The sequence below is a fragment of the Podarcis pityusensis genome, assembly GCF_964106645.2.
Source record: "Podarcis pityusensis genome assembly, chromosome: 10".
NCBI classification, from domain to species: domain Eukaryota; kingdom Metazoa; phylum Chordata; class Lepidosauria; order Squamata; family Lacertidae; genus Podarcis; species Podarcis pityusensis.
The window spans coordinates 40,973,935-41,046,023 of NC_138035.1; the positions used below are offsets into that span (position 1 = coordinate 40,973,935).

The following is a 72,089-nucleotide window of genomic DNA, read 5'->3' on the forward strand; positions in this document are numbered from 1 at the left end:
ACCTTCTCACTCTACAATATAAAAGAAGACTTGTGTAATGAGAAGACAAGTTATTACCAATCGAGAGTCTTCTTATTATTCCATACAGTATGTTCCTTGCTAAATAAAAATCATGTGCAGTTTTACCCAGTCTACACTGATGTGTTGAATAGATTATCGTAATATAGAGCAGTATAGTGTAGTTTATATGGTATAGTGGAAGCTCAATCTAAAAAGTTCACGAATGCCAAACAAAGGTTGAAATGGCCTTCATTGACTTTTTTATTTTGGCCAGTTTGCTGTCCAGCCAAAGATGCAAATAATAAACTCTTATGCATGTGTTGTATTCACATGACAAGTTGTTTAAATGTGCAAGTCTCACCAAGTCCATTATATAATACTCATTAAAAAGGCTCATCTTATATATATATATTTGTTTTGGCCAACAGATTTATATGTCATCTACTGTGACTGATTGTGATCAATTTACTTTCTGTTGTATCACAAATAGGCCTGTGAATCTTGTTCACATGGCTCCTAAATGTCTGCAGCAGTGAATATCCACTGCTCCTGAGTGGTGGATTGAATAAGTGGAGGACCTGGGCACACAGAAGGATGCTAATATCATCATAATGCACTTATAAAATGGATTCTGGAACCTCTTGACCCTGTTAAGGTAATTACAATGTTTGATGGAGTCGTCAGTAGGAGCAATCTGATTAGAGAACTGGTGATATTAGTGTTGACCAAAGACCCGGTCAATACCTCCCATTTTACTTGGAGTATCCTGCTTTCATATTGGGCTTTTAAAAACAGATACATTACAGCAATTTCAATATGATTAAAATGTGCCAACGAAATTCTGAGGTCACTATTGTCTTCACTGCTTGCTTTGTTTATTTGCTCTGTCATTCAGAACAAGCCAGCAGGAAAGCCAACAATTATTTTTAGTATATCATTATAATTGCTGGAGCAGAAAGCAAATAAAGGCAGAGCTGTTGCCAAAAATATTGTGACTAAAACCATTTTCATGCATTACTCACTTGTAGGGCAATCATGGATACAACAGGTGTCCCTTTGCAGATGCCCATGCTAAACACACAGCTGCCACGTCCCATGGAATGCCCTGTTGGACCAAGGTGCCATTTACAGGAGGTACTAACCTTCACCAAAGCACTCAGGAATGAGGGCGGGGTTGTGGACGTACCATGATATTCAAAACACAGAAATATATAGGAGTTAAAAACTCTATGAATCTAGAAGAGAAACAAGGTCTGGGTTCCAGAATTGCAAATAATATGTAAAACAGGGGATTTAGAACAAAGACTTGTTATTTTAGGGAAAAAATTAGATTAACACAGCTGAATGTACTGATTTTAAAGCTTTCTTTCTATTTTTTGAAAAGAAAACATTCTTAATATACTCCAAAAGCTCTAATATGTATGAAACGTCACTTTTCAGCAGCCAGATGCCCACCTGGATTTTGGTGGTTAATTATCAGATAGGCTTACCAGAAATAGGTAGGAGATTTTAATTTTATTTGTGTGGTAGAAATGAGTAATCTGGTACAACTGGTTTCTGTAATGTTAACAAAGCAGTCTGGTTTGAGATTTACCAGATATTTACTTTTTGTAAAAACATCGTGTTAAAAATTTGGTCTACATACACAGGTGCGTAGCTTCTTTAGTAAATGCAAATCTTATTGCCTGTTGCTGCAAGAAAAACAATGATGGCAAACTCGACATCTCCAGAAGCAAGGAGAAAACTCAGAGTGTGAGCTAATCTTCTACACAATTTAAAAGCCTATGGTGGTGTACATACCATACATTTAAAGCACATTCTTGCCCCCCCCCCAAAAAAAATCCTGGGAACTGAGAGCTATGATTCCCAGCAACATTAACAAAATACAGCTCCCAGCATTTTTGGGGAGGAAGGAGTACATTCCCACCTTAGGGAACTTCCCTTCTTGGACTATATTTTGATTCAGCTTATTTTCTTCGGTTGTATGCAGATCCTCTATGTTGTTATATTTGAATAATTGTAACTTTCCCCACTACAATTATGGTTTCTTAAGCCTTCTTTAAGGGTGTGCTGGAGAAGATACTCACTTGCCCTATTGACCTCTTTTTTCCTCTTTGCTGTCATAGCTCTTGCACAAAACTTCCAATGTATCTCTGAGCCGAAATGAATTCTAGCCGACACTAGGGAATTTAACAAGAACTCAAGAGACGTAAGGAAGTTTCTCAACACTGGATTAAGCTTTGAAGCAATTTATAGGTTCTTCATGGAAGACTGTGTAACCAGACATAACATGATGGTGTAATGCTGTCTCAGGAATCGCAGTGTTTAAGAAGGGCCTGTTTATAAGCCTGAAGACACTTAATAAATTGGAATGATTTGGCAGCCTTTTTCAAAGGTGAGTCTGTAAAGGATATAAAATGATATCCGTGCGTTGTTCATGGTTCCGGTGTCTTGGAAAGGATCACTCATTTTCCTCACTTCTGATTATGTACTCCCTTTGAACATCTGGAATTCTACTATCGTATGGTGAATTAATCTTCCCTTGCTATCCATCAGATCCCATTATCTCTGTCATGCCATGTATGTCTGCCCTCGTGTTTTCTGAACCCGTTTCTTGTTTATTTCATCCTGCCTGTAAGTCTGCATCTGGTAAACTGGCATATGGCCATTCCCAACTATAATCCCTTTCCAGAAGGTAATGCATTTACTCTACATCTGGAAGAAGGTTTAGGGCCTTTTTAGAAATGATATTAGAACACGGACAAGATGGATGTTAATTAGGTGCACCGGTTTCATTGTCTTGTAAAAACATAATAAAAAAGTAATCGCATGGAAGGAAGACGGGCAATTTCTCCCACTGGATGGCTTCTATTTATTTGTGTATGTCTCAGTCCAGAGACACTCAACTTTCCAGTCGGGTAAATAGCATCAAGCAGCAACAATGGGGCATATGCACAAGATATTTCAAATGGTCAAAGGTACTCTGTCAATGTTTTCAGTAGAGTACATTCAACAGAAAGCCTTCGTGGCTGGTCATTTTTCTCCTGTAACAATAATCAATAGCTGTACTTACTGGAAATACACGCTCAGTTCTCCTTTTCACAAAATGGAGTATACATTGCATTTCCTAACAAAAGCCTTTCTCCCCACACTCCCACACCCTTCCAATATATATTGTTTTGATCTCTGTAGCTCAGTTGCATCAGCCACTGTATGGAAGCAGCCCCTGTAAGAACAGGAGCAGTGTGTCTTGTTGACAGGCTAGACCCAAGCTCAGCATCAGCACCAGCTCACCAGTGCCCATTCTTCAGTGCTAATGCTAATGAATGAATGATCATCATCATCATCCTACAGGCAATAGACTAATAGGTTTGGCCTGGGTAATGCTACCCTCTTGTTAACCAGATGTCTATGGAAAGCTCACAAGTAGGATCTGGACACAACTGTACTCTTCCAACTTGTGAATCCCAGAAACACAAGAGTTAGGATGCAGCCATTGGGGCTGGTATCCACCTATAGCCTAATCCTCCCATGAATCTGTCTTTTAAAGTTATTCAGGTTGCTGTGGGTGTTATTAATGTTTAAAGAAGATAAGTGCCATTTAAATATGCATGTGCCATTCTCAGCTGACATGTATTTGGTATATGAATACAAAGTATGAAGTTGGCTAGAAATCCCAGGTTGCCTCTGATATTTAGGGAGAATTCTTTAAGTCAGCAGGGGATTATACCTTGGTTTACAGAAGAACCAACAAGGTGGTGGGAACACCCTCAAGATAGATAGCCATCTTCATTCTTTCCTTCTCACATGAAGCCTAAAACCTGTTTATTCTCCAGGTGCTCTTGTTCCTTTTAATGTCTCTTCCCTTCTTTCTTTCTTTTAAATGTGGTGTAATGCATTTATATGATTTTATTGTTTTATAGAAGCCGTGTGAGCGCAGGAGGTGTGTTGTTTCTTTTTTTCCTAAGATCTCTCAAGTGCCAACTAGCAAGTGTTGAAGAAGCTGTAGAAATAAAAATGAAAAATATGTCTATTTTTGTGGCAGCAGAGCCAAAATGAATAGACAGGAAATGTTCTGTTTGCGCTCTGTAATGAGCCTCGTCTCACTCTTACTCCCCACCTCAAAATCTCCCAGTTCACTGACCCAATTCCTATCACACAGTCTTCTTTTACATTTAGAAGTGAAAGCCATTCAATACATTAAATTGCTAAAGATAGTTTCTCCTAAATCCTGTGATTTTACAGGATTTAGTGGTGCTGGTTGGGGAATGGAAGGATTAATAGTTACTGTGGGGGAAGAAGGAAGCGTTTTCTTCCTCACCACTAGCCCCATGATGGAACCATGTAAAGAAATAATTAGCTCTCAGTTGTGAAATCCTATGCATGGATGCTCAGAAGTTCTATTGTCTTGGTACTTAGTTCTCCAGCCTCCATTTTATCCTCAAATAATCCTGTGAAATAGGTTGGACCACCTAGTGAAGGCATAGGCAAACTCGGCCCTCCAGATGTTTTGGGACTACAACTCCCATGATCCCTAGCTAACAGGACCAATGGTCAGGGATGGTGGGAATTGTAGTCCCAAAATATCTAGAGGGCTGGGTTTGCCTGTGCCTGACCTAGTGAGAGTGACAACTAAGAAGAAAGTTAAAGCTGGGTCTCCTCTGGAAGCAATAAGACTGCTAATTTGGATGACTATTTCCAATGCTTTATTCTATTTATATATATTTAACCTCTAGGTTAGATTACTGCAACATGGCCTCAGTGGTGCAGAGTGCCTTCCATCAGCTTCAGCTGGCAGCCCAGCTGTACCCCTATCTGTACAGGGACAGCCTAACTACGATTGTCTATGCTCTGGCGACTGTATTGAATCATAGGTGAGTTGTTCCGGGAGCTTTGCTAGCACCAACTGAATACTCAAGATAACCTCACAATGGGTGGCAGCTGTAGTGCTAAGTTTTCATGCAACGCACTTGGGAAGCATTGACCTGCTCAAGGAAGGGAGCTACCCACATCCATGGGTGTGGGAAACTAGGCTCCAGGCCTAATTAGAGCAATAGCTATCTGCAGGAAGAGGGACGCTGGTGGCGCTGTGGGTTGAAGCACAGAGCCTAGCACTTGCCAAATCAGAAGGTCGGCAGTTCGAATCCCTGAAACGGGGTGAGCTCCTGTTGCTCGGTCCCTGCTCCTGCCAACCTAGCAGTTTGAAAGCACGTCAAAGTGCAAGTAGATAGATAGGTACTGCTCCGGCGGGAAGGTAAACGGCGTTTCCGTGTGCTGCTCTGGTTCGCCAGAAGCAGCTTAGTCATGCTGGCCACATGACCCGGAAGCTGTACGCCGGCTCCCTCAGCCAATAAAGCGAGATGAGCGGTTAGATTACTGCAATGCATTATACATAGGGTTGCCTCTGAAGACAATGCAGAAAACTCTGCTCTTTCAGAATTTGGTGGTCAGGTTGCTGACTGGGACAAGGCAGTTTGAGCATATTGCACCAATCCTGGCCCAACTGCACTGACTGCCAATTAGTTTCTGGGCCCCATTCAAAGTGCTGGTGTTGACCTATAAAACCCCAAATGGCTCAGGACTGCAATACCTCAAGGACCACCTCTCCCCATAAGAACTGACCCAGATCCTGTGATCATCATCTGAGGCCCTTCTTTGTGGGCCTCCTCCACAAGAGTGCCAGAGGGTGACCACACGAGAATGGGCCTTTGCTGCAGTGGCTCCCCATTTGCAGAATGTTCTTCCCAGGGAAGTTTACCTGGCATCAGCATTACATATCTTTAGGCACCAAGCAAAAACATTCTCTTTAACCAGGAGTTTGACTGATTAACATTCTATGGCTTTTTAAATGTGTTTGTGGGAGGAAAGTAATTGGTTTGTTATTGCTTTATTGTGTATTCTCATTTTGTATTTTTCTGTTATCAACTGTCCTGGAATCTTCAAATGAAGGGTGGTATACAAATAATAATAATAATAATAATAATAATAATAATAATAATAGGGTCAGGTCAGGCTATGTAGGTTCTGGACTAGTTTCTGTCTGCTGCAATGGACTAGGGCTAAAAAATTAAAACTGGATCCTGATAAGCTCGGGCAGGTATATAATATGGAAATGCTCCTTGATTCCACCTTATAATTGGTTTCTGGAAGTGGTACAGAGTGCCTTTTCCCACCTCTGGCTGGTTCTCTAGCCAAGACCATTGTTGGGCAGGGATAGCCTGGCAGCGGTTAGGCATTTAACTGTTTTGATACTCTTGATAATTTCCTACTCTATGCAGGGCTAGGAAACTGCAGCTAGCACAAAATATGGCACAAAACATTTCAATGTTCCCTTGTTGTGTGACTTGAGAGCTTCTGATTAAGAGGGGAAACATAAATTGTCAAAATAAATGAAAGCTAGGGCTAATACCAAATGCAGAGCACATTTTGTGAGCTTTTTCCGTTAAAGCATGTTCCTCTTTGAGGGAAATTGTTCAAGGCACTGTAAGAAAGGATGCAAAACTGTTCACAGGCGGCATTTTGGGGGAAGAAGGGCAGGTAGTTTCTCATTGTTGAAGCAGCCTGAATGATGCGCTCTCACATCAGGATTCACAATGGCCACTGCAAGTATCCCAAAGTGCCTCTAAATGCAGATATTGTTCCTTCTTTTCAATGAGATACACACTAGGGCTTGTATCCCATGCAAGGGACTATCCATTGGCTGCTCATTCTCTCTCACTGTTCAACCAGCAGTAGATTGAATAAGTGATGGCCTCACACAGATGCAATAAATGTGCAAAAGAAGGGAAGGCTGAAGGATAGTTTTTTAATGAATATGCCTCCACTTCAAATGACAGCATTCACCAAGACAATCTAAACTTGGTTCATGAAAATTCTGTGCCACTCTAATTTCTAATTCTTGTCAAATAAAAGACATTGTAAAGCAATTGGTGGTTCATGATCCTTTAAATAGAGCAGTTTTGAAATAGGTTATTCCTTTTGGGAGAAAATATATAATCTCCCATTTGTGTGTGTGTGTGTGTGTGTCCCATTAGAGTTCTTCCCACTATCTGATCAGGGCAACATGTTCTGTCAACAGCTCTGCAATAAAATCCAGCAGTGGCAAACCGTGTTCAAAGCATACTAATCAGCACGGTATATAAATAAGTGTGTGCAGCACTCCACTTTCTGGCAGCTCATTGTCCAAACATTTTACTGACATACTAAGTGCTTTTTGAAGAAGGGGGCTGTGGGGAGACAAAGCTTCTCCAGCAGCAGAAAATATCAAAGGGGCCTCATAGCAAAATGATAAGATTGAGCTTTATCTTTCGTGATGTGCTTTTTGCAACTCCTGGCTCCGCTGATGTTATCAAGTAATTGCTCAATTTGTACAGCTTCTCTCTTGCCACAGTCAGAATTCAAAGCTTTGTTGTAATTCCTAGCATTCCCAATGCAGCTTATGGTAGAAGCATCCATTCTTCTGAGTATGATAGAGTATTTCCCCCTTGCTTTGTTTTCATTCATTGCATAGAAATGTGTCTCTCTGTGTGTGGAATCAGTTGTTGAAAGACACCCTATACTGAATCAGATCATTGGTCCATCTACTTCAGTGTCATCTTCATGAGGGCTGGTGAGACTGTGGTCCTCCAGCTGTTGTTGCACTTCAACTCCTACCAACCCTGAGCATTGGCAATGCAGGCTGGAGCTGAGGGAGTCCATACTGACGTCATAGTATCTATATCCCTGATCTACACTGACTTGCTGTTGCTTTCTAGGGTTTGAGACATGGGTCTTTCCAAACTCTAGGGGTTGTGTAGGTGCTTATTACTGAGATCTGCTCCTTCTTGAAAACAGATCTTTTCAGAGGTCCACTGGACCTATTTCAGACTTGAACAAGAAAATTCAAGCTTCTCAGAAAGAACCAAACACATATTGTGCTACCATGATTTCTGTCTTTTCAAACCAGGCCAGTTTGAAAGGGTATGGAAACCTGCAATTTCCTGGTTGCCCAAGACTAATTCTAAGGCTAGCTGTCACATTATTATATGGAAGGTATCACATTGGTTATTCTTCTGGCAGAGGAAAAGCAATTCCCGAGTAAAATTTGGCTACCAAATTTCCACCTGGAACAACAGAAAATTTTGAGGTAGGGCAAAAGTTTTCATTTGGTACTTCCTGTGTTCCTGTAGAGTTTTTCTAGTACTGTAGCAAACACTAAAGTGATGTTTTAAATATGGCCAAATTAAATAAAGCATTCTTGGCTATTCAGTCTTATGTATTTAATACCAAAGGCCATTATTAAGACCTTGCTGGTGATAAAAGGTATCACTACACACCATTTGATACTGAAACAGAACATAAATTGAGCAAGGCAGGTAGCTTAAATTTATTTATCTGAAAGCTGAAGATATATTTTACTGCATGAGTAAAATAGGATAGATCTAATGGCTTCCATAACGAGAAGCAGCAATGACCTATGTATGTGCGTTTCAAATTGTATAAGCTGCAAATTTGTAATATATTTATCTGAGTCTTGCAGGAGGGTTTATCTGTATCACTAGTTCAAAAGCACTCTTTGTTGTTCAGGACGAAAGTGTTTCTCTGCCCGTGATGTAACAGTAGGTTAGGTAAAGGAAAACATAGCTGAATGAGCATTCTGCGGTCAAATGAGCTGAATGAACATTAGAATGAAAATGCAAAGCTTTATGAAGGCATTAACCCATGCAAAGGTTAATCTTTATTTTTCTTTCTATCCTCTTTATTTTCATAACTGAAGAGAGCTGTAATCCCAAACACAGAGATTTCCTCCGCTACATTTTTACGGGTGAAAATATTAACAAATAATCAGTTTGAAATCATTTCTGAATACTTCAGGTTGCCATCATGATTAGCAGAAACAGAAGCAATGAATGCCTCCTCAACCAATATATCCTTGCACATTTTGTAATCACAGAATGAATGGACAGTTGTCACCCACATCTTGAAGGCAATAAGACTAATTGTCTTGGCAATTTCTTACCAGTGTGAGAGGTTTATAATCCATTGCTGTGAAAAACCATGGGGGCGGGGAAATTAATGGCAATTCTAGTTAAATCCTTAGCACAAAACCCACTCGTTTCTGCATAACCGCATTTTATCTGCACAATGAGTCAATGATCAAGCTGTCCTGGGTAAACCTCTCTTACATGGATTGCTTGGTCATCTGTATAATCCTGATGTATGGTAGCATGTATAGTGCAATGATCATGTCATAGGACCAAAGGAAGTTAACTTACACCCAGGGTAGATCTATACACGGGGGGAAAACAAAAGGGGAAAAACACTATGGAAAATCACTTAGAATTCACCCCCCCCAGCACCATCTAGTGTTGCATGTTTATAACGCATTCAAAACGCTGTTTCTTGACTAATGTAGCTAAGTCCCAAGTCGAGCTATTGGTCCATCTAGATCCATATTATCCACACTGACTGGTAATTTTCCAGCAATTAAGTAAAGAACCTCTCCCAGTCCTACTAGGAGATGGTAGGAATTGTACCTAGGACCTTTTGCATGCAAAGCAGATGTTCTGAGCTAGGACCCCTCTCCAATTTACATATCCACCCATTGATTCAGTTGGGATTTTTGCACCAGGTTGTGTAAGCCATTGTTTGTTCCTGAACCTGGTGCTCTCCAGATGTTTTGGACTAGAGCTCTATGCTAGCTGGGACCAGTCCATTTTTTTAATGTTTAGGGATACTCTCATTTTCCTACTCATATTTAAATACTGCCCCTCAATGAGGCCAGATTCACAAAATGTTTAGGGGTATGTGTACCCCGACATCCCCCCCAATGGCTGGGACTGATGGGAATTATAGTCCAAACATCTGGAGGGCGCCAGGTTTGGGAAGGCTAGTGTAAACCCTAAAGCCTGTTCCCAGCCAGATGCTTGCAGTTCTCTTAGCTCTATATGCAGCTTATTAAACAGTGAGAAAAAGTTCACCTTTTAAGAGAAATGTAGGGGAGAAAAGTATTCTCACTGTAAAGTCTATCTGCATATGCTCTGACAGCTGTATATTACAGAAACATAATGGTGGCACCTGCTCATAAGTGGCAGTAATTATTTAATAATCCATTGCTAAACTTGGCAGTAAATGTGAGTGCAGATGTACTGTTTATTTCCATAATTAACAACTGGGTGATAGATGTTTTAAAAGAGCAGTTATGGGGGAGCCCAATCTGGACTGGGATCATGGTGTGGTCCAGTGTGATAGGAACTTTAACTCTTTCCCCCCACTCCAACATCAATCCAAAACACACACCGTTGTTTGCACTGAGAGGGAAACAACCAAAGAGCAGTGCAATTAAAATAATTCTGTGTTGTTATCAGAATGGATACCCAGCAATGCCATTTTATCTTCTTTCATGGGTGGAACAGAAGACATGAAATATATAATAGAGAAACTCCTATTTTCACAGTCATCATTATCCGTTAAGAACGGGTTTTTTTTTCGATGACTCATGACATTTGTAATGGAATACAGCCTTTGTGCTTCTGGTTTTTTTTCTCTTAATGAGACTAGAATCCATTCATTTACTACTTCTTCGTTCTTCTTTTGTGGTTTTCACTTTTATTTCTATTGTAAACAGATGGATTCGCTACAAGGGATTTTTTTCTTTTATCTGAACTTTGCTTCCGTTTAGAAGCAGATTTCCATTACCAGGAAAGCACTGTGCCCTAAGCCCGGTTTAGCCCCTTGAGGGAAGCAGCACTATAAGACGACAGGAAGTGTTAATGGCTTCACTAAAGGTGAAACGTATCCTGCTAGCGGAATCTTCCATTGTTACACAACGCAGATAGTCTTTCAGAAGTCAATGGGAGGTGCAATACACAGAGATTTCTCTTCATCCTCATTATGTTTTTATTGACATTTTTTTCCAATGCAACCTTGAAAAGGAGGCTCAGTTTTGAAAGGGAAAAAGATCCCCTACTTTCCCCCACTTCCACTGAATAGCCAGTCAGTGCACTAAAAAGAAGAGAAAAGCAGTCTTCCTTTGCATAAATAATTTAATTCCAGCGACTGTGGTAGAAACCACTCAGAATGTAAATGGCTAATTCCAGACCCTTATGCTCCCTGATTTCAATATTAAGGCTATTAAGATGTTGCAGTAAGCAAACCGCAAACAAATACTCTGTTCCAAAAAGCCCATACTGAACTGTACTTACAGAAAATGAGTTCTCTACCCCTCTTCGCCAAGAAACACTTGCGACTTTTCCCTTGTCAAACCAACATCTGATTTTTTTTCAAATGAAAAACTAAACTGCCTTAAACCTGAAAGTTGTATTGCACATTGTAAATGTGTTGCTATGTCCAGCGATTTGAATGTCCATGCGACTATAATTTAGAACGAACAATCCCACAACCAACCCTTCCTACTTAGAATTCCACTACTCATAAGAAGAAAACAGGACAGTAAAAAAAAAAAAAGCACAGGGCATATAATATCTACAAATCAAAATCGAATGTCCAAAACCCTGCCAGTTCAATGCCTCATCTGCCTTGAAAATACTATTTCATCAGTGTCACTGTATACCGATAAGAACGTAAGAAGAGTCTGTTGGGTTTGGCCAGTCCACCATCCTGTCCCCAAAGTGGCCAATCAGATGCCTATGGGAGACCCACGAGCAGGACCAGAGAACATCAGAATTCTTCCCACTTGAGATTGGCAGCAGCTGGCATTCAGGGGAATGCTGCCTGGAGGTAGAACACAGCCTTGCCCTCCATGAATTTGCCTCACCCTCTTTTAAAGCCATCCAAGTTGGTAGCCATCACTACTTCTTAACGCTCCTTTAAACCATATTCCTTATTGCCCTCCATTGTACAGGCTGAACATGGGCTGGCAGACATGATGGAAGTGTTATGTTCACTGTGCTTCCTTTTCCCCATTCTTTTCCCCTTTGTAGTCCTGGATATATGTCAGTAGAACCGTATATACAAGTGTCTTCACCCAGGTCAGAAAAGGGGGATCTGTGCCCCTCCCAGTTGTTCTTGAACTCCCATAAATCTCATGAAGCATGGCTAATGGTCAGGGGAGATGGGAGATGAAGTCCAGCAATATTTGGAGGGTCACTGGTTTGCTAATCCAAGTTTTCATGGTTGGGGTGTCTGCCTTGGATACTGTAGATCAGGCTTCCTCAACCTTGGCCCATAACTCCCATGATCCCTAGCTAGCAGGACCAGTGGTCAGGGATGGTGGGAATCATAGTCTCAAAACATCTGGAGGGCCGAGGTTGAAGAAGCCTGCTATAGATCTATTCACCTGGCAAACACCTAAATAAGCCCTTTTCTTGCACTGGATGTAGGACTGCCAATTTTGCAACTTACCCCACATCCCATTGAACAGGACATATGTATAGGACCATGTAACTATCTGCAGTTGCATTATTTATTTATTATTATGTATTAAATTTGTATGCACACACACACTCTGTACAGTCCTACTTTTGCATGTCTGAAAAGGGCTGTGGTGATCAGGGAATCCGGATTGTGTCTATCATCCCCCATTCAGTGGCAGCTCTGAACAGGCTACATGTATTGAGTTGTATGTATGTAGTAGGGTTAATAAATCTTAATTGATTAGATTTAGTTGATCGATCCATTAAATTTGCATTAATTGCACAGGATAAATGTGACTCATTCTGAAGTCAAAGTGAACTCAGAACACTTAACCATTTTTCTTTTTTTAAAAAAGTATCCTCATCTAAAGAAAAGTGCATAATGCATTTTATAAGATAGTCAAATCCTGATTTAAAGAAGTGCTTTATTCCTCCAACACACATTCAAACTCATTGGGAGGCTCAAAGAAATCTGTAAACACTTGGCTCATGGATTTTGTTATACTGAAAAACAAATCACTTTTCTACATTTCCCCTCTCTGTTTAATCCTGTGTGTTCAAAGTAAAATGCAGTTCAAAACAGTAAGATTGGGATTGATTGAAAAACATGTTCTGGATGTTTCTAAAATTCATAGCTCAAAAAACAATCACCATTTTCTCTCTGTTTTAAATTCTTTCCCCTTGTTCTATGCAGTGATATTCCAAGACCCAACCGTTGGGGACCCTATAGTCATGGAGAATTAATCACAATGTGCATGGAGTTGTTTAGCAATTAGGGTGATGAAATGCCCTATAATGCAACCTTTCAAGTGGCAACCTGGACGGTAGCTTGGGTTGTTCCAGCAACACCTGTAGTAAGTGATTGATAAAGAGCTCTGTGAGGGAAACAGCCAAGCAACTCTGGCAAGGCTGTGTCCATGCCTGCGTGATTGTCTCTGTGGTCAAGCATTGTACACCAACTGTATGCATTGCATACAGCCTATTGAGGCTGTGTTCTGAACCCACTTGACCTCCAGCTTCTCTGCAGGGTGGCCAGAGCTCAGGTAGTTCTCTTCCTTACTCCTCCTGGCTCAGTGCCACTGCAATTTAGCCTGAGTGAAAGGAGACCACTACGTGTTACTTGATGTCTAAACAGCTGCCTAATATACACTGAGTAGGAGGATAGTGGAACTTTGTCCATTAGTTCAGCCAACACACTTGAAAAAGGTGACTATCATACATGTACACCCCTCCTAACAACAATCCACACAATCCAAAGGGAGCTCTGTTTTCTTCTACAAAGGAATATCTCATCTACCCGACGTAAAATAGGGATAAACTAATTCACATTTTCCAGAACACTGTTGCATTATTTTTTATTATGTTGTTGTTTCGATGTTATGCCAAAGATGCCCAGCAATGTCCAGGACAATGTTCTTTTCCTGGCTCTTATGATTGTACTTGCACATATCTATAATTAAGGTAAAACCATTATTCTAAAGAATATAGATATAAACACAAGGGAATGCACGTATTTCACCATGGTGGTCCTAATGCAGATTCTTACTTCTCTTAAACTTTAAATCATGCATGGGGGACCTGGGGGACCTCCTATCATCCTTGACTATTGTCTATGCTGACTAGGGCTGATGGGAGCTGGATGCCCACTCCAGCCAGGGCACCAGGCTAGGGAAGATTGCTCTGACACCCAACATCACACTGGTTCTCCTGTTTTGCAATCAATACCTTTCTACCAATACCAAACATCAAAATCCGCTTTTCTTTATCCATGAAACAATCACACTAGAGCTTAGATAAGGTCTGATCTAGGATACTTTTTGTAAACAACAACAACAACAGAGAATCTGAGTTGAAAGAATTAAAGAATTACTGCTGTAAGAAACAAAAACTGCTGTACTAAACCTTTGATGCTGAATGGGCCGGTTGGGAGTCCAACAACGGGAAGCCACAGCTTCTTCACTCCCAATCTGTTCCTCCATGGGCAGATTGCTGTGATCCCATGCTGCATGTTGAGAACGGGACAAACAAAGGCATAGAAATGCCTCAATCTGCCCATGGAGGAAGAAAGCAGCTCTCAATCTCCCACAGCTGATTACTGAGAAGCTGATGAGCAGTAGAGGAAATGGGGTCAAGGAGTGGGCAGAGACTGGTAGGAATTGCTGGCAGGCTGAAGGTTCACCACTCCTGCCTTAAAGCTAAGGGTAACTTTCTTATTCTTTCTAAGCAGAAGGAATGGCCTTTACAAATCAATCCCTTGGAAACAAAAAGAGTATAAGAAACTTTAGCCACATTAAGAAAAGCACCCTAAAAGCTAAGGTCAAGCAAAACCATTTTTAAAAGAACTCTAGCAACATTATCAGCAACATTATCAGCATTAACAGCAACTGAACATCAGCCGGGGGGCAGAGCTGATATGAGCCAAAAGTTCCTATGAGGCATGACTGCTACATAGGAAGATAGAATGCTGCCTTACATTGAGTTTGAACATTGATCACACTAGTTCAGTATTGTCTACAATGACTGGGCTTCAGAAAAGGGTCTCTCAGTCCCCTCCAGAGATGCTGCTGTTTGAATTTGGGATCTTTGGCGTGCATATCAGATGCTCTGCCACTAAGCTACAGCGCTTCCTTCAATTGGCTTGCGTTTGACAGGGAGAAAAGAGTTGAATTTTCAAAATTACATTAAATTGACAGCTCATTTTAAGAAGGGTTATGTCACCTGGTACTTGAAATGAAAGTTTCTACTACACTTTTCTATTTCTATACAACTTTTGGAGACATCATAAATGTGGATGGGCGCTTCTGGATCTCCTTCATTGGACAGATTACAAAGTGTGGGCAGCGACTGAACAGGGAGCGGGAAAAGAGGGGAAAATATTATTTCACTTTGCCTTGTGTGCCTATTTTTAAAATAAATTTTTAAAAATCAAAATATTTATAGTTAAAAGTGGGAGATGAAACCAAAAGGGTAGGAGCAAAATATGTGTGTGAAACTTTTCCACAGTTGTACATTTCTTATGAGCACGATGCATGCACAGATGCTTGTGTTAAAAAATAGAGCACCACATGTCACCTCGCCATTTTTGTTTACCCATTCAGTTATATATATGCCTAAACGTCAGTGAGGCAGAGGAAGTGAAAACTGGCTTTAATATTAGGTGAAGAGCTTACGTCTGAGACTAAAAGCAGCCTTAGAACTATCGTATTTCTTTCAAACAACAGCAATAGCAACAATTTATTACATTTGTTTCCTCTCCTTCTTCCAAGCGTTTTGGGCCGTATTGGTTCTTTACCAACCACTGCCCTATTTTATTCCCACATGAGCTCAGTGAAATACTGTATGTTAGACTGCAAAAGAGTGACTAGTCCACTCCACCCAGTGAGCATTGTGCCTGAGTGAGGACTTGAATCTGGGCCTCCCTGGTCCAACACTTTAATTCAGATTTAGGGGCATCTTTGGGCCTTCAGATGTTGCTGAACTGCTCATCACTGCTCATCATCATTGGCTATGCATGCTAGGGCTGATCAGAGTTGTCATCTAGCAGCACCTGCATGCTCCTCCAATGCTTTCTTCACCAATCTGGGGCCCTCTGGATGTTGTTGGTACTACAGCTCCCATCATCCTTGGCCACTGGCCATGCTGGCTGAGGCTGATGGGAGCTGGAGTCCCACACCATCTGGGGGGCACCAGGCTAGGGAAGATCGCTCTGACCCCCAACATCACACTGGCTCTCCTCTTTTGCAACCAATACCTTTTTACCAATACCAGACATCAAAATCCACTTTTCCTTCCCCATTAAACAATCACACTAAATCTTAGATAAGGGCTGGCCTGGGATAGTTTTTGTAACAGAGAATCTGAGTTGAAAGAATTAAAGAATTACTGCTGTAAAAAAAAAACACAGAACCTGTTTTTCCAACCATCAGTTTATACTTAACTGTTTCCAGAGTTGCATTTTTCCCCAGTTGCTTTTTTTTATTTAGTTATTGATTCAGATTGTTTTAATTACATAAAAAATCATTATGCTTTCGACTGAAACCCCTACCATTTCCTGCTGTGCTGCGGCTTCACCACACACTCCCGGGTTGGTCTGGCGCTCTCTGCATGTTTTTGTCCCATGTCAGCCACCATTCCCTTCCTCAGTTTTGATGGCAAAAGATCAAACCAGCTAAGCAAGAAAGGAGAACTCTTGCATCTCAATGCAATTACATGATGGAGAATGGTGAAGGCTCGTTTATCAGCACTAAATACTTCATAAATACTTTCTGCAGTCAGAGGCATTCATTTGTTGGCTAACAACAAAAATCCAGTCTGTCAGTTTTACTGCCTGTTAATAGAAAAGATAATAGAAACAAAATGGAAGGAACATTATCAGCTGCTTTTGACAGATGTTTTAGCATATTTTAACAATCTGAGTTGATATTTCATCTTGGGTTGCTTTAAGGAAACCCAGCTGAGATTATTCGCCACTGAGAAAGCTCATGCAGTAGATTTCACCCACCCCTTCATCAGAAGAAAGATATGAAATCCACAGATGGCAAAACTCCATATAAAAGGCCTTCCAGGTGGCTTCGAGAAATTTATCTTTTCAATGAGAATCCCAAAAGACTGTAAGAATCTGGCATACCAGTTAGTCAGCTCCAAGTTATTATTTATTTTTCATCTATGCTCTCTTAAGGTGAGATCAAATAAATATGAGAATGATACCCAGGGCTTTGATGAGAACAAACAGGAAGATTCTGCCTCAATAAACAAGGGAATGGGGGATCAGAATATCTTAGAATCACAGAATTGTAGAGTTGGAAGGGACCACGAGGGTCATCTAGTCCAACCCCCTGCAGTGAAGGAATCTTTTGCCCAACATAGGGCTCAGACACACAGATTAAGCATCCCATGCTCTACCAACTGAGTACTCTGCATAAGGGGCATCACCATAATATCAGTTTTTGTGTGCTTCTAGTTTCTTTTTTTGTTATGAGTTTGTGGGTGTCAGATGTCTATAATTCCTGGATACTGCAAGTGTTAGAATTTAATCAAGGCATGAGGTGTTAAGCTAGTTGCCAGACTTCTAACCCCTGGATCCAGCAAGTGTTAAAAGCTAATCAAAGAAAGGGGCTCTGTGGGAGACGCAAATGGATGTGGACGCTCTCTCAGCTCATAAAGGTAAAGGTACCCCTGCCCATTTGGGCCAGTCTTGCCAGACTCTAGGGTTGTGCGCTCATCTCACTCTATAGGCCAGGAGCCACCGCTGTCCGCAGACACTTCCGGGTCACGTGGCCAGCGTGACAAGCTGCATCTGGCGAGCCAGCACAGCACACGGAATGCCGTTTACCTTCCCGCTGGTAAGCGGTCCCTATTTATCTACTTGCACCCAGGGGTGCTTTCGGACTGCTAGGTTGGCAGGCGCTGGGACCGGACGACGGGAGCGCACCCCGCCGCAGGGATTCGAACCGCCGACCATGCGATCGGCAAGTCCTAGGCGCTGAGGTTTTACCCACAGCGCCACCCGCGTCCCCTCTCAGCTCATAGTGAGAAAGAATAAAACCAGAGTTCAGAGCTAGGAGTCAGGTGAGCTAGAAGCTGGACACAAAAGTGGCAAGCTGGAAAAGCAAGATCTCTGTTTGAATCCAAGGCTGTGACTATGGGAGAAACAAGACCCTTTTGGGGTGTTAATGCTGTGAATTCCTCCATTGCAGGCTCAGGTTGAATATATGAGTAAATAAACCTCACAATCTCTGCAGAGACATCATAATCTCTGCTGTACCTCATTTCCATAAGGAGACACAGACCCTCAATAAACGTCTGGAACCCCCGGAATCTCACACCGCTCCAAGATTAGAGTGGCGTACGACTGTTGTGTCCAAATAGGGCAGATGTGGATCCATGCATTCATTATCAGTTTGACGGATGCAGTTATGCATTAGCACACATCTGCTCTCTGCTGCTTAGCTGTGTTGTTGAATGCACAACATGATATATGCATGCTGTGATGTTTCTGTGTTATGGATCAGCATTGCTGACATCACCTCCTGTGGGATCAGTGGTCTGAAAATGCAATGCAAAAATAATGGAGGTGAAAGGAAATAGGGAAATAAAAGGAGAGGCATACATCTATCCTTTTATTTCCGTATTTCCTCTCACCTCCAGTATTTTATGTATGCAACAACAGCAGCAAGAATTCTTTTAGTCCAAAAATGGAAACAACAAGAAGTACCAACGAAAGAAGAGTGGCAGATGAAAATGATGGACTTTGAGGAATTGGTGAACCTGACAGGAAAAATCCGGAACCAGAATGATCAAGTATTCCAAAAGGACTGGAATAAATTTATACGATATTTGAAAGATTACTGTAAGCAATTAACATCACTAGCAGGGTTGTCTGAAGACTTGTAATGAGAAATTTTCTCCCTTTCTATATTTATTTAAATTTTAAGGTATTTTGTAAGGAATGTAACTAGAATAGGAAAAAGCACAAATGCAATGATATAAAGGTTAATTTTGAAAGCCATGAGGCAGGAGGGAAAGAAATCGATGGGCTCTAAAGAGCCAGAGAGGTAAATAATAATGTGATTGCATATTACTAAATGGAAAATTAATAAAAATTACATATAAAAAAGGAAATAAAAGGAGAGACTTCACACATCTCTACTCAGAATATATCTAAGTCACATTCCCTCCCGCTTTGACCTGTCTGAGTTTGGAAAAACAAACATCTAAATTGTGGGCATGTTTAGAAGTCTGAGACACTTACATGCCTCTCTGCCAAGGCAAATGCCAGCTGTCCCAAACATGCCAATTGCCACTTGAAAGTGATGTTGATAGGTGAGGATGATGGGCTGTCCAATGGAATGGAAACAAAGGTAAGCATTTCCTGAAACGACAGAACTAATTTAGTTGTTGGATGTTCTTGAGATCCTGCAGGAGTTTGGTTCCACTTAGTATGCAAAAAAATAGGGTTGGCACTCAAAATCATGATTGCATTTCCGTTTCCCTTACTTGACAAGCATGAGAAGAAATGTTCTTTCTTCTGATCACCCATCTCCAACAACGCCTGTACTTCTTCATCAGTTCTTTAGTTCATTCACCCCACTAATTTGCCTCAAGATCTCATATGTTTTTGATGATTTTGTCCAGCATCTGTTCACTTGCCACACCTCCATGATCCATGAAGTATGGATGATGCTGTTCTTCCCATGATATGCAGTATGGATTCAGGCCCTCCACCATAGTTTTGGATGAGATTTATTCCTTCAAGGCTGAAATTTGGGGGAATATGTAAAGTATACACATTGAGGACTGGTATAATACAGAAATTTGCAATAGAGTCAAATACCAAAATAGAAGTCATTTTTTCTTTGCATCCTACAGCCCTCTAGCTTTGGTGGTCATGCATTTTTCTAGTTTCTGGATATGGCAAGCCTATACTCCAGTTTCTTAGGAGTAACCTCACTTAACTTAATGGGAGTAGAGGCTTGCACTGCTAGGGAAACTATTGCAATAGGCAATTGTCTGTCATACTTCTTTGAAATATTTGCAGTTGTAATAGTTTTATTTAGAAGATAAGCCTCTCCATGTGGTCATCCTCAAAGTCAGTTTTGAAGCAGATTATCTAAGTCACTCTTGCCCATTCCTAAATTAATGAGACTGCAGAGAGAGCTTTACTAATTTCAATAAAATTGAATGTCTTGAGGCTTTCCATTGGACAGCAAAGTGGCTTCATGTCAGCACATCTGTATACATGTCAAACTCCCCTGAAGGAAACTGACTTCAGCCAGTTTCTGCCATTTCGCTGCCTTGTTTGTGTGACACAACTTGTGCCTTTGTTGGGTTAGCAAAGTCTGTTTGCCTTCAAATATTAATATCCTGGCTGGCTGACTTCAGTCACTTTATAAGCTTTGAAAGTGGTCCAGCAACAGCTTCCTGGATTGCTTCAAAACAATTCAACTTTAATTTAAGACAGAACATTAGCATTACCAATGAACTCCAAAATAACATCTTAAAGCTCTCAGCAGGTGGGGATTTGGGTGTTTCAACTTCATTCAGTGCTTCAAATGATATCAGTGGTGAGAGGAATTGGTGGGGAGAAATCCTGTCAACAGAGTCCTCTTACAGAATGCCAGTTCCAGCTGGAGTGTTCAGACGTAAAGCTCATTAAAGAGTTTAACGATCAGGATAAATGTCATACCCATTAATCTCCCCCTGAAATAGACAAAGTAAATAGCAATGAGTGAGTTAAATCTGATTTCCTCAGGAAGCTGGATGGTTGATAAAGATTAACACTAGCTTTAATAGCACAAAATAAAAAGAGGACCATTCCTTTATTAATGAAGGCTGCAAGCCAGCATGAAGTTCAGTTTTCTTTTTCTTTTTTCTTCCCTGTGACATTGACCATTCTGGGTCACTCTAGAGGCAAACAATTGAAAGGTTACTGTCAAAAAGGAGCAAGAAGAGATTCTGAAGGCAACATGGCTTACTCATAGGACTAGAGAAATGGAAAGATAGTCTCTTGAGACTGTTAAAAGCCTCATAGGAATATACTAGAAAATATACTTAGCCTGTCTTCCTCAATGTGGTGAAATTATTTCATTTATACCATCAACATCCAGTGCCTCTAACATCAACTTAGAAAATCCCATGGGACTCAAAGTATTTAGGGTTCATATGGCCACCCAAGATCTTATTTTTCAATCTGTGCAGGTTTCTTAGTCAAAGCAAGAAAAATAAAGGACAACCTGGATGGAATTAAGTCCTTTCCCGCAGGATCTTGGCACAGGGATGGGCATCTTCCCTGCTTCTTTGAAATTTGCTGACATTATCCGTTTCTTATGTTCAGTTCTACTGGTTTCAAATCCAGGCATTCACAACTTCTAAGCAGTGCCATGTATTGCATAGTATAACCTCCAACATTTCATGCAAGCTTGTCTACTTAGCCCTCCACAGGTGTGCACACTAGAGTTAACAGGGTCCCGGTTGGATGAGCAAGCCAGCTCTGTTCTGCCTTGCTAGTCTTGTCACCTTCAACTTGTGGGATGTGGAGGATACTGTCTGATGAGGGGAGCCTCTGGTATGTTTTGTGGCTCCCAGTATGTATTAGAACTCTGAAAAATTAGGGTTCAGAAATGTGTGGGGAGCTTCTATTTATTTATTTCATAAAATTTATATACTGCTTGATTGTTAAAAACCTCAAAGAGGTTTAAAAAACCCTCCAAGGGGTTAATAATAATAATAATAATAATAATACAGTTATACCTCGGAAGTTGAACGCAATCTGTTCCAGAAGCCCCTTCAACTTCCAAAATGTTAGGAAACCAAGGGGCAGCTTCCAATTGGCTGCAGAAAGCTCCTGCAGCCAATCAGAAGCCATGGAAGTCAAGTCTGACGTTCGGGTTCCAAAGAACATTCCCAAACCAGAACACTCACTTCCAGGTTTGCGACGTTCGGAAGCCAAAACGTTCAAGTCACAAGGTATTTGTCAACCAACGTATGACTGTAATAAGAATTTTAATATTTATACCCAACCCATCTTGCTGGATTTCACCAGCCACTCTATGAATAGAGGGTTGCTTCAGACAACCCCCTCCCATGTGTTTCTTTAATCCTAATGTGCATGCCTGAAAAGGAACTGCAATTTATTAATAGTACCCAGAATGTGCAACAGCTCCATCTCCACCCCGTTACACGCTGCTGAATTGCCTTCTCCACGTACTACATTAATTTACTCTGCAAATAGCTGACCTTGCCTTAGTTTTAATTATTTCTGTAGTTTATACCTCAACCCTTCATCCCATGCACAGTCTATGTTCTAAATAAACAAAGGAAGAAGTTAATATGAGAACTTTATAAGGCAATTTATAAACCGTCTGAACATATAAAGTTATTTCTTGAACTTATGTTTAAGCCTATATTTACCACTGCAAAAGTGGGACCTTCCTGGATAAAAGTCAAGGCTGGTTACTTCAACAAGTACAAAGAGAGGAGATCACCACCTGGAAAATTGTCATGCCTGAAGCCGAAGAACCAAATAATTATCAAGCCACAAGTGTTGGCTATAAATGAGTCTATTTGAAAGAATGAAGTATTTTGCTGAAAGGAAAGAATCTGGCTTAGGGGATGGGGAAACCTGTGGCCCTGCAGATGGTGGTGAGGTCCAACTCCCATCACCCCCATCCATCATGGTCATTGGTCTGGGATGGTGAGAGCTGGAGAACAGCAACATTTGGAGACTTTACAGATTCCTCATGCCTGTTCTATCTAGAAAGAAGTAGCTGGTTTGAAGCATCAGATGCTATTTTCATTCACTATTTGCGATCAGCAACCTGGGCCTACCTAAGGAAATGGTCCCATGCGGACAAAATTTGCAGGTTACACCAATGCAGGAGGGTATTGCAAAAGGATTGTGAAATTATGCAGGTCACATTTCTTATTCTCACAAAAGCAAATTATTGACAGATACTAATGTAATGAAAGAAGTCTGCTCATTATTTCTGTTTGTAATCTTTATTAGTTTTATTAGCACTAATTGCATTTGTGATAAATGTGAAGCAATATTCCTCACCCGCATTAAAGCAGCCAGGCTTTTGATTGGTATTCTGTGCAATAGCAGCTTCATTGTGATAAATGAACCAGTCAACAACAAATCAACAACACAATACACCATAAAAGGCCTTTATTAACTATAGGAGAGTGGATTCTACCCCCCACCCACCCCCACACAAACACACACACTTAACGCTATTCAAGAAGCATTGGATTTTCACCTTGGGCAAACATAGAAAAAGCTTTTATTGCCTCTGCAGACCTTTTAGTATCACTTGCTTCCCACTAAATCAAAACCTTGCTCCTAATTGGTAAACCTTATAGACAATGATGCGTTTCCAGTGGGTTGCCGTTAGCAGTGGTTCATTTATCATAGCAGACAGAGAGGCGGAACAATTCCTATCAAATACCTGCCTACTTTCTCACTTGTGAATCCAGTTTTGGAGTTATTTACTCAGCACTTTAGTAGTAAACATATCAGCTGGCCTGAAGGAAAAATGAGAGGTTTGCAGAATGTCAATTTTATTGCAGAGGAGGAAGGGAGAAAGATAGCTACACTAGTAGCATCAAAGTTTTCGATCTGAGAGATGACAGTACACATTTTTCTTTCTTTCTGAAGTCTTCGTACAGTTCCTATGCATGCACACACACAGAATTCCTCCTCTACATTCTTAGAACATTGGGCCAACTTACTTAAACTGCTTTTAATAGTGTGTTTTCATTGCTGTGTTTCATACTTTGGGATGAAGGGCAATAACTTGAAACAACACAACTCCTCTTGTGTAACAATTGTACCATGTCTTCCAAACAGATTTAGACCACATTTTTTACAACCACTGACCTGAGAGTAAAGCCTGGCTAAATTCAGTGGGATGTACATTGGGGGGGGGGGGGAGAGAAACTACAGCCCAAGAGGCCTGGGATTAAAGATTGAAAAATGTCATCTAGCAAAATGAGAAAAAGCTGGGTATTACAGCTAGACGTTATCCTGGATTGCAAAATTTCATTATTTTGAATAATTGTTATATACATAATTGGCAGACAGAGAAGTGGAAGATTCTTCCCCCCCCCCCTTTACCTCTTTCCTTGGCTTGTTTTCTCTATGCCTTTTAATTCTTGTTAGTCTTCAGTCAATTTTATTTCTTTGTACATTTTGGTTTTTGAAGTTTTGTATTTTGGATAAATGAAGATACATGCAGGAAGGTGATGGGCAGGAGATGGAGGACCCTGCATGAGAGGCAGGTTAGAGAAGACCCCTCAGGATGAGAGGCCAAGGGAAGAGGGGGAAGCTCCCAGATGAGAGCTGGGAGGATTCATTCTTCTGTGTGTGGTTAAAGTATAACTGTGATAAAGAGCTTGATATTATTATTCTCTCCCCATCCCCTTTCTTTTTCTTCTCTTCTTTTTTGGCTTCTTCCCTATCTTTCTCTCTTAGACTAGTCTATCTTTTATTGTATATTATGTTGAAAACTTTAAATAAAACATGATTATGAAATGAACTACATAGGAGTGCATGGCACACGGACTTTGAAACTTTTAAAAGGAGATTAGACAAATTCTTAGAGACTAAGGCTATTGATGGCTACTAACCAGGTGACTGCATTCCCAGAGGCAGTATGCTTTTCTATACCAGTTGCGGAGAATACTGTTTCATTCAGGTCCTGTTTGTAGGCTTCCTGTAGGCATTTTGGACTAGATGGGTGTTTCGCCTGATCCAGCAGAGCTCTTCATATACTCTTATGTAAACAATATTTCCTTCTATATATATAATAGAGTAACTGCCATTATTACCACTTCCAGTCCCAAGCCTAGACATTTCTATTCTTCAACATTTTTCTTAAGTTTCTTTAACCTGAGGAAAAATAATTCTCAAGTGCTATGGTAAGCTTAAGGGTTTCTTATCGTTTCTTTTGTATTTTCTTTGGAAACTCTAAGGCTTATACTGGTTGAGTTTTAATTTTGCTCTTTGGTTTTTCCTCAAGGACAGGCTCATTTCTTTCTCAGCTCCCCACTGCTTCCATGTGCTCTGAGGGTAACCCCAAATTGTGTCCTTTTAAATTCCCTTTGATCTTTTCTCTTTATATCTCTCTCATTTCAGTATATTAAGCCATCTTTCTTCTCACTGGCTTCAGGTAAAAGAAATGGCAATAAAAATATCGCACTAAAGTATACATGTAGAACCCCCAGTGGGACTTTTCAGCTACAAATAAATGTTATTTTCCACGCTGTGCAAATAAATGTGTCAAAGTGGAAATAAATCATTAATTCCCACTGTAGGGCTATTGATTTAAGTAGCAACAGCATTATCATCTTCTCAGACCAAAAAAGGAAACCAGTCAGTCAGTAGCAATTGACAGATCCATTGGCCAATAATACTCTCACAAAAATAGACCAGTTTACTCACATTGCAAAACACACTGGGCAGTGCAGAGGTTGACTGTTCAGTATCGGAAAGTGAAAGACTGCAATGTCCTAAAGGTGTGGCATCACTATGGGTGTTCAGAATTGGTGCACAGGCTGAAAATAAGTTCCACTGAAATCAACTGCATATTCCCCATAACTGCAGCATATTTCCTGTTTCAAACATGGTTAGACCACAGGGTCTAACCAGTATTGGGACGCGGGTGGCGCTGTGGGTTAAAGCCTCAGCGCCTAGGACTTGCCGATCGAAAGGTCGGCGATTCGAATCCCCGCGGCGGGGTGCGCTCCCGTTGCTCGGTCCCAACCTAGCAGTTCGAAAGCACCCCCGGGTGCAAGTAGATAAATAGGGACCGCTTACTGGCGGGAAGGTAAACAGCGTTTCCGTGTGCTGCGCTGGCTCGCCAGATGCAGCTTTGTCATGCTGGCCACGTGACCCGGAAGTGTCTCCGGAGAGCGCTGGCCCCCAGCCTCTTAAGTGAGATGGGCGCACAACCCTAGAGTCGGACACGACTGGCCCGTACGGGCAGGGGTACCTTTACCTTTACCTAACCAGTATTATCCCAGTTAGGTGCCCCATGTGGCTGCTGCAGTTATGTGTCCATTGCATCCAAAATAATGTGCAACATGGAGGGTCCTCCCACATGGCCTCATAAACGAGACAAATAAGTATTCTTCATCCACACATGACCATGTCCCATTTAATCAGTCAGCATAGCTCAAAGTGGAGTCCCTAAGACGGTTAGATGGCGCCTTGCATGCCTCCTTCCAGCAATTCCTACAGCCAAGCTGGTGTCAGACATATTTCTCTGCTTTCCTTTGGACCACCTCAGTGAGGCCAAGAGGGGAGTCTTGTTGTCTGGGCAGCATCTCTTTACACACTGCCCAGGCTTGTGCAGTAAAAACAACACAGGAGGCAGCAGCTAAAACTTGCATGTCTCTGCAACCACAGCAAGCATTGTAATTCTCTAGCAATTTGATTTCACCCCCAAAGGCACACTCCATTGTGTCTTCAGACAGAAGCCAACAACAATACCTCAAACACCCCAGAGTTATTATATGTCAACATAATAAGAAGAAACTAATTCAACACACCCCAAAAGGAACTAATTCATGTCCATCCCTTTACAAAACAAACAAGTTTGGTTCATGTTCAGCTCACCTTTCAATTCATGTTCATCCAATTTTTATATCTAACATCTATCTATCTATCTGTCTGTCTATCTATCTATCACTATCATCTATCTATCTATCTATCTATCTATCTATCATCATCTATTATCTATAAAATCAGCATCCACAATGCTACAAGCCAGACTGAGGCGATGAACTTGAAAATAAACTAGAAATCATTTGAAGTTCTGTCCTCAAATAAACTTAATTAACATTTGATTCACTGAGTATGGGACTAGTTTCATAGTACAATTCAGAATTTTAAAATCTAATTTAGTGAACTTTGTTAAACTAAACTAGTTCGTTCAAAGCACTGGTTAGATCCAAAGGGATTCATAGGGTTGGATTCAATTAACCTAGCATGCTAGCAGAAGGACTCCCACTAGCTCAATGGGACTTCCCTCTCATCTCTCCCACATGCCCAACTCAGCTCCCCAAATTGGCTCGGGGGGGGGGGGGTTGGGAAAACCTCCAGAACAAGATGCAGGGGGAAGAGAAGGGAGGTTGTTCCATCTGGCAAGTATAAATGCTTGCACTGATGGAATGATCGTATTAGTACCTCATTGATTTCATTACATTGGGCCTTTCAGCCAAGCAACTGCTCTATATTCAAAAGATGCAGTCAGTCTTCCACTGGGCTATGTTATTTTTGATTTAATTCTGCTGATAATGGTGGGACACTTTGATGTTCAGCTTAATTGGTTTTTCTTGCGACTCCCACCCAGCCAGGGGAGGCAGGGGGCAGAGAAGGGTTAGGAAACTCTTTAAGGACCAGGGTGTCTCACCAAGGTTAAAAAGACAAGTTAAGATATTGTTCTACAGGCAAGGTTCCGACTTTAAAACACCAGTTGACATTTAAGGGGAGGGAACACCAAAGAAAACAGGAGGATCAGCACTAAACCTGAGTCTTATTATAATAAGCAATGAAGAAAGAAGATTAATTGTGCTGCCACAAGATTACTGAAGATTAATGCTAACACCATCACATTTGGGCCTTCCAAAGATCTGGATTATGACAAAGATTATGCAGAATTTCCGTTCCTGCTTATTTGTTCTTTTATTTATTTAAGATAATGCTGCTGCAATATTGCAAATGTTGGCTCAACTGTAGATGGATTCTGAATTTGTAAAAAAAAAGAAGAATATATTTTAATATGCATCAGTAATGCTGTATTTTTACTATTGTATAAATAGCTGCTTTCTTCCAACAGCTGTAAACCACAGAGCAACTGACATTTTTTAACTTAGACAGAAGGTTTTTACAAACAATTAAGCTGGATAATTCTAGATTAGCTTTCATTAAATCACTGTCTTTGCTTAATACCCTTTGTGATTCTTTGTAAATGAGTTTTAGATAATCTCGAGATGCAACAGTTAATCTTTCCTCCTGATTACCTCCTTACAATGCCCTAATTAAATCTGCCTGTTGACACTTTTTCACCTACTTCTACAACTGGTAACTCTGTGTATTTAGGTCATCTGCAATCTCTTTGGTTGGTGCTCTCATTTACACTGTTTAAAAAAGAAACATTCATAAATATGGCAAAAATATGACTGTTTAGTTGCAAATCAAATGTTTAAATTGAACCTTCCCTTGGAGTAGAAGCCGATTGTTTAAGATTTCTTAATGCAATTTGGCCATTACCTACATATGTTGATGAGATGGACTGAATAAGTTTGTTCCAGCAAAAACAGGGAAGAGTCTCATAGCACCTTATAGTTTAACACATTTTAACACACTACAATCCACTTCATCAAAAGCATGAAATGTTATCCCAATTTACAGGCGTGTGTGTGTGTACACATACAGAGAGAGAGATAGAGAGTAGTTGGGAAGGTAAGCAGTAATTTCAGAAGGAAAGGAAATACAGAAATTATTGATATCATTATAATTCACACAGAGAGAGCTTTATTGCAGTCCATAGACCCAAAATTGTAATTTGTAACTAACTGTGGTCGCTTCACAAAATAGTTTGCTTGTGATAACACAGACATCCTGGCATTAGTCAGCTAGGTATCACATGAGATTAAAAACAAACATTCCAACAATGGGTGGTACCACTGAACCTCTAGATCAGGGACGTCCAACTCCCAACAGACTGCGATCTACTCACAGAATAAAAAAACTGGCAGTGATCGACCCCTTTTGTGGGGGCGGGTTCAGGTCAAAGTTGTTCAGCTTTTTTTAGGGAAGAATGTCACATTATGGAAAGGGAGATTTCAGAATTGAGAAAAGGGGGAAGGGGAGAAAGTCACACACCAACAGATCGCTATGGAATCAATCTGCATCACAGTGAAAACTCCGTCTTCTGTTTCAGCAATCGTGTGAAAATGGAGGATGGGGCAAGGGAAAAGGATCTACCAGAACATCCCAGGGATCTAACAGTCAGACACGACCGACCTGTTGGACAGCCCTGCTTTAGATGAATAGTACAGTTTTCTGTTAAAATTCTGTTGTTCTAGAACAGGTATGGAGAGTGTTTGGCTCTTAGGCATTGCTGAACTATAATTTCCATCAGCCTCGGCAAGCATGGCCAACAGCCAGGGGTTGTGGGAACTGGAAAATCATTATTATTTATTAAATTTGTATCTCTGGAAGGCTAAAGATTCCCCATGCCTGTTCTAGAATAACTACTTCAAGATTAATAACAGAATGTCCAGGGAAGTTGAAATGTTCACCTACTGCTTTTAAAATACTGCCATTTTTTATGTCAAACTGTCAGACTGACAGTCAAACAAACTAACTGACAAAAGATTGTTTACATGCAAATACTGTCACTTTTCCTGACAAATTCTGTTCAAGGGACACAGAAGGTTATTAATTAAAAAAACTTGAGCAGTTTAATTAGGTATTCTCTATGTAATTTAATCTGACTTCACATTTCCTAAATGGAAAATGTGCTTGATGTCCCTTCAGCATCAGTGGAGGATGCCTTCCATCTTCCCTGTCGCAGACATTCTATTAACTCTGCGGTTATGAATTGTCTTGTTGACAAATATAAAATCCTGTTGCAATTCTGTTGCATTTATATGGACAGAGGGATGGAAGGAAACAACAGAAGAGGAGTCTGCCCAGAATTTCTACCCATAACATTCAGCAAGACAAACATAAGAAAAATCCGTAATCAGGTGTGTGTTTTTTAGTTGTTCTTGACTGGCAGTCACACCAAGTTTTTAACTGGATATTTGATATAAGAAAATGAATAATGTGGGGAATTAGATGTGACAGGAAACAGGACAGACAAATGGCATATGTGGTAATGAAATCTCGGCACACTGAGTGCTCCAAAAAGGCAGATATACTTTTACCTTGACACACTCAGACCTTCCTTTACACCCACCCAGCTAAAACTAAAGTAGTGTGGCTCAAGGCAGGACAATAACCCAGTCAGGCATCTATGATGAGCTCAGCCAAGGAGTGAATGTCCCTGTCAACAGAACTAGGAGAGGTGACACTGCCTGAGCTAGGGAGAGAGTCAACAAGAATTTCCCACACATTCCTCTTCAGGTTTGTCAGCTATGTGAGTCTTCAAGGATCAGCTTTGTACAGCTTTCCGGGGTTGACAATCAACATAGACTTCGTCTTGCCTTTCTTTTACCTATATTCTGCAGAACATCAGAGGGCCTGCATCTGTGAGCTGACATCTCTCTCCAGCAGCCAATGTCCTAGTCCATTTGTTGCCCCCTCTGACCCCTCCTTCTGGAGCTAAGAACCTACACTATACAGCTGAAAGACACCAGAGAAGTCTGCCATAAAGCTGCCCACACGGACCTAAAATACTTTAACCTTTGTACATTCTTCGGTCTAGTGTATATGTTCGTCAGTCTAGTTAAGTTCAATGGAAGCTGCTCCCATAGTCTATCCCATGGGGGGGGTGCTACCTGTCCTGGTACTGTAATATATATAGATAAATAAAAACCAACTGATTCCACTTCACATCTGTATTAGGTTCTCTAAGTGCTAACTTAGATAATATATAACCACCATATCTGTGCCTTAAGTACAGGAGGATTTTAAAGACACAAATTGCCAGCATATGAAGGACTGATTCTGATTAGGACCCTACTGTAAGGAGTAGTAGACTTTAACCCAGGCATAGGCAAACTCGGCCCTCCAGATGTTTTGGGACTACAACTCCCATCATCCCTGACCACTTTGCTAACCCAGAAAAAGTACCTCAGGTTAAGAACTTTGCTTCAGGATGAGAACAGAAATCATGCAGCAGCGGCATGGCGGCAGTGGGAGGCCCCATTAGCTAAAGTGGTACCTCAAGTTAAGAACAGTTTCAGGTTAAGAACAGACCTCCAGAACAAAGTGAGTTCTTAACCCGAGGTACCACTGTGCCAAGAACAACAGCCCTGCACTTAAGGCCACAGCTACAAGCTAACATGTTTAACAAGCCCTTATCTTCTTCTGCCATTCCATAGAAAACAGATGGTAGCAGTCCCTTTTGCAGATTCGGAGGCTGTCAGATAGGGGTGGCACTTTCTCTTCTTTTTTGACATTTCAATAGGTCATCTTCGTCAAAATGTTCTTCTAGGAGTTTTCAGCCCAAGAGTTCTTACTTCCCTTCCACGAGATTAACATGTAGTATTTATCTCTCATGTTGACAGAAATGCAAGGGGAGTCTGGTCCTAGCACATCAGGTGCATAAACAGGGTGACGTTTTGAGGTGGACTTTTGCGTCTTAAATACTATCTCAGTTTGGCATTCTTTATTTGCCTTTATGGTACTGACAGGAGACAGTAATTATTGTATCAGTGAACTTGACTCCTTACTGTTGCTTCATCTTAGATTGAAGAAAAATGTTTCTTTAAAAAAAAAAGACTGTCGTCATATTCACAGCAGTTTCAACTCATCTTCACAACTGAACTCTCAGTGAACATAGTGAAGATCCAACCACTTGAGCGGGTGACTCACTGCTTTTGCCTTCTCCACTCTTTTTTAGCTGTTTGCAAAGTTTTCAGGTAGTGAAAACACCAAGTATAAGGATCATGAGCTAGAAGTGCCCTCTCAGTTTCTCACTTTTCCCAGTCTTATATTCAGTTCTCCAAACTTCTGCAGCAATGTGCTTAAAAAAATAAAACTTCCTGAAAATTGATATGTATTTTAGTGCAGTTTGACTTACACACACATTTTTGCAAGCTGTTTCCCCTAATATAATGCACTTTGTAGATTATTTTGACGAATATATTCATTTTTACTCACTCTCACGCACATATGCTTTTTGTAAATACTGGTTAGTTGGGATACTACATCGCAAAATTCAAAGAAGTGTGAATTCTGAAGGTTGGCTGAGATTTGGTTCTCATATTGTCTCAGAAACTGCAGATTAAGTGGTTTTATCTTTCAATGCAAACTGAATTGAATTTCTCTCTTGTCCCTAAGAAGGCGATACCAGGTCATTAACAAGGTCAAATCACACAATATTTTTTAGAGAAATGCCTAGCACTTGAAGTGCTCGTCTCCTTCTATATTCATTCACAGTGGACATTGCCTGCTGTTCACTTCATTAATGGAACTTTTTTTTTTTTTTTTTGCAACAAACATATTTGAAAAATAAAGCCTTTGCCTGAATAATAAATAATACTTACTGCATCCCTTCCCTGTAAGTATACATGTTTTCATTAGTGTCTTGAATTTGCTTCCGTTACAGATGTGAATGGGCACATTGATCTCTCCTGTCAAATGAGAAAGAAACAGCAAGACCCTGTTACAATTACACGACATCCATTTACTGCAATGGAATGTGAATGGGAGTGACTATAGAGGCAATCGTATTCATAACCACCTATGAAGATTATTTGAATGCAAGGTAGCCTGCTGTTAGTCAAGGCAGCCGGGACAGCAGTGACACTGGCTGGCTGGCTTAAGATATTCAATACATGGCATACTAGGGAAAAACGAGGCAGTTAGGTCCCAAGCATAATTGACAACTATTCTTTCCTAGAGCATCTGGAAGGAGAGATAGGATAGGGATCATTTCATTTTTGTTGCTTTAAAGCATTCTCGCATGACATTCCCTGCCCTTGATATATCCCATCCCTTCTATTAGCGATGAATTGCACCACACACTGCTGGCTCCCCTTGACTGGGTTTCAGCAGATATTTTATTCAAAAGCCATTTTCTCATTACGTATTCGCTTGTCTCCCCACCCCACCCAAAAAATGTCAGTTTGTTTTCATTTGGCTTACATCAGGGAAGCCTGTGTTCAAAGGGGACTTCCATCCTCATTCTCCTTGATTCTTTTCGGCATGTTAATGTTGGAATTTGAAGGGTGCCTCCCACAGGAATGATGTGAAGTGGTTAGAAAAGGCACTGGCTTCTTCCACATGCCTTTCAGTAGAGGCTGTTTGTGAGTATTTATTGGGACAGCAATCAAAATATTATCTTCATCCACCAAGCTGGCATTTAATGCGGGGAGCGGTCACTGTGGAGTTACACTGTTGCCAACACTTCTCTCTGGGGGTTTCTTTCTTTCTTTCTTTCTTTCTTTCTTTCTTTCTTTCTTTCTTTCTTTCTTGTCTACTCTTTTAGAAACTGTAAAGCACATATTGGCATTTGGTGATACTGGATCATATTTGGTCTGCCTGGCTTCAGGCCACTGGAAGGCCAACCAATATGGTGGTCTTTACATTGCTCAGTAAGGTAATTGTTATTTTTAAAAAAGAAACCCGGTTAGTCATGCCATGCCATATCCATTTGCTAGTGACACAGAGGCAGGCTTCTTTCATTGGTGGCACCCGTGTTATGGGATGCCCTCCTCACTGAACTACAAGAGGACCCAACTGTATTGACAATCCCATGGGGGTTTTTTTGAAGCCACACCTGCTCACATAGGCATACCCTTGATCTCTCAGTATCCTGATTTAATTACTGCGTTTTAATAGGACTGCTTTATTGCATATTTTAATAATGGATTTTTTTCTATTTTAATGTTTTAATGGCATTGTGTATTTAATTGTGGGTGTTTATATTTTAATGCTTGCATATGTGGTTTTTATATTTGCAAACTGCTTGGAAGCCTATTTTGGTATTAAGCAGATGATGATCATCATCATCACTTTTAATTTGTATACCATCTTTCTATCTTACAGTACCCAAGGGGGTTTACAACCTGAAGAAACAAAGAATGTACACCTTATAACCTTAAAGGTAAAGGGACCCCTGACCATTAGGTCCAGTCGTGGCCGACTCTGGGGTTGCAGCGCTCATCTCGCTTTATTGGCCGAGGGAGCCAGCGTACAGCTTCCGGGTCATGTGGCCAGCATGACTAAGCCACTTCTGGCGAACCAGAGCAGCACACGGAAACACCGTTTACCTTCCTGCCAGAGCAGTACCTATTTATCTACTTGCACTTTGACGTGCTTTCGAACTGGCAGGAGCAGGGACCGAGCAACGGGAGCTCACCCCATCGTGGGGATTCAAACCACCGACCTTCTGATCAGCAAGTCCTAGGCTCTGTGGTTTAACCCACAGCATTACCCGTGTCCCATTATAACAATCTAATCCAATACAAAAATGTGATAATAAAACATAACCATATCCATCTTTTCTACCACTTTCTGATTTTTTTATAGTGGATCCCCACAGACACTTGGGGAAAACAATGGGCAAGATCCAACATTGTTGCTCCATTAATAGATGGAGTATGGCACCCAAAGAAGCAACTCTCCACAAGCACAACTCTTCTTCTGAGAACAAAAGCGCCTCCCACATGGAACAACAACATTAGATCCTACCCAATGATCCTAGACTCCTATTCTTCACATTATTAAAATTTCTCTCAGTGGCCAGAACAGGGCAGCCATCAGCATTCTCTCTCTCTCTCTCTCTCTCTCTCTCTCTCTCTCTCCCTCCCCCTGCAATTACAATCATACGTTTACAATTAAGTTATTTGAAATAGCTGGCGGAAGCTTATCAATGGCAAGACAGTATTTTAGAAAACTGCAGTGGAATACACTTAAGAGGCTGAATTTCTGCATGCCAATCTGATACAGGAAAACCCTCCTGTTCTCAGATGAAAGATGGAGTGCAATTGCCAATGACACAGCTTGGAATGAGATCCTGTAGAAAGTGATAAGGGCTATTTGCGTTGGAAGCAAAGGCGTATTCCCAGCTCTGCTCACCAATTCAAATTAGAGCTTCCCATGCAACCTTTCCTTTGAAAGGTTCCTGGCTGATAGTCCTGAAATGTTACAGAGCAATTATTTTTATAATATACAAATAAATCACGGGTGGACTCCGAACCCTAAACTCTGGCAAGGAGTAGAGATCTGTGCCTTGGCTCACTATGGAGAACAATACCAAGGGCATTTTAAACCCTGGTAGGGCACATGCATTGTGTCAAATGGTCCCAAGTTTAAACCCTGACATCTTCTGTTAAAAAGTTATCTAGTAAAAGGATTGGCAAGGCAGCTCCTTGCAGTTCATACTAACAAGGAGACAAACAATGTCAATCAGCAGATGGGACTTAAATATGATTATTATAGTAATGTAACATGAAGCCAAATCACTCTTCCCCCTCCCCCAATAGTTACAATGCTGGTAAATTTCTATACAAATCAGGATTCAATTAAAAGATGGGATGGGCAGTCAAAAGTGTGAGCCTCCTTGCCACCCTAGTCAAATAAAGCAGCCTTAATTTCACCATTTACATCCCCCTTTAAGTAGCGCTCAAGTCAAACTAGAGCTCACACAACTTTATTTCTACCACTCTCCTTTTGCCTTCCCTAAGAGGAAAAATGGTTTTACTCGGCAATAAGCAATGTCTGGAGCATCTTTTTTTCTACTAGGGTTGATAGGACTTTCCTATAAGCTCTGCTGGTCCACTGCCACCCATTTCTTCCCTGCTTTCCCTTTACAACCAATGATAATTTGAAATCAATTCAAGGTCTTGTGGAGTCTTCTCCTTGGTAGCAAATGACCCATGTCCCATCATTTCCTGTTGGAATCATTTAGTTTCTGGCACTGATGAGATTCTTCAGCTGCCCACTACTTCATCCCATTTCTCCAGGTAAAGCATAATTCTTTAATTGGGGAAGAGGAAGGAGAAGCAGTGGCTGAAGAGTATCAAACACAAACAAAAATGCAATTTATTTTGGGGGTGATGAAGGGCAAGCAACATCCTTAGCCTTCGTCATTTGAATATCGTATTGCGTCTAGCCAACTATGCTAGCATCATACAATCTCAGAGAAAGGCCCACATTAGTAGGAAACAAACCCTAGGTATAACAAATTACTTGACAGTTCTCTGTTAGATATCACTGCACAATAATTTCCAGAACATGAAAGTTTGGGATGCTATTGAAACAATAACATCAGTTCGAACGATATGGCACCATATGTCCAAAAAATATAAATTTGACCTTTTCTCCTACAACAAAATGACTTTGTGGGGAAACCCATATTTAAAAATTGGAAAAGAAATTGTTGTATGGAAGAGGCGGATGAATTTGAGTATATTAATGTTAGACGAGCTGACGAACGAAGAGGAATTTTGTACATATTCCGTTTTAAGAGACAAATATATAATACCTACAAATGCTCAATGGCAATATCTCCAGATAAAAACTTGGAAACCACCATCTATGGACAGCAGATTTTACAGCCTCAGAGATCCCAGAGATATTGAAGCAGTTGATTAATTCTTACACAACAAAAAACAAAAAAACAAAACCCGGCCAGCAACATGTATAAATCTTTGTTACTAGAAAACCAATTTGATATACAGGTATTGAGGGAGGAATGGAATAAAGAATTAGAGATCTCAATTTCGACCACACAGTGAGAAACTGTTTTAAGTGCTACAACAAGGGCATCTCTGGACCTTAAATTTAGGCTCATATGACAAAAAATAATATTTAGAATATACCGGACCCCGTTATGTTTATTTAAAAAAGGGTTGTCTAAGGTATCTAATGGTTGGAGATGCAATAGGGATAATGCTTCTCTAAAACATGTATTTTCATTGTCCTATATTGAAAGATTTTTGCCAGAAGGTAACTGAAACTATCGACAGAACTGTACGGAATAATCTTACATTTACAGAGCAAAATATCCTTTTGAATTATATACCCAGAACATGGAACCTTGCAAAAGGACAATATGAGTGGACTCTCCATGCCCTTACCACAGCAAAAAGACTGATACTGATGAATTGGAAAAATAAAAATGTGGCTCCCTTCTACGATTGAATTAAAGACTTATACAAACTCGCAACATATAATAACTTGCATATAAACGCAGACTTGCACCGGACAAATTCAATGATATTTGGAATCCATTACAAATACGGTAATAGGTTAAGATCAGGTGAATTACAATAACAACTTTGTAAAGTATACAGTTTTGGATCGTCCCCCCCCCCCTTACTTTCCCTTCTACATGGGTGCTGTTTCTCTTTTTCCTTTCCTTTCTTTATTTATGTCTCACCATGTTCAGTGCACATATAAGTATGTACTTTTAAACTTTTAATAAAGACATAAAAAGGGGAAAGAACATGAAAGTTTACAGCTTTTCTTCTTTTATGTTTGATGTTGATGTCCTATTTGTGTCTTTGCAAGGGATGAAATCCCTGCTTCATGAGGCTGCATTGTTCCTTACAATTTGCACATTGTGCTTGTAAAACCTCCTTAAACATGAAAAACAGAATGTAGTGAAGAGGCTCACAGACTTCAGGGCATTTGAGACATTACCCAGCGTCAAAGTCTCCCTCTTTAGGTCCCTAGGATCCTCAGAACCCCAGCTGGTCTCAGAGACTGCCTGGTAGGACTCTTACCTCTAGGGCTTGGAAATCCCCTCTTCAACACAGGATCCCGTCTTAATTCCCTAGGGCTGCCATACATCCCTAGGCCTGCTCAACAACTTTCAGGTTTTCCTAAAAAACATTTTTTAAAAAGCTGTCCTGGTTTTTTTACTTTTTAAAATATGGCAACCCTAAATTTCCTACCTAAACCTGAAGGGAATCACTATGCTATGTAGCATATATAGCATATATAGCATACATAGTGATTCCCTTCACTTGCCCACACTGTTCCTCAGTTTTCCCTTACTAAAACTCTTTCCTCTCTGGCTCTAATTGCAGCCAGTCGAGTTTTGTTCTTAGTCTTTTCCTTTCTCCTCTTCTAGCATCTTTTGCATCCGTCATGAATTTCCAGGGGCCTCTTCTCCAACACTCCTGTGTCTTGCCTTTTATATTGTCACTCTGGGCATCTGATTCATGATTCACATCTGCTACCATCCAGCTGCTCCTTCTCCAGCTCACCTGTGTTTTCATTTGAATGAACTGGGAGAGAAATGCTATGGAATGTGGCCAGAACCACAGCTCCTCCATCTTAGTGACACCCAGCAACAAACCTGTGGCTTTTACCTCAGAAGCCCTTTTCATGCACTATTCTTGTGCACACAAAATGACAATCACACAAGGGAGAGTCTGAGGCATGTTGCCAGTCTCCCCGGCCCTTTGTTACATCCTTTTATTTTTCCCAGCCATCAACAAAATTCAAAGGCAAGAGTCACCTTTACCTGTGAAGAATTCCCACGCAATCCAAAACTTGTCCTCAATCACACAGGAATCCTCCTCTCCACTTCATACATCCAGCTTCCAATTCATGGAGGGCTTAAAAAGATGGAGGAAGTGATGTGTCAAGAGGAAGCAGGGTTTGGCAGGATGTTACCACCCCTTGTGTGGTTGGACAAGCAGAACACCCAAATAGGGCACCACTGAACATGCAACAGGAAGCCACTTTCAATCCTTGCTCTCCAAGGAGTGTAGCAGCATAATGCATGGGCCTTAAATGCCTATTTTGTTCAAACAGAGAATTCTTTTAAGATGTAAACTTTTAAAAACATCTCCAGTTTTCACCTACATCAAGTGCAGTTTCCCTTATACTGTGCAATTTGCAACACTATTGTGAGTATCTCTGGAATTAACTCATGATGTACTAGCAAAATATTACCCCATTCTGGAAAAATATTGCCATAGAGCTTGGAATTCCGGAATAAAAATTATAGTTCAGGGGAAGGGAAAAGGAGAATCTAACTTCAGGTATTTTCTTACCTAGCAGCAGAGAATCTGAAACACATTGGAAATGGTACTGCTTTTTTCTTTTATTAAAATCAGTGGAGACTGTGCTTCTTCACTGCTATATACTGCATGCAACAACCTAAGTTTATTGAGATAAGGTTAATTCTAAAAGAAAAGCCAGTCATCCCCCCCTCCCCTTAAAGTCAAAGTCATTTACTATCAAGAGATCTCGGATGTGATACTGTTAGCAGGCCGCCAACAAAGTCACCCCTGTACAAAGAGACTTGCTAATTACTGTCTTCAGTGAGAAAGATAAATATGGAAATCTAGTCTCATAAATAGAAAGGAAGCAGAAAAAAATATGAAGCCATTGCTCACTTTAAAGATTCTAAGAGCATTTCATGCTACTCCCCAGAGTTCACAGCTGTAGATTTGGCTACACATTCCGCAGTTCCCAAAACAATGAGAAGTCCAGCGGCAGCATGGCAAGGTTTAGCTGTGTTTTGATTACAGAATGTTGGAGACTTATGTTGTGTGCATAATATTTGTTAGTATAGATGTACAAGCTTGTCCACTGGAAGCAAAACAGATGTTTATTAAACAGGCAGCAAAACCACTGATCCGGCATCAGATTCCAAGGGAGCCACTATTGCACCCGCCAAACCTGCACTCAGAATTAGCTAATCCAGGCTAAACCTCTTCACTCATTGGCAGCCTCTCTCTAAATTAAAGCGACAACCTGCCTCTAAAATTTTGGCTTCCTCCTGCCTTTAGCTGGCAGGTGTCTCCTTCTCAAACTGTGTGGCACATTATTTTCCAAAACCTGAAGTGAGTATTGTAGCAATCACCATTGTTCTTTTGTCTAAGTGCAACAAAAGAACTCATGCACTTAAACAAAAAAAGATAAATAATCCCATTCAGATCAAACTACCATTAAAATAAAATAAAAATGCCAACCAACCATCCTCCCCTTATTCTTTTCTTTTTGGATTCTAAAGTGCGTAATTTAAAACGAAGAGGTTTCCCCCCACAAATTATGTTTGAATTTCCCCCCCCTGGACTACAGAACATTTTGAGAACAGTTTCTCTCTCATGATTGCCACTCTTTGTCCTATCAATCATTATTATAGTCCTGTTACAATAATTAGGGTTTTTAATCAATTTTCGAACTGTGCTGTTCAGTAGACTGTGAAGTATAGCTTGTGTGTGTCAGGAGAGAGGTTAGTCTGGAAATTACTAGGCATAATGCTTTTTGCAAATGGTGGATATGTTTGCTGAACAGAAAGAGTGAGATCACCTCCTTATCAGGCTTTAGCACCTTCGTGTTGGGCTTTTGAATACTTTTGGAGAATGACACTACAATAATTATAAGCAAACACTCGACAAACAAACACAGATTAATGCTCAGCCAGAAATGGTAGCGTAACACTAACAGAAATTCTCTTGCATTTCAGAACGGAACTATCCCCCAGTTAATGGGGTTCTTCTTAAACAAATGAAATAAAATTTCATTTTTATAAAGTCTGTTGTTATTTGATAATGCGACCTTGCTCTGTAAAACACAACACGTTGACTGCAAATCATTACAAAGGCTGGATTGACTTCAGCAAATATTCTTTCAAAAAGCTTTGTTGTTGTCTTTTGTACATTGACTGTGCTCAACTCCAAGGCAGCAAGCCCACTGCAACTAGCTTGCCTCACCCTTCAGAAATTCAGCCATGATCTAACAGTTACCCAGTATGGCTTCACAGTTGTCCTTTCAGATACAAAGGTGATGGCAAGCTATTAGTGGTAGTCTCGTAATCTGGTGAACCGGGTTCGCGTCTCCGCTCCTCCACATGCAGGTGCTGGGTGACCTTGGGCTAGTCACACTTCTCTGAAGTCTCTCAGCCCCACTCATCTCACAGAGTGTTTGTTGTGGGGGAGGAAGGGAAAGGAGAATGTTAGCTGCTTTGAGACTCCTTCGAGTAGTGATAAAGCAGGATATCAAATCCAAACTCCTCCTCCTCCTCCTCTTCTTCTTCTTCTTCTTCTTCTTCTTCTTCTTCTTCCTCCTCCTCCTCCTCCTCCTCCTCCTCCTCCTCCTATTCAGTGTACGTAGATCTGCTTGGAAAAAGGACTGTTGGAATGAAGATTCTACAATGATTTTGACCAACCAACTTTCTCCTCAACATCTGACCTTGATTCAGTACTTGGAATTCTTGTAGGCCAATGTAATTGAATCCAGGTAAGACTGGGGTAGGCATGGCTGGAAGGTAGAACAAGGACCTCTGTGCAAAAACGTGTGTAGCTGGAGCATCTGATGTCATCAGACATCATTCCCTTTAAAGCCCTGTTTTATTTTATTTTTCATTTGTCAGGAAAACAAAAACCTAGTGATAGATAGGTTATTTGTAGGCTGGGATGTGATAGAATCTCCAGAAACTCAGTGATATTTTAGGTCTGGTTCCTATATACGGTTTAGGGTACTGAACCGGATAACCATGAGATCCGATCGCAGCCTATGTTCACAGAATTTTTGGATGCTCCATGAAAATGAACATGTTCTATTAAACATTAGTTGCATTTTTAAAAAGCAATATTGTTTTCCCATGTCCCATGTTTACTTCAATGCTAATCGTGTACATTGTTACTGCTGGAATAGTTTTCTCGTCTATTATTTATTCCAGGGTGGGTGGAAAGTGAAAGGAAAATAAGCAAATTCAGGTACCAAGACTGTAGCCTATGACAGTTCTGGTGAAGGAGTGGCCAAATAGTACTTGGTCCTCACCAGCCTGATGGAAGGGCTTCATCTACTTCCCAGGTGCACACATATGATCATAGAATTGTAGAGTTGGAAGGAACCCCAAGGAAATTCTGGTCCAATCCCCTGCAATGCAGGAATCTCAGCTAAAGCATCCAAGTAGGACAGCTGCTGATGAATAGACTTCTAGAAGGGATGGAGCCAAATGCAATTGATTCTGGCCAGGCTGAGTTAAGCCATTTATGCGAACCTCTCTCTCTCTTTAAAATAAAGCAGTTTGTAGCCTGCTGAGTGTTTCAGTCTCTCTACAGTCCCCACTACAATAACAGAGAAATGTCCTTTGGAAAGGAGATCATCATGCCTTATAGCTATGCCAATGTTATGGCTACACAATCTGCAGAATGAGTATTGTGTTGTGTACAACACAATGCTTTGAGCTAGCAGATGGCCTAGCATATGCTGCTACTGAATTTGAGTATAGCACAGCAGTTGGTTGACTATTTTTAACCAAAGTGATTGAAATATGAAACAAATATTCAGGTCTTTAATCTATAGTCTACTCCTTAATAGAAGGTTTGGGGAATATGTTTAAACTTGGTTTTGCTATAATCAGTTGTTTATTCTGATTCCATCTAATGAGGGTAACACAATATGTTGGGTCTCCAATTATTACAGCTGGTGTTTAAATAATATGGGCCTTTTTGTGTTAAAGAATCCGTATATTGCCTCTGGTTCTTTTTCAGCATTTTTACCTCAACAATATGGGAGTCGTCTGATGTTCACTTCTCTGAAAACTCACATCAAAGCTCACTGTGACAAACTAGAATAGATCATCTAATATATTTTGGCAAAGCAGATGTCTTCATGCTGCTTTCTTGAAAATCTGTGCACATGCCCAACTGATAGAGTCCTCTGCTTCTAAGAGGAAGAATCACAATGAAAAATTTGTAACATAGCATACAACAAGCAAAAAACAGGTGCCCCACCCTTAATTTATCAGAAATGTTAATAATAAATATGTATGTTGCGTTAATCACAGCAGTGCTTTTAGCACTGTCCACAAACTTGGCTGAAATGGTACCTTATGAGAAGAATGAGACAAATCTCTGCCTATCTTCAGGTGAGATCCTCATTCTAAACTGTATTATTTAGTTAGGTACATATAAGTGAATAGCAAGGTACCCAATTAATTGTCATGACACAATGCTAATGCAGAGTTGTTGGGGTGTCTCCATCCCTCAAATATTGCCGAAAGGGGGATGAGCTTTGGCCTCTGTAGAAATGCAAAAAAGGATGCTGAGTTTAATCGAGGCATGATATGCGGGCTGTCTGGCTATTCATTCCCAAGAGGTGATTAATGACCAAGTTAAAGGTGTTGCTTGCAATAGAGATGGCACAGGGTTCCAGAGAATCAGTTAAGCAGTCACAACCTACTGTTAGTGTGGCTGGGTTGTGCTGCGAACAGCACTTATTTAAAGCATAAGAGCATGCCTTGATCTACTGCCAGGAGGCTCTTATTGCTCACACAAACACACACAGAGTCCTGGGGCATGTAGAGAGTTCCATCTGAATGGAGCCACTTGGTAACAACAGGATCAACAGGAAGTTGCCTCCTAGCAGCTGGCAATCAGACACATTAATGAACCTTCTGGCAACAGGAAAGCCCAGAGTTGCATACAGAAATCATGACTAATAGCAACAGACAGATGGATTCTCCATGAATCCATTTAATTCATTTTAAAGTTGTCTAAGCTAGTGACGATCAACACATCTCGTGACAATGAAATCCATGAATTCATTTTACACCGTGGTCACATGCACACAATATCCTTAAAGCACATTTATAGTGTGCTAACAGTCACAGCTTACACCAAAGAATCCTGGGAACTTCAATTTACCCCTCACTCTTAACAAACTACAATTCCCAGGATTCTTTGAGAGAAGCCATGTAGTTGTTACCTGCCTGTTATGAATTTCTTGCTAATCAGGGTTTTTTTACGAGTTCAAGTATTGTGAGAGAGAAACCCTTCTTTTTCCACTTTCTCGATGTCATTTATCATATTCTAAACCTCTGTAAAGAACTCCCCACCTTCCTAATAATTTCCAGCACACAATTTGCCTTTACATCATTTTCATTGACCTATCCACAATAACCAAGATGTCTTTCCTGGATAGTTCAGATCTTAGATACAACTGACATCTTCAGTGCTTTAGAAAAACCTTCACAGCTAGAAGACTGCCAAACATGACTGCTTCCTTGTGGAATAAAAGGGTTCTTGGTATATAAGTGACTCCTTGAGTATTTGTTGTTAATTAAACCTGCTGGCAAAAAGGTAAATGCCAGCAATACTGAACAAATTAAACACTCAAGTGAATAAATAATTATGAGGACAGGCAAGCAAACAAACCAAAGTGTTTTTTTTAAATCTCTCTTTCTCTCTCTCTCTCTCTCTCTCTCTCTCTCACACACACACACACACACACACACACACACACACACAATAATATCAAATATATTTGAGCTTTCAAACTGGCATAACGACCCAGATGAAAAGCCTTTAACATGGCCAATGTTAGTCCATTGATTAATCAAGCAAGTGTTAAGGCAAAGGACAACACTTTCCCCCTTTTCTTTTAGTCCTCCAAAGTCAGCAAACTTGAAACAAATCACACTTGTATAAGGTCAGAAAATATTGACAATCACATATTACCAGCACTGAGATGGCAAAAGCTTTGAGAAGAATATGTGTGGTGTTAATGACTCACCCTTTCTGTCCTAGTCAGGGTCATTTGGATTAAGTCAACCTCTTCTCAGTCAGAACTACTGATTGCTGTTTATGCTAATATGACACAGGATGATGATAGTGAGACAGCTAAAGGTTGAGCATAGCTTGGTTATAGAGAAATTGGGTGGTGGTGGCGGTCAGAAACCAAAGTCTAATGTGGCATGATAAATAGCAAAAGTATTGATTTAGTATGGCTGATCACAGGCAGAACCATTGTGTATTCTATCCATAACCTGCACTGATAAAATAACCCTAATTATTTTCAAATTATTCACAGCTCATGTTGATCATGCACTTATTAAAGGCAATTTTATGCATTTCTTAGTGAGAACAATTGCATGCTTACATTAATTCGGCGGATGTTGTATGCAGATGTCTCAAACCGCTTTGTTACAAAGTAATCCTACTGAGACAAGTGTGTTTTGAATTTTAGTCATATTGGTATTTCCACTAAGTCATCAGTGGCTTTCATGGATTTACTGCAGAGTTTTGCCCTAACATAATTTGGGGTCTAGAATCACTTTCTTGCAAGCTCCCCCCCCCCCCGGGGAATGATAGCTGTCAGTAAAGATTTGGTTCTATGCTTTGTCTTTGGCTATAGATACATGGAGCCCTAAATGGTATGGGAACATGGTATCTTAAGAAAATGCCTTCTAAAGGTAAGATCTTCAGTATAAGATGCGCATTAAGATATTCACATAGTATCTTTGCTTGCTTGCCCTCTTCTATGAGGGATAAAGCTGACATCTATCTGGGGCAGGTCTTTTTCAGCACCGATACCCTCCCTTTACTACAGTTTCTGCTCAGCTCCTGTGCCAGATTCAAACTTGGTTAGCTAACTCTGGGGAAAGTTGTGCATGGTGCCACCTTTAGGACAGCAAATTATTTCTGCAGTAAGTGTTGGTTTGTTCACAGTCAATCCCATGTGAGTTAGTCACCTGCATAGAGCAATAGCTGGGAAATAGTAAGACAGAGCCTTACAGGGAAGTTATATGAACAAAGTAGAGCTTCCAATATATGCATCTCATTCATTCACCTTCCTTTTGAATAATGATAGAGATAACATATTTTGTTGGATCTTTTCACTCGTGTTGAAAGAGCAAGCATTCAAATTAAAGGCTAGAAGATAGATCAAATAAACAAGGAAGACAAAGATGTTGCATGCATTTTCTCCAGATATTAATGAGTTTTGTTGTAAATTCCAGACCAATGATAACTCCGTCTTGCTGGCACCATATGCTCCCCATCTCTTAATACAGAACATACAACCACAGCACAAAGGGGAACTTGAATTCCTGCATTTGTGGGAGTTGAAGGAGAATATGCTTTAGTATTTGCTGGAATTGTGCCTTCTCTAGGAGGATGTAAACCAGAAAAAGGAAAGAACAGTTTTGCATTAAGGCAAGAAACAATAGATTGCATTGTATTAATTTTATTGTATACTTCAGGAAATTTCAGAATACCACGGCAACCACTACCATACCATACTAATAGAAAATGCATTGCATTTCAAATTTGTCATTATAATGAAGTTTTGAAAAAGAACTCATTTCGCCCCCTTAGATTATTATACACATTATTACTATTCCTTCCTAAGTTCAAGAATAGATAATATTCAGCACATCCGGACACCTCATATGTACGACTGCAAAAGCATTTTTTTAAAGATAGCAATGCGCACACTCTCTCTCTCTCTCTCTCACACACACACACACACACTTATTTTAAACATATATATAATGTGGCTTAAGATTACTCTGATAAATCAAAGCATGTATGGTGCCAAAGTCTGACCTTCTCTCCACTTCTTGGGCAAGCACATATATTGCTCTAGGGTCAGTGATATGTACTTAATAAAAGGAAAATACTGCAAATAGTTGTGGGGATGAGATATGGTCTTCAGGAGTGAAGCAAGACATTTGTGCAACTTCTTAATTTGCACTGCAATTGGCTTCCCATGAAAAACTCAATACCTTTCACAGACAGAAAGGGGGAAGACTCCTGTGCGCCAGTAAGGTAAAGGGACCCCTGACCATTAGGTCTAGTCATGACCGACTCTGGGGTTGCGGCGCTCATCTTGCTTTATTGGCTGAGGGAGCCGGCGTTTGTCCGCAGACAGCTTCTGGGTCATGTGGCCAGCATGACTAAGCCGCTTCTGGCGAACCAGAGCAGCGCACGGAAACGCCGTTTACCTTCCCGCCAGAGCGGTACCTATTTATCTACTTGCACTTTGACGTGCTTTCGAACTGCTAGGTTGGCAGGAGCAGGGACCGAGCAACCGGAGCTCACTCCATCACAGGGATTCGAACCGCCAACCTTCTGATCGGCAAGTCCTAGGCTCTGTGGTTTAACCCACAGCGCCACCTGCGTCCCTTGCTTATCCAGTTGAACTTCCCCTCCTTCTCTCACATTACTCCCCCCACCCAAGTATATGCAAAGTATATGTAAAGTATGGAGGGAGTTAAAGAGAGAGAGAGAAGTTCCATTGCAAAAGGAGAGGTTGTTCATTGAGAGCAATGATTTGTTGGATACAACCCTGTTTGAAATGAGTAGTTAATGAATGTTGGTCAATGCAATATTAAGGCTTAAAAAGACTAAGAGCCAGTGCTCTGAGGATGCTGCAATCCCATTTTCTTGGGGGAATGTTTGGCACTAGAGTAGTGCCAGTGGTCCCTGCTGCCTTTTCACACGGACTTCCTCTTAATAGATTGACTAAGATATGCAGTAGGCTAAGTGCTACTTCTTAGCTGATGTCAAAACATATTTATATGTGCTTTATGTACTAATAGGACTTCTGCATCAGTCACCTAAGTGCTTAATAGCTCTAATGTGGTTGCTTAATGTACTTTACTGAGAAGGCAAACTGAGCACCCAAACCACTTGCTTTCATCCCATCCAAGAGATTCTTAATGGCACAATCCTGTTCAAGTCTACTCAAAGTACCCTATGAGTTCACGGGAGCTTATTCCCAGGTAGGTGTGTATTGGTTAGAAGCCCAAATTGGCCAGAGAATGAGCTGCTTGCAGTGAGATTTGTTCCCTCTTCCTAAGAATAAATAAATAAAAATGCTCCAACATTAAGCTGCTCTGAGAGAGGACAAAGTAAAGGGAAAGACACTCTGGCCTCTGCCAGACGTACAAAAGCAGCTGTGAAGTTTCATCCCTGCCTTTCAGGAAGAGCGCCACACTAAGAGGAAGCCAGCCCGGCTGCAGACTATGGCTAGGGGACCAACGGGAATCCAAGCTGTGTCTATCACAGAAAGATTATCAGTTTGGAGGAAATCAGCTTACCCCTAGTAAGACAAAATGTCTGTTGACCTTCATTTCTTTGTTCTGGCATGGTGAAGCTGACCTCATTTGACTACCGTTTCTCTCTGCTCCTTTCTGGGTTGGGCAGAGCAAGCCTCATAAGGGAGGTACAGAAAGGCAGAGTCACCACTGCAGCCATGTTGGCCTTACTGGTATGCCAACTCCGGGCTGGCACAGCTGATGGACCAGAGGACTGAGCTCTTAGAGGAATTTATGGGCTTCAGATGTAAAGCTGCTGGGATTCCAACCCAAATAAAACATTCCAGGGCTTTCCACTACTCATGTGGTGGAAGCTTAGGAATAGCTCAAAAACTCCATGATGGCAGACCCCCAACCACCAGTGGCGTACCTCTCTCTGGCAAAGGTCAGTGAAAAGAAATCTATGCAGCATCCTAGCCAACAACAATGGGTGTGGAACTGGGACTGTGCTCTTAAAACTAAGTTCTCAGATTTGCAAACTATGTATGAGCCTCTCAGTATCATTGTTTTTGAATTTACAGTGGTACCTCTAGTTATGAACTTAATTCGTTCCAGAGGTCCGTTCTTAACCTGAAGCTGTTCTTAACTAGAGGCGTGCTTTCGCTAATGAGGCCTCTTGCTGCCGCTGCACCGCCGGCACATGATTTCTGTTCTCATGCTGGGGCAAAGTTCTCAATTTGAGGTAACTCTTCCAGATTAGCAGAGTTTGTAACCTAAGGTGTTTGTAACTCGAGGTACCACTAGGCCACTTTTGGAGACCCCCCCCCTTTACAAAAATAAATAAATAAATAAAGCTGAATAAGAAATACAATACCTAAGTAAAATTTTATGATTTTGGCTCTCTTTGTAAAATCCAGCTCCTTTGTACTTCTCCATGGACTGTCTTTGATGTCTCTATCACTGACACATGGCAAGCCACAGAATCAATTTTTAAAAATGGCCTAGTAGGGTAGGTACTCATAGTGAGCAGTTTTCTGACACGCTGTGTACAGTACCTTTCTAAACAGCCATCACAACATTCTGACTGGCAGACAAAATGATGCTATGCTTGATAGATTATGACAGTAGCCTGGAAGGGGGTGGGGAGAAACCAAACCAAAAATCTATATATGCATTCATGCCATCAGCACAGAAAACTGCTTGGTATGCCTGACTTGTAGCACCCAGTCATCAAATGAAATTTTTGAGTGATTGATTATCGTTTGAAGAATGCTGATGAGCTCTACATTCTGAAAATCTGCTTGCAGATAATTGGCTTTATTTGTGATGCGTGTAGGATGCTGAGTCATTAATGAGGCAGATTCTACTAGCAATTTAATTTCATCAAATGTTATGAACACCAGACACTGTTCTTCCAAATATTTCATCCAGATAAAGTGAGCATTCTTCCATCACTGGTAGCTTTCCTGGATATGTCAGAGCTAGACCAGGTATTAGCAGATTTCAAAATATGTTACTGTTGTTTACCATATGATCTTTTAGCCTCACTGTATCAAAATGTACCACTAAGTACAAAGACTTTATTAAAGTTTGAGGGGATGGTATTGTGCACTCCTACACTTACACAGAACCATACCCTGCTGGATTCAATAGTGGCATAAAGTGAGACTCCATAAAATATAAAGCATGACCCTAAAATTATAAACTTGACAGACCAAAAACCAGGTAGGGGGTTGAAAAGTTCACACGGCATGAATTAAAGAGATCAAGCCTTATACAGCTTACCCAAGTGATGGAATGCACTGAAAAACAAGGTTTTCTGCTTCCACTTAATTCAAAAGTGAACAATTTGTGGCCTGCAGCCTAATTCAATGCAGGTAACGAGGAGAGAGAAAAAGGTGCAGCAAAGTCCTGGTATCTACCCCTGATATAGATTCCACCAAGAGACTACAGCCACAACAGAAAAAAAAAAACAGCTGTCCACTCCTGGTATAAATTATACTTTGCATTGTTCCAGTGTCAGATTAATTTCCAATGTGTTCTAGAAGATAAACTACCATTGGGTGCTTATGGACCATTCCATATCCTTATCAATTGTATCTGAATGGTAGGACATGGTCAATTGCCTTCCTTGCTGATCCTAGGAAAAAGAGAGAAGACGAGGTATTGGGAGAACAACTCTGGAATGTTGGATTCATGGGATGCTCATCTTTGATGTTATTTAACACAGACATCCCCTTTCTATTATTTCCCTTTACCCTTGCTTCAGTGTGGTGTAGTGGTTAAGAGCGGTAGACTCGTAATCTGGTGAAACGGGTTTGCGTCTCCACTCCTCCACATGCAGCTGCTGGGTGACCTTGGGCTTGTCACACTTCTCTGAAGTCTCTCAGCCCCACTCACCTCACAGCGTGTTTGTTGTGTGGGAGGAAGGGAAAGGAGAATGTTAACCACTTTGAGACTCCTTCGGGTAGTGATAAAGCGGGATATCAAATCCAAACTCTTCTTCTTCTTCTTCTTGCTTCAGAATGTTCCAGTTTGTACATACAGGTTGCTTATTACAAGAACCGACAAAAACCTGCTTTGAGTTTTCTGTAAAATAACAACCTGATATAAAGAATCAGGAAGTAGGATGCACTGTGGACACAGTTGTGTCACTGTCACATATTCACAAAATCTTAAACATAAAGTGGAAGAGCATTTGCCCTTCTTTAAAATGGGCAAGTGTTTATAGACAAAATGGGCAAGTGTTTAGACAAACATAATACAGATAAAGTATTATATGTCTGCAAGAAATGATATTCACCCATTGCAACACCCCCACAAATACAAGTTCTTAAAATAGATGAGCTTGAGTGTCCCAAACACCAATAACAAAAAAAGTGAAGTACTCTCCAATATAATCAAGGACTGCACACATATTCACATTAAAATATAACTGCATAAAAATGTCTAGAATAAGTAAGCCTGGCCCTGTTCAAACATTACAATACCAACATTACAAATGGTAGCTAATGATAAACCCAAGGTACATTTTAATTAGGCCTTTGATGCTCTAAAAGTACATGTTTAAAGGCTTATGAATCCATCAGGATAATCAATGAATTATTTATATTAGTACCAAGTGTTAAAAATGAAACGAAACTTCAGACTTCAGGGGTTGTTTTTGAAGGATGTTTCCTTATGTAATATGAATAATCACAGACTGTATTAGGACAAGCTTCTGCTCTGACGATCTTCACAGGAATGAGGGTGTCTTAACTGCTAGAAGCAGGGGTACGCATACCCCTAAACATTTTGTGAATCTAAGTTTTGGCTCATTGAGGGGCAGTATTTCAATATGAGTAGGAAAATGAGAGTACCCCTAAACATTTATTATTATTATTATTATTATTATTATTATTATTATTATTATTGAAAAAAAGCACTGGGTAGTAGTATGGCCTTTGAAAAAAGGAAAGGTTTTTTTTTCTTTGAGGCCAGAGGCATTGTAGCCAGAAAGTCTTAAATCAAACCAAAATTCAGATCCAGAGAATTATTATCCCATCTCACTGTTGTGCAGTCCTGAAACCTGAAGTTCTTTCACCACATGCTTCTTTCTGCTGCGTTTTCCTAAGCTACTCTTATGCCTCTACCAGGAATATGATGTTCCTGTCATACCACTGTTGGAGTAAAGAACTACTAACAGTGCAAGTATATTTACTTAGAAGTAGGCCCTGCTGTGTGTATGGGATTGCAATCTTACTCCCATTCTCTACAACAGTGGTGGCTTTCCAATGTTGTTGGCCACCAGTTCCCATAAGGCCCATGTCCAGTGGTCAGGTATGACAGGACCTGTGGTCTAACAATATCTAGAAGGTCACAGGGAAGCTACCCCTGCTCTGTAACTACTGCTGTTGGTTGGGCTTGGCATGCCAAAGGAAACAGTGGTTGCTGTTAAGGTGATGTGACTTCTCTTGTTCTCTTGTCCTTATGTAAAGCCTAACAGTGAAAGAAGAACATTGATCTTCCCAATTTAAACTGGGTACAGAGTTCTTGCATACAGAGCATAGGGATGAATCTTTTTTAGAATAACTGTAGTACACACACACACACACACAAGCAAAGACAGACACATACCTATTTTAAATGTACATGAAAATGTACTTTCTGAAGTTCTGGCAAGTGATTTACTTCCCAAATGTTGGCTTCTTTAAACTGAGTATGGGTAGAATCATTCGTTTTGCGATAATATCGAGTGCAATAGATGACAGCATGTGCAAAGTATTTGTTATCAATCATTTATTACTGAAAACAAAAAGGATTTTCTTATCTGGCACATAAACAATCATGTCTACAAAAAGGAAAGCCTACAAATCTTGATAATTTATACAAATAACAGTTCTCAAAAAATAAAAATTTAATTTAGTAAACTTGTGCTCTTTTTTTTAAGCACTGTCTGCAATATCCACCACAAATCCCTGAGCAGAGACAACAATTTAAACTTATTCCAAAATTGAAAGTTACAAATCCCAGCCCCATAGTGAAAATGTATGGAGGAACATGGAACAATCTTATTTTTTAAAAAAAAACCTTCCACCTGTCGTTGTTTGCAATGAGACAGACAATGCCACCATAAAAGTGTGAACTGTTTTTGTGCAATTAATGTGGAAAAAAAAGAATGAAACACAAGAAATGGAGAAGCTAGAGCAACAGTGATATGTTATAATCAGGAAGTTGTACTTGAATCTGAAAGCTGAAATTTGAGCCATGTGGGGATGCCAATTAGGCTGCAATCCAACACACGTGTACATAGGAGTAAGCTCATTGAAATCAGTGGAATTTACTTCTAAGTAGATATGCATAGGATTACAATTTAAAAAAGAAGAAGCGGTTTTAGAGGTAAATATAGCATTTATTCTTATAGCTGCTCAGAAATATGGTGTGGAATGATGGCTGTAGTACTAAAGACTGTAATATGTTATCATATGACTTAACCTGAAATGTTGAATTTCAAACTTGTAAGATTTTTTTCCTCCTTCCTAAACAGCAGTGTTTAGGCTTTCACCTTGAGCCAAGTCCAAAGGTCATTGATTCTGCAGAAGGTCAAAAAGTTAGAACAGAGGAGAGGGTTGTAAGACACTTGTAACTGATGGTCTATGATTACCAAGCTTGCTAAAAGAAAAACAAAGTGCATCTAATGCAAAATGCTATTACAAACAGTGACAGATAGTAGTTATGCCAATAGAGAGATATTGCAAGACTCCTTAACATGTATACATTAAGATAGCTGAAGTGATTAAACAGCACAGAATAAATGTGTTCTCAATTCCTTCTAAGCACCAATACAAACCTCAAAACATTTAAAAACACAGCGTGAAAAGCAAACTAGAAGGCTAACAACAGTTGTGAAACACTAGGTAATGACTTTATTTTTTGCTTCAGTTGAAAAATAAAGAGTGTCAACAATATATTAATCCAGAAGTAGGCAGCAACGGAATGATACTCAAGTCAAAGGAAACTTTCACATAATGGATTATGGGAGTTCCCTTAATAATCTTCATTTCAAGGGTATTCCATGATATAAGGCCAGGATACAAAAAACACATTTCGCAAACTGCAGCCCCACCTTCCATTGAAAATGGCCACTGAAACAAAAAAAGAGTTTCAGTAGCAGCTTGTGCTACGGCATGGAAGTAAAAAAAAATAAAAAAATTGCCCTCAGACATGCCTAAAATTGTTTTTCGGAACCTGGCCTAAATTTATGTCCACTTGTGTTGAAATGAATGTTGAAATAGATCCTATTATGTCATTTAAAAACCTGCCTACCCAATAAAAGAAGTTGGTAAATGGCCGAAAGAGCACAGATCAGTCTAATATGTTTTAAAATATTTTTTTAAAAAAATACAGATTGTAATAACTATGCCAAATGAACTGAAATGTTAAGGAAAATGAATGGTGCCACTTTATTGCGATAAAGAAAGAAAAAAAGATGCAATATTGAGTTGGAAACTGCACAAATGTTTTCCCCCCTGTATGTAAAAACGTTAAGCATATGCAAAAATAATTGGCAACCATTGTCAGTCACATAATCCCTTTCGGTCTAACACCCTGTGAATTTGCTAGATGCTAAAAGCATTAAATCCTTTTAGTTTCTTGCTGCCTGTAGCAAAATATTTCCCTTCCCACAAACTGCTGATAAATCTCATTGCTAACATTTCGCAAACATATTCACCAACTGCACACGTCTTCAAATTGTTCCAGTAACATGTAGCTGCTCCGTAGGCAGAGATGCAAGTAAAAGGATAGCATTCTGTTTTGACAGTAATAACAGGAACACGGCTGCACTGCGCGCTTCGGCACAAGGTAGCTGTGTATCAGCTTGATGCTGACAACTGTCCTGTTTGAGCCACAAGGCATGGTATATTCAAGCTAAAGGACTATACTGTGTGGATGGATGCAACCGTCGTCAGCATAATTTCAAGAGCAGTGCCACTGCCAGCTGGTCCTACACAGTCCCTTGCTCTCAAACTAAATGTGACAGTTCCCCCATGTTTCTTTTTCATGCGCCTGTCCCATTTGCATCTAAAGCGTGGTGTGTGTGTGCACGTGTGCATGTGTGGGACTCTCTTCTTTTTTAAAAGTTGCATGGTAGTAGAAGAAACTGAACCCTCTTCCTGCAAGGCATGGGCAAATCTAACAATTTTGGCTTTTCTCCATTTTCCATCTTTCCCATCTTCACATTTCTCCACATCAGATTGTGGATTTTTCTAAACTGCTCTCATGAAAATTCACCAGAATTTCAGTGCAAATTTCTCCTAATATTCACCTATTTGTATGTAATTTTACCTCAGAAACTTTTTTTTTTTTTTGCGCACATCACTTCCCCTCAGTTATAACCATTTTTGTGCTCATTATTTGGTTGTAGAACTGCATTGCAAAATTCGGAAAAGTGCCGATTTTGAAGGATGGCTGTGTTTTGGATCTGATTGTTCTGGAAAGTGTGAATTGTATAAGATTTCCCCCCATCTGTACTTCCTGCCTTGCAACCTGCCTTCTCCATCACTCGGGGTACTTTTTTTGCAACCTGATTCCAGTCCCAGAAGTGAGTTAAACTGGTATAACTTGCCTGAATCTTTAAAGCGCAATAAAAAAGGTGGCGGAGGAAAGCTCTCTGAGGAATGTTCAGCTCTCTTCTTCAATGCACACTTTTCATTTCAATTTTTTTTAGACCACTCCCACTTTTTGACAGGAACAAAGCAGCTACACAAGAAAACAAACATGGTTGTGTTTATCACATCTACAGCCTTAATTCTTCCTGCTTGGAGACATTTCTGTTGGGTGAGTGCAATGCTGCCCCTTGCTTTCTCCCCTCAAAACACAGCTAACAAGGTATTTGTTAACGTCTTCAAATAATGTTCTTAACAACAGGCTGAAACAAAATGTGCCCTTGTCAAGATAGATTGCAAATTGTGTTTCATCTTTCAAATGGTTGCACTCATCTGTGAAACAGATAAGCAGGCAGCCCTAAGGAGATACACAATATTAAGACAAATTGCAAACACATTGGGTTTTAGTATACATTTTAATGAATTACAGCCTCAGAAAATAACTTAAGCCAGTCTATATCCTTTACTAAAATCCCATGTTGACTGGATGGATGTTATATAGGCCAGCATGATTTTTCTACCAGAAACCACATGAAAATGAGCAATGTGAAAATGACTACGATGGCCTGGCAAATATGCTCGAAAGGGCCCCCATTTCAAGTGCTCGTTTCAAATCTAATTCATTTTTATGCTTGTGGGAGTAACTATCAAGTCCTTCATGAAACTCCTGAGAGAGTTTCCACCTTTCTCTCATTATCAAAATGTCACACCAAGAAGCAGCCCTGTAGGTTCTCCTAGCAGCAATTATAACCTTCAACACTTGCAGTGCAGTCCAACAAGAGCACTCAACAAAATAGCACCCTGGAAGTTGTTCTGGATTTGACTTCTTTCACCCTTTGCAAAGAAAGGTTCTGGGTTTCCCCCCTTCCATCTCATGTCAGGTCATGTTTTAGATGTTCTTAAGCCTTGTTTTTCCATAATATTCCAGAGTTTGCGTAGATTTGACTGTGTGATGACATCATCTGGTTTAAACTGAAGGGCATGGAGATAGTTTGATTCTGCCTCCAGAAGTTTGCCGTTGAGATGAAGAATTGCCCCCAGATTCATTAGGGCAGCTGGATACTGGAGCAAGAAAGGGGAAAGCAAACATGATTAAAAGTTTATTTTGTATTTTCTTTCTCTAGATAACCTTTACCAAAGTCTCCAAATTAGTCCTTCATGTTTTTTGTTGCCTACTTTCAAGGAAGCAATTTAACATGCATGCAAAGGGAAGAAGGGCAAGGGCTGATTTACTGCTTACCGCATTTTTTATTTATTTATTAAATTTATACCCATACTCCCAAAGGAGCTCAGGACAGCAAACAACAAATGATGAAACAATGAAATATATTTAAAACATTTACAGTTCAGATACAGAAAGGGTAAGATCTCAGGTCAAAAGACTTGTTGGAGGGGGAAGGACTTCAGTAGGTGCCAAAAATACATCAGAGATGGTGTTTGACTAATATTTATGGGCAGGGCATTCCGAAGGGTCGATGCCACAACTCTAAAGGCCCACTTCCCGTATCGTGTGGAACAGACCTCCTGAGAAGATGGTATCTGCAGGAGGCCATCAACTGCAGAGCACAGTGATCAACAGGGTTTTTAAGAAATGGTCCTGAGCTAGATAGGGCTTTGTGCATCAGACATGGCACTGTGTAGTGTAGACATGGGAGGGTTTTCGTCCCACTCCCATCCCAAATTGATGACCAAACAACAGGTATTACATGTAGTAATACAGGTCAGGCAGTGCCAGTCTGATGGCTGACGTGAGAGGTAATTAATTTTAAATCAACCCAAAGATTTCATAAATTATTGTAATAGCTAAAGGCTTGCTTATTTTGTTCCTTTTCAAAGTGCAAAGCTGATGATCATATTATTCTGATTAGTGTTAAGACAAGTGGCGTTTAACTGAAATCTGGCAATCAAAAGTAATTATAGACAAACATTTAAAAGAGTCATCCACAAAACCGTCTGGCATCCTATTCCATAAAATGGGTAGGAAATAACAGCAAAATTCTGCACCAGGCAAGGAAGTTTTCCTAGCTGAAATCTCATTAAAAGCTTGCTACCAAATAATAGGCTAGCAAAATTGAATTGCTGCAGCTAGCCAAGTTGTGACCTAAATGCATTTTTGGATCCATAGAGCTGAGTCCGACCAATGTCCTGTTCCCACTTTATTGTTTTAGAGCCTAAAATAAAGGCACTATTGCATGTAACTTGGTCTACACTGGAAGATATAATGAATAAGGTTAATTATCATTACACCACCACACGCTACTACCCAGAACATATCATAGACATATCCCACCACTACCAGTGTGAAAACTGATTGCCACTGAGATTCATGGCAAAACTGTAACTAAAGTTCAGGATGCACGTATTTCTTCTCTGCAGCTCAAATCCCACATGTACTTGCCAGGCAATTTCAAAGGAATTAGGAATGCCAAAGGAAATAACAAAGTTATAATAATTGGCATAGAGCTATAAACAACATAGTGTATTTCATGACGGTTAAAATATTGAAATAGCGCTTCCCTTTCCAGATGTTTATTGGATTCTTTGCCAGTCTCCCCCTCAATGTGTACAAAATATGAAGCTCCAATTGAGACAGGCATACGTATTCCCAGAAATCAATGGGTACCACCCAATGATGTTCACCCATTTGCACAGCCAAAATTCATTTACGCAATGGGACGTCTGGATTCTCTTTCTACCCTGAAGTTCTCCAAATCCTTTAGAGCAGTATTTTTTTTGGGGGGGGGGGTTAAGTGGCTGGTTTTCATGGGGAGAACAGGAAGGAGACTTCACCCAATATATGTATATAACTGGTACAGTCCTCTTTAATCCTGTTTTCTTCTTATTGGAAAATGAGGTGTGGAAGAGGAAATAAAGAGGTAAAGCAAAAGAATTTACCCTTTGCAAACCAAACCAGGTAACACTGGGCATATAAAACATAGACTACCATTTTGCTTTTGCAACATAAGCCTAAATTGTTTTTTCTCTCTCTGTCAGGGAATTAGAATTTAACAGTAGTATTACCTGCCATACGTGCACTATTTCTCAGTACAGCCAGCATGCCATTCTACTCAAACATTGTAAACAAGGAGAACTAATAAATGAATTCATAAAGTACCTTTATTTCCATGCAGTACACAACACCCTGATTACCATACTGCTAGCTCTGAAAGCAATCTTGTTTACATGTATCGAAAATATCATGCTTTTTCATTCTCAGCTCATGAAAGCAGGTTAAATATCAAATAAAGTGAAAACTCGTTTTAGATGTTATTTCAGATTATATTTACACGCTATCCTAGTTGACATTTGCAGCCTGTTTTCTCTATAAATATAGCTAATAAACCAGCAGCTTTCGTTGAATTGTAAGTTCTGAAGCTGACACAAATATCATCTGGCCCAGCTTTCTGCCCCAGCATAGATACTTCACAGAGCAAGTCATATCCACAATGCATGAGTAACTCACAATAAAGGAGATAATATCATAAACAGAAAACAAGGGGTACTTCATCTATGACACACAGATGAAAATAAAGCAAGACTTAACAAATCAAGCATCTCCCATGAACTGTCTGGAAATATGTGAAAGCACACCATTCTATTGGACAGGGGCTGAGGAAAAACGGAACACACCTCCAGAGTTGACAGCTAATTTTGTTTGGGTGAAAATCTCTTTCTCAGCCTAAGTGTGAAAATCTAGGAGGGCTGAATCTTGTCCATTCTTATCTGATGAAATCAACAGATTGAATTTTCAAGCAATCTTTTGCATGCAAGACCAATTTTGGGATTGGCTCCATTTTTCTGGAGCAACAACTGTTGTGACAGTAGGATGTTACAAAAACAGGACGCATTACAGAGGTGGGAAAGTTCATTTTGTGCTCGTTTCACTTCCTTTTTGTAAGGCATATCCTACGTTGAACAGAACCAATTCTAAATCTCTCCCAAAGAGAAAATACATTTCCCCTGTCAACTAATTCTCCAGAGGATCATGGCACTCAGAACCTCTGAAGGATGCCTTGCTGGAAAATGAGAAACAGCTCATTCTCAATATCAACATATTGTGAAGAGATGGGCAGAAGTGAGGAGGAAGTCCCTAACTTCAAGAGGCCTGTATTGGAGCACCAGATTAAAAGAAATGTGAGACACCTTTTAAAGATAAGAATTCTACTTGGTTTTTAAATCACGGACGTTCCTCATTTGTCTCTCTGCATATTTCACTTCAACCAAGAATGTAACAGGGTTCTCATGCGTCCAGAATTTTCCAGACATATCCAGAATATCGCATTCACCAGCAGCGTCCGGAAATTGGCTAAATGTCTGGGAAAATCTGGCCATATAATAGCCCATGTTGGCAGTGCTGATTTTGCCAATTTCCCCTTAAAATAGTTCAAAAGCGGAAAATGTTTTTGTGATCTTGCAAAAAAACCCCAAACCTTTCCTGTCTGAATTTTCACTGTTTGAAATATGGCAACCCTAGAATGTAATAAATTAATCACCTAGCTTTAGTAGATATCTTTCTGGGGGGTGGAAGTCATGTTTAACATTAGAAATGGGGAACTATGCAAATTGCTTACTACATCTCTGCAGACTCTGTGCTTGCCTGTTTGAAATATTATTTGTTTAACATTTTCACCCAGCTTAGACGTTTTCACCTCTGAAGGAAACAGTCATTCCTCTCCCACAGATGACACAAAGTTGAAAGCATCCACACAGCACCACCACGCCCTGGCCAAGCAACTCTTCCACATTGCTTTGTGGTGCGTGAGATTTGGCACTGGCACACTCTCTCTCTGTGGCTCACGGATGACAGAAGAATGGATGGCACCTGTCTGCTCAGGCCAGTGTTATCGCATTCTGCCAGCTGAACGCGATGAAGCCTCCGCCACAATTGCTGGGGCTTTTCTCCAAACACATAATCTTTGATTTAAGATAGATGAAGAAGCTTTACGGCACATGAGTGGTGCCAGTCAGCAGCTACCAGCGCAATAGTGTGGAACTCGCTGCAACCGCAGAACAAATGACCCTCCACACCACATGAAAGGAAACCCGACTTCTTCATTCATTTCCTTTTGGAGACGGAGGCTTTGCATCAAACAGAGCCAGCTGGAAGTCCTATTAGAGTTTTAATGGAAGTCTCTTTATGGCATTCTAGGAATTATTCCATTATTAGAGAATTCCCATCTAATCATTTGCTTAGGCTTTGGAAACTTATTGCCTTACTCCTCAGACTTTGCTGTGCTAGAAAAAAAGAAAACTGTTCGCCAGCGGGTGCGTGAGCTCAGCCACTTTGGTACTGTAGCAAATGCACATGATAAGGGTCACAAGCAAATATTGGAGTGCAACTGGTTCAGCCTAAGAAGTAAAACGTCCTTTACGCAACAGAATTTTAACAAGCAACAGGTTAAGGAGTGAACTAAAAGGGGAAATATAGCATTTGAAAGTACAGGCAACTTCTCATTTGTGTGCATGCACATGGTCACAAACCCAGAAGTGGCACAAATGGGGAGAAACGGCTGTAAAAGAGGGCAAAAAGGGTTTAAATGGTGCAAAAACAGTGTCTAGCAATCCCACGACCTTCACAAGTGCAATCCTAGGAGCCTTTGCACTGATGTCTGAGGCCTGTAGAGCAGGCTTCCTCAACCTCGGCCCTCCAAATGTTTTGAGACTACAATTCCCATCATCCCTGACCACTGGTCCTGCTAGCTAGGGATGATGGGAGTTGTAGGCCAAAAACATCTGGAGGGCCGAGGTTGAGGAAGCCTGCTGTAGAGAGTTGGAATTTGAGCAATTAGGTTTGGAGGGAGCAATTGTGGTGGAGTTGGTAGGTTTTTGTTTTTTCAAAGATTTCCAGAGGTTTAGAGGGTGTTAGCAGGCTTTTTCAATGGTGTTTCCAGTATACGCAATTTCACTTAAGTGTGCGGTGCCTCAGAACGTAACCTCCACATAAATGGGGAGTGGCCTATAGAGGCTAAAGAGTACACCCTGAACCCAAATTAGAATCCTTTGTGGAAGGACCACCTTTCAGGAATCAGATTTGTGTGCTGCAACAAGCATTATAGACTCCTAGGGATAGTTGGTAGTGCCATGCTCTGTTCCGCTACAGCAGGGGTGGGGAATTTAAGTTATTGGGCTCCAACTCCCATCAACCCTGGTGTTTTGGCTTTGCTTGCTGGGGCTGATGAGAGCGTAGGAACATCTGGAGGGCTTCAATCTTGCTGCTTCTCCTGTCCTGCCTTTTCTCACACAGTTTGGTCTCCCCACTTCACTGGCTGATTTTTATGTATTTCTCTTTTCAGCATATATGACCACATCCTGCATTCTCCATTCACTCCCACACAGCTCCTCTTCTGAACAATTCCTCATTTGCCTTTATACTGTCAGCCAACAGAACTCCATCTCTTCATTCTGTCTCCCTGCTATGTTCAAGTCATATACTCTATCACTCCAAAATGCAATCTTCTTTCCCATTGCCTCTGCTGTTCTCCATCTCGAACAGGGCCAGGGAAGGTCTTAATTTGTATGCTAACTCAGACTACCCTCGGGCCATTGACAATTATTTGAAATTGCTGCCTGAATTAGCTCCCTGCTTATAGGTAGACAATTACAGACACCACCACATACAAGGCCAAACTCCTTGCACACCTCTGTTAAATGCTGAGCGTGTTCTGAATAGGAAGACAAACATGCATTGCTAGTCTGCTGCCCATGTGACAATTACTACCACAGAGAAAAAATTCAAGAAGATGCCATCGGACCAATGGTCCAGGCATTTAGTCCTTTGTTATTTCCTGGCAGGGGAGGCCATGCACAACAAAAAATGCACTGGGTGGCTAACGTTTTGTCTAAGGTCCATTCATGGTACCTGATGTTTGAGCGAACCTGAGCTTAAGCAAAGGTTCAGCCAGTATGGAAGCAGGATCTGCAGCAGATATGTTGTGATACTGGAGGGGTGCTTAAAGCTAAGAGACTGCTCATCAGCAGGAGCTGGGATGGGAACTCAGATGCAACCTGGGCCCCAGACATAAATTCAGAGACCCCAAATTAGGGATACCTAAATGAGACCTCTGGGACGCGGGTGGCGCTGTGGGTAAAACCTCAGCGCCTAGGACTTGCCAATCGCATGGTCGGTGGTTCGAATCCCCGCGGCAGGGTGCGCTCCCGTCATTCGGTCCCAGCGCCTGCCAACCTAGCAGTTCGAAAGCACCCCCGGGTGCAAGTAGATAAATAGGGACCGCTTACCAGCGGGAAGGTAAACAGCGTTCCGTGTGCTGCGCTGGCTTGCCAGATGCAGCTTGTCACACTGGCCACGTGACCCGGAAGTGTCTGCGGACAGCGCTGGCTCCCGGCCTATAGAGTGAGATGAGCACACAACCCTAGAGTCTGTCAAGACTGGCCCGTACGGGCAGGGGTACCTTTACCTTTACCTAAATGAGACCTAGAGACGCGGGTGGCACTGTGGCCTAAACCAGTGTTTCCCAACCTTGGGCCTCCAGCTGTTTTCGAACTACAATTCCCATCATCCCTGACCACTGGTCTTGCTAGCTGAGGATTATGGGAGTTGTAGTCCAAAAACAGCTGGAGGCCCAAGGTTGGGAAATGCTGGCCTAAACCACTGAACATCTTGGGCTTGCTGATCAGGTTGGTGGTTCGAATCCCTGCAATGCGGTGAGCTCCCGTTTGTTCGGTCCCAGCTAGCTAGCCAACCTAGCAGTTTGAAAGCATGCAGTGCAAGTAGATAAAAAGGTACTGCTCCGGTGGGAAGGTAAACGGTGTTTCTGTGCACTGCTCTGGTTTTGGCAGAAGCACCTTAGTCATGCTGGCCACATGACCCGGAAAAACTGTCTGCAGAAGTGGACAAACGCCAGCTCCCTCAGCCTGTAAAGCGAGGTGAGCACCGCAACCCCAGAGTCGTTCACGACTGGACTTAATTGTCAGGGGTCCCTTTAACTTTAAAGGAGACCTATAGGGAGCTGCTATCCAACATTTATAGCTAGCCCCTCCTCTACCTGTGTGACCTGCGGAGTTATAAGGTACATTTGGTCCCAATCTTGGCTTTTCCGTGTTTCTGAGGATTGCCCTTCCTGAACAGACCCCTGGCAGCAAGATGTGAATCTCATGAGTATTCAGCATCATTTGGAATGGCTGGGAAGAGGTGATCCAGCATAACCTTGATGTCCATTTTTCATGGATGCACCTTATGCCTTGGAATCCATGAGTTTAAATATAGATTTAATTTAAGAACTAGTTAAGGGGGCTCACTGATGAACTTTACTGAAGTGAAAAATCTTCAGGACACAGAAACGACTTTAATATTTGAATACTGAAAGTTCCCTTCAAAAAAACATGAAATGCAGAGCTTTTAAATACAAAAGAATGAAAAATAATATATTGTTGTTAAATTGTGTGTGTGTGTGTGTGTGTGCGCGCGGGGGTGCTTGTAGGCATGCCTTGGTGGGTGGGATGGCCATTAAATGGAAAGTCAGATTTCTCGCCCTGACCAGGAATGAATGGAGGGAGGGAGGGATTTCTGCATTCCAGTGCAGAATATGTGATTAAAATATGCTGGCAAGATATCCGACTTCCTCTCTCTCCCCTTCCCCATTTCTAACAAGTTTCTCTCTGGTAAACAAAATACCCTTGTTTGCTGGGTGAAACAATCAACATGGTTTAGTGAAAAAAATAAAAAATAAAATAGAGGTCAAATCTCCTCACTCTCCAAAACTGATTGAAGTGTCATTAGTTCACATCAGGCATGCTCAGTCAGGTGGTTTTCTTTTCTTTTTAAAGAACAAACAGTTGTAAGGCCTTTGCAGCTGAATGAGATTTAATGCTCTGAAAAGCACGCTTCCCAAATATTTTAGCCGTGTCATTAGACAGCTCCCTCTTCTAAATATAAAGAGCAACTGATCTCCATTTGGAGGTTTCAGCTTGCTAATTGAAAACATGCACAGTGGCTTGATAAAGCGCAATGAAGTAATAAAAGGAGAAAATGAAAAAGATTTATCTGCAGGCAGCATCACCGAGCATGAAAGCTCCTCATGGTGGCCCTGCTTCATCTTGCCGATGACCAAGTTATAATGTGCTGTCAGGCCTTTTAATCCTCCTGTGGTGACGGCAAGAATTTTCACTTGAACTTTTATTACTGATGTCACTGTCATGCTGCAGTGTGCTATTTTCCAAAGCAATCAAAATGTCAACAGCTTCTTTTTATTGCTAAAGAGAACTGTGCACAGCTGAATCATTTCGGATGTGGCATTTATTTTTTGACAAACCCCAAAGTGTTACCTTCAGAGTTAGACTGGGACAAAGAGGCTGCCCTTGAGGTTATTGGGGATGCTACTTTAGAAAGAAGGTGCCGATCCCCAACAAGGAACTACAACACACAAATCCTGACCAGGAAAGCTGTCTGCAAACAGACGCCAGCTCCCTGAAATGCATGAGCACCATAGTCAAGTTTGACTGGACTTAACCGTCCACGGGTCCTTTACCTTCACCTTTACCTGCCTCTGGGTGGGAATCTGAATTTTAAACAACAGGAAAGCACAGAAAGAAATGCTCTGTACATGATGGAACTGTTTGTAACGATCTTTACTTCTGGACCATCTCCTTTCAACAGATAATGGATAGTTGACATACAACCCTAACAGGGAGAAGCATCTTGGAACTGGTTTAGTCTACTTTACTTTTTCAAGTTACCATATCCAAAGAGAACAGTTTCTTAGCACCATGAAATGAACGTCATGCTTTTTGGGTTCTGATCCTCCAAACTTTTCTTCCAACTTGGATTATATATATATATATTTTTGCGGGGGCGACTGTTGTTCAAATATACTCAACTGGTGAAAGCTATTTGCCATTTACATTTGTACAAATTTCTTATGTAATGGATTATATACTGGCAAAGTATGAATACAAAACTTTAAACTACTAAGTATTACATGGCAGCCTAGGAATCCCCAGGGAACATTTACAGTAAAAGTAAGCCTACAGTTTTTGCAATAGCTATGCACTGAGAGCTCTGATACACAGTTAAATATACTCTCCACAATTATTCATTCAAGCCATATGGAAACCAAGCTGCATATTTAAAAATATTATTTCATTAGTATAATAAAACTTACCAAACAATGATAAAAGCTATATTTTTTAAAAATACTGCAGCTATTTTTTTTAAATACTGCAGCTATAATATTTTTTTTAAGTAAAACTCTAACGTATGTGTTATGGACCTCACAAAGTGCTTATAATTAAACTCCTCTGGCTTTCTAAACCAAATACTTTCAGGATTATACAGCCCATAATTATTGCATGCAATTGTCAAACCATTTGGCGTTAAATGCAAGCATATTCAAATCACTGATTTTTTGTTTATAGGTCTCAAGCTGTGCTTTCATTCCTAAAACCTGCAATTCAATCATTTTCACATCTAGCAATTTGTTGGATTTATCAGACAGTAGCTTTTTTTCTAGCAGCTGAGAGTTCTATCAAATGAAAGATGTGATTCAGATCAATGGCAACCTTGCAACTTCTGCAATATCTGACATTTGATGCCATAAGCTGTAATAGCTTGGCAAAACAAATACCAGAGGTAGAACGGAATGACTGCGAGCCAGTATGATCAGAGACACGCTGATCCTGGGAAGTACACGAACTGCAAGATCATTTGTATTTGTATTATGCAGTTCTGTACTCTCACTTACACAAAGAATTTCAAGTTGCTATCGTACTTCTGATGTTTTGAATATGGTTCAAATTAAAACAAGCCACCGAGAAAGGAGTTAGGTTTATGAATTATTATTGTTCTTGTTATTTATTAATTTATGTACCACTTATAGGCTTCTACGCAGTTTACAGCTTTAAAATCAATTATTCAAGCCGTACGTAATTAAATTCCACAATAACAACTCCATAAGCACATTAAAGTATGCTTAGTTAAAACAGACAAGCCCATTAAAAAAAGTGACAATGAAAACGGTTTTTAAAAAAGTAACATTCTAAGATCAAATGCAACCTGCCAATAATCAAGAATTTCCACAAATCCTGCGAGTACAACTAGCAGTCTAGTCCATGGGTAGGCAAACTAAGGCCTGGGGGCCAGATCCGGCCCAATTGCCTTCTAAATCTGGCCTGCGGACAGTCCGGGAATCAGCATGTTTTTACATGAGTAGAATGTGTCCTTTTATTTAAAATGCATCTCTGGGTTATTTTGGGGGGGCTGCCTGGTGTTTTTACATGAGCAGAATGTGTGCTTTTATTTAAAATGCATCTCTGGGTTATTTTGGGGGCCTGCCTGGTGTTTTTACATGAGCAGAATGTGTGCTTTTATTTAAAATACATCTCTGCATTATTTGCGGGGCATAGGAATTCGTTCCAAAAAAAAATTAGTCCAGCCCCCACAAGGTCTGAGGGACAATGGACCGGCCCCTTGCTAAAAAAGTTTGATGGCCCCTGGTCTAGTCCATCAAAACCGTTTCTGTCAATGAACATGATAGCTTCATTGCAAGATTCCTCTCCAAGCTCTACTTTCATTGATATGTTCTCATACTCACTTGAGGCTATGAGGAGAAAATAGCTAAATACGCACACAGGAACAGATGAAGCTGCCTTGTGCTACGCCAAACCATTGGCCCATCTAGTTCAGTACTGTGGCTCTCCAGGGTTTCAGGTAAGGAGCCTCTCCTAGTCATATCTGGAGATGTTGAGGCTCACACCTGTGACCTGCATGCAGAGCTGATACTCTGCTACTAAGCTACAGCCCAAATCTTTGTAACATGCTAATGGCCAAAAACGTCAGAGGCATTGGCCCAAAGCTGCTCTGCCATTCACATCACTCAAATTTCCACCTGACAGTTCCCACCTTTCGCTTGCGTGTGGAGAGCAATTCTCTGTTTCTGTCGCTCTCTGTAGGAGAGAGAGAAATGTGGTGTGAGAAAATGCTCTCTGTGTTCTCCAACCAGGGCATTGAGCAGAGCTCTCCAGAGTGCTGCTGACCACTTTAAGCAATGTGACTGCGCGGCAGAAAAACTTGGGCAGAGATGATTAATTGAGAGCTGACAGTACATGACAGGTGCATCTTTTGTGATTCAGGAAAAGCTTTGTGAAGAAAGGCACCAGGATTGGGAAAGGGACAGGGACCTGAGCCGGAATCACAATGATTGTCAACATGAATATTCAAGAACTCCATGAATGGACCACTGTTTGCATTTCCAAATGCAAACTACAAAACAGAACATGGCAGTGATATTTATCAAATGAAACAGTTAGTAGTAATGTGACACCTGAGGTAACAGCCTTTAAACAGACCCCAAAGACTTCTCCCTCCCCTTCCCCCAACCCCATCCTTTTTACTTACTTTACTGCTGGCCCCCAACACATAAAATTTTATCTGATGCTGCTTTTATTATGTTATCTATTCCATTGTTTTTACTATTTTTATCATAAGATGCCTTGGGAGAACTTAGTGTAAAGGGCGGGGAAGAAATTAAAAAAAAACTGAAACAAACCAAAACATGAATATACATCAGTTCACTTTATGTCTTTTTAAAATTTAGGCCAATCAAGCTAGAAATGGTCCTAGGTTTTGATTTAAGTTAAGTGGCAACCTTGATCTTCGTACTCTCTGTCCATTAAGTTAAAGTCTATTGTAGTTATTTCAACAGAAAAGTACTATTAGCTTAAGGTTACCAGACATCCCCGGGTTTACAAATCAGTCCCCATATAAAATCAATTGAAGTTGAAGAGTGTCCCTGGATTCATTGGAAAAAATCTGGTAACCTTATATTAGCTTAATCTTGCCCTGATAAAGAATGTACAATAATTCCATGAATCTGACAAAAACTGGAAGATTTTGAGGTTAGGGGTTTTTTGTTTTTTGTTTCTGAAGAAGAAGAAGTCAATTTGCAAGATAAATTTGAGCCCCAGGGCAAGGCAAGCATAGAGAGTTAACCCAATAATTCCCAACCAAACAGACTAGTAAAATACATACTCCCATACAGTATGCAACAAGCCATAAAAGCAGAAGCTATGAAAAAAGTTAATTTCCTTCACATCATGTAATGTATTGCTTTAAAAAAAAAAAGCAAAGTAGTTGTGAAATATTAAATATAAAAGGCAGGTGGGATAGCTCAGTCGGTAGAGAATGAGACTCATCATCTCAGGGTTGTGGGTTTGAGCCCCACACTGGAAAAAAAGATTCCTGCATCGCAGGGGGGTTGTGACTAGATGACCCTCACGGTCCCTTCCAACTCTACAATTCTATGGTCCTATGATATCAACTATGCTCCAGCTCTAAACAGTGTTCTCCAGATACACCAGAGGTGCTGGCCAGCAACCAAGCCTTCAAAACATAAAGGTGAGAAGGACTGAAGAGCTACTGAACAGGATAATTTCCAACCATAACACTGGAACATTTCAATGCTATTTAAAGGATGTGTATTTTGTATGCCATTCCAGTACACACAGGTGGAGCTGAGCTCCTGGTCAGCAGCTTTTGAACTAGCTGCTAATTTCTTTTCCATGTAATAAGATCACATGGAGAGACTCATAGTATCTGCATGTGGTTTTCCAATTAAATTTTTCAATCGTGGCCTGTTTTTCATGTGCCCTTGCTCTGTTTAATGTAGTAATTATTTTTTAATTTGGCCAGTTGCCTAATGCCAGAGCAGCGGGGTCCATTATGAAAAATAGTGACATACAGCAAAAAGAAAACAAACTTAACTGTTTCAGTTCTGAAGACGTTTACACCAGTAAGGGGGGGGGGAGCAGATGTGTAGCACTCTACTGTAAGGAAAAGGTATCGGGGAAAAGAAAAGTGGAATGTGGACTTAAATATATGACTAGGATAGCCACATTTCTTGGGACCAAGTTCTCAAAAACAGCAAATGAAGAAGTAAATTGTTTCTAGGCTGTACCCCTCTTACAGAATTAGAAGATACCTCCAGGGTCATCTATCCCAACCCTCTACAATGCTGGGATCATTGCAGAATGGTGGGTGGACGTTCACACAATTGAGTAATACCACCTACAGTATGAGACTATACAGGCAAGATTTGTTCATGACAACTAGGCCTTAGAGGGAGTGGTTCAGGATGCCCTTTGAAATCAGACTGTTGCAAATAGAATATTTATGTATTTAGAAGAGCTCTGTACCACTGTTTAGAGCAATCACCTCACAAAATGGTATCTAGTCCATAAAAAGTCATCAAAACATTTAATATGACAAGAAAAACCCATTACATTTTAACAACAACAACAACAACAGACTAAAACCAAGCCTAAACAATAGTCTCCGCTATCCTGCATAGCCAATGTGGTGGTTTTTAGAGTGCCAGACTAGGCCCCAAGGGCCCAGGGTTCAAATATGAACTCATCTATTAAACTCAGTGGGTGACTTTAGGCCCGTCACAGCCACACAGTTTTACCTACCCAATGGGGTTGTTGTAGGACTTAAATGAGGAAGGGGGGATCATGTTTACCACCCTGAACTCTTTGAAGAAGAAGGTGGGATATAAATTCAATAAACAAACAAACAAACAAACTCCATCAGATACTACTACACTAAGCATTTGTCTCTTACCAAACACATTGGTTTATTTATTAAATTTCTATGCCACCCTTCATTCTAGGGTCACAGAGTGGTTTACAATATAAAAACACAAAAAATACATATACTATAATTTAGAAGAAAGGGTTTAGAATATTATCACAAAAGCACACTAATGAACGAGCAGTTAGATGACGCTTTGCTTTAAAAGAAATCTCTCCATCATCTAATCAATTAATGGGGCTGTTTTCGAAATAAGACTTAAAATACTCTACAAGGGGTGAAAATCTAGCTGGATTCTTTTTAGCAGTAATTCAAATAGATGGTTTTATTTCTGAAATGCTGATGTACTGCTGTGACCTCTATATTTTGCTGCACTTTATTTTGATTGACACTGAGGGGTACATTCAAAAGGCACAGACCACGGCTCTGGAGAGAAAATTATGTGGGCATAATTGTTATAGGATTATGAGTAATTGGTGAGAAATAAAAAGCACAGGCATGTGCCCAATTCAGTCTACACTTCCTATTCAAGCATGACTACATAGCCATCACATTTTAAAAGTTATGAACAATCATCCCCTTAGCCTAATGACTACTCATAACTTTGTATGTATATTATCTCATAACTTTCAAATGTATTATCAAATAAGGTGCAAAACAAGGCAAGAGGAACTCTGCTATCTGAGATGAAAAGTTTATCTAGTCTAGAATCCTGCTTCCTAGAGCAGCAAACCATGAATAACTAAGAAATATGGAAGAGGTCCTGCAAAGCAAAAGCCTTCTCCTGCTGTTGCACCCCAGCACCTTGTACTCATAGATTCACAGAATTGCAGAGTTCAAAGGGGTCACAAGGGTCATCTAGTCCAATCCCTTGCAATGCAGGAATATTTTGCCCAACCCAGGCTTGAACCCACAACCTTCCGATTAAGTTTCATGCTCTACCAACTGAGTTATTGGTCGTTGGCATATTGCCTAGGAGATCCACACAGCTATCATGATGAATAGTCACTGACTGATCACACCAAGAAAACGAAGGCAACATACATAATTATTTCAGCACTAACTATGAAGTGGATCTGGCTGAGAGGCAGGGGCTGCTGGCTCATGGTCGCGGATAAGCTTCACAGCTGAGTGGAGATCTGAACCTGGGTCTCCCCAGTCCAGATTCTGATATGCTAACAGTTACACACACTGGACGCTCTTTTAAAATGGTTGGAGTAAATTTGGCATGATCAATATTTCTCCTCAAAGCACCCCCCCATGACGAGGGCTGCTTGATTCAGGCTGGAGAAAAGCACTGCGGACTTTTAATTAGTTGGACGCGTAATGAAATAGAAAGTGCCATCAGTTATGAAGACAGCACATGATAATCATTATTAGGAGGTACCGCAATCCGTTTCTTATTAAGAGGGTTATTAACATAGCATAGTTTCCTAGTAATAGAAACCAGAAAGCTAGGCAAAAAGTTGCTGGGAAATTCCATGCGTGGCAGAGACCTTTTATTCTTTTGTAAGACTGCCTTTGTGCAATACAGCTTGACTGCTTTACTTGCTAGACCTTTGAACAAAAAAACACATTTCAAGGTGCTCAAGATATACTGGCCATTTACATACATGGAACCCTCAAGCTGTAATTACTTTCCATCTCCCAATAAAGCTATACAGTGTAGGCTGCATTTGTTTTGCCCAAAGCTAATCCCAAGCCTCTCATTTGGGTGGGTGGGTGCACACTTGTGTGTGTTGCTACAGTAAGATATTCAATCAAAGCTTTTTGAAGTGGTAGAGTGGAAACAGCTGTATCTGACAAGGTGTGAAGGCGTAAGTTTATAGCTGTCAAAAGTTGAAGTTTGTAAGCTGGACTGATATGAGACCAGGAGGTTGATAGCTTGTAGGCTGTGGCATCTTCATAAGGAATGCACCAAGGTTGTGGGCTAAAAACTCTATAATCTAGTAAGCTTTTATTTGATATTCTAGAGGCCAGACTTCAAAGCGCCTTGTTAAGAGCAGATGTGTGGGTAGCTTCAGTAACCTTCTTTTGAAGGTTTTTTTTTAGTTCATACGTAAAAAAAAACCAGACATTGAATGTTGCCTCTTTAGAGAACTACTGCTCCATCCAACAAAGACATAGGGTTCACTTTGAAGATGCGAGTTAGAGAATCACAGAGTTGGAAGGGATCGCAAAGGTCATCTAGTCCAACTGCCTGCAATGCAGGAATCTTTTACCCAACGCAGGGCTCAAACCCATGAGCCTGAGATTAAGAGTGTCATGCTCTAGCAACTGAGCTATTTGTGTTTTTGAAAAGGTCATTAGAATGAAGGAAGTTAGATTTTTACAAACTAGCCTAATATATGCTTTTAAAGTAACTAATCCTGGTTTCTAAACATACAACAAGAATTACCAGTAAGGTCTTGTCCCTGAGATGAATACATTGAGGAACACTACAAATTGTGGTGACCAAAAAACCCAGATAAACTTTCTTTGAAGAGGCATTTCTATCAATCATAGAGAAATAATACTTTGCAACAGACTACATGTTCCGATAATGCCGCTAAAGGTTCATATGGCCACAAATTTTCTGAGAATGAGCAGAATTTCTACGTTCTGCTCTGCAAAGCTTTGGTGAAGACTAGAATCAATACATTAAGAGAGGTTGACACCAGCACTGCCAGCCCCCCGCTAGGCCTTCCATACTTTATAGTTTTAAGAGCTGGTTGAGGACCTTATGCATTATATCTTGTGCTGCCCCTTATATAATGAAGCAAGAGAACAATTTTTAGCACCTATAATGACAAGGTCCCCTGGCCAGAACCCCTCTGACATGATTTTATATCTCCTCGCAGACACAAATAAGTATGTGACCTGGTGTGTAGCACCCCTTTGCAACTGCCACTAGGAAAATTAGAGCAAATTATATAGCCAAGATAGCCACCAACTGTAAAGGAGATGAATTTATCTGACCCTATCTACATCAAGCTATATTCTATCTTTATCACAAACTCTGAATATAATTGCACATTGTATTAATTAACATTTTAAAAAAATATATTAGTGGCCATGTGATAATTTTAGCCTATAAATTTTATTGTTTAATGTATTAACCTGTATATTAAGGTATTTTTATAGCTCTGTTTAGAAT

The 72,089-nt window shown here is 40.6% G+C and overlaps 1 protein-coding gene and 1 long non-coding RNA gene across 2 annotated transcripts in view; both read right to left on the minus strand.

Annotated features, from left to right (window-relative positions):
• Positions 1-15,109: 15,109 nt before the first annotated feature.
• LOC308457571 lies at positions 15,110-32,596 on the minus strand. Its single transcript, XR_013977007.1, has 6 exons — positions 32,076-32,596; positions 20,328-20,552; positions 19,350-19,609; positions 19,105-19,224; positions 16,399-16,680; positions 15,110-15,197 (listed from the first exon to the last, which is right to left on the minus strand). It is a non-coding gene; the product is annotated as an uncharacterized lncRNA (long non-coding RNA).
• A 19,231-nt stretch (positions 32,597-51,827) lies between these two features.
• Positions 51,828-72,089, minus strand: part of TMTC2 (transmembrane O-mannosyltransferase targeting cadherins 2) — a 181,286-nt gene continuing 161,024 nt past the window's right edge. The window contains exon 12 of the mRNA XM_080971472.1: positions 51,828-55,473. Within this exon, the coding sequence (XP_080827598.1) occupies positions 55,294-55,473 (180 nt within the window). The 3' untranslated portion in view covers positions 51,828-55,293. The remainder of the gene's footprint in view (positions 55,474-72,089) is intronic.